The sequence below is a fragment of the Humulus lupulus genome, chromosome 7, assembly GCF_963169125.1.
Source record: "Humulus lupulus chromosome 7, drHumLupu1.1, whole genome shotgun sequence".
Classification (NCBI taxonomy): domain Eukaryota; kingdom Viridiplantae; phylum Streptophyta; class Magnoliopsida; order Rosales; family Cannabaceae; genus Humulus; species Humulus lupulus.
In genome coordinates this window covers 11,089,650-11,143,943 of record NC_084799.1, presented here as the reverse complement: position 1 = coordinate 11,143,943, position 54,294 = coordinate 11,089,650, and the positions used below count along the sequence as shown (strand labels likewise).

General features: G+C 37.9%; 2 protein-coding genes across 2 annotated transcripts; both read left to right on the top strand.

Moving 5' to 3' along the window:
• The first annotated feature begins 4,171 nt into the window (after positions 1–4,171).
• Positions 4,172–5,905, top strand: LOC133791364 (uncharacterized). The gene has a single exon (XM_062229293.1). The coding sequence runs from the start codon at positions 4,172–4,174 to the stop codon at positions 5,903–5,905; it is 1,734 nt and encodes a 577-aa protein (XP_062085277.1).
• Positions 5,906–38,143: 32,238 nt separating this feature from the next.
• Positions 38,144–39,491, top strand: LOC133789458 (glutathione S-transferase-like). The gene is made up of 3 exons (XM_062227306.1): positions 38,144–38,481; positions 38,570–38,618; positions 38,749–39,491. Exons 1-3 carry the CDS (start codon positions 38,329–38,331, stop codon positions 39,243–39,245), a joined length of 699 nt encoding a protein of 232 aa, XP_062083290.1. The 5' UTR covers positions 38,144–38,328; the 3' UTR covers positions 39,246–39,491.
• Positions 39,492–54,294: the final 14,803 nt, after the last annotated feature.

The window sequence follows — 54,294 nt, the reverse complement described above, 5'->3', positions numbered from 1 at the left end:
TACTGTTAACTTTGATAAAGAGAATTGTTTTGTGTTAAACAAGAATGGTGAGAATGTTCTTGAAGGTTATAGATCTAATGACAATTGCTACACTCTTCTGCCATCTATTATGTGTCAATCTGTTGTGAGTAATAACACTGATATGTGGCATGCTAAACTTGGTCACATAAATTTCAAAACCTTGAAAAAATTGTCACATGCAAGGAGTGTTCGTGGTTTACCTAAGCTAGGTAAATAATCTGATGGTAAGTGTAAGAGTTGTCTTCTTGGCAAGCAATTGAAAATTACACATAAAAGTGTTTCTGACATAAACACTTCGAAAGTTTTAGAATTGCTTCACATGGATCTTATGGGTCCAATTCAAATTGAGAGTTTAAATGGCAAAAGGTATATTTTTGTTTGTGTGGATGATTTTTCTAGATATACTTGGGTGGATTTCTTGAAAGAAAAATCTGACACTTTTGATGCCTTTAAAACTCTTTGCTTGAAATTAAAAGTTGAAAAATATTGCAACATTGGAAAAATTGTTCGTATAAGAAGTGATCATGGTAAAGAATTTGAAAATTCTGTCTATGATGATTTTTGTAAGTCTGCAGGTATCTCTCATGAGTTTTCAGCTCCCAAAACTCCTCAACAAAATGGAGTTGTAGAGAGGAAAAACCGCACTCTTCAAGAAATGGCTAGAGTGATGCTAAACAGCAAAAAATTGACTAAACGGTTATGGGCAGAAGCAATTAACACTGCTTGCTATATCATAAATCGTGTTTTTCTTCGTCCAGGTACATCTAAAACATCTTATGAAATTTGGAAAGGTAAGAAACCAAGTGTGGCTTACTTTCATGTTTTTGGATGTGTTTGTTACATTTTGAGAGACAGAGAAAATCTTGGTAAATTTGATGCTAAAAGTGATGAAGGTGTTTTTATTGGATACTCCACTAACAGTAGGGCCTATCGTGTGTATAACATGAGAACCCAAACTGTAATGGAGTCAGCTAACGTTGTTATTGATGATTCCAGGGATTTTTCTGAGTTCTCTACTGAGGAAGAAATTGAAAGGTTTATTGATGAACCTACTGAAAAACACGAAGAAGCTTGTGTCAGTGATACTACTGTTGAAACGTCTGGTCCATCTGTTCCAACAAATCTCGAATCCGATGAAACAGATTCTGGACAGACAGAAAATAAATTTCCAGATATTATTTTGGATGAAGTCCAAAAGGAGCCATCAACCAGAGTTAAGTTAAATCATCCAGCAGATTTAATTCTTGGAAATCCAAAAGACTGTATGGTAACACGAAGAAGGTTTAGTAATGTTGTTCAATTTGTTTGTTTCTTATCTTTAATTGAGCCTAAAAATGTGAAAGAAGCTTTAACTGATGAAAATTGGATTAAAGCTATGCAGGAGGAATTGGAACAATTTTTTAGAAACAAAGTGTGGATCCTTGTGCCAAGACCGTTGCATACCAATATTATTGGCACAAAATGGATTTTCAAAAATAAATCTGATGAATTTGGTACAATCGTGCGAAATAAAGTAAGATTAGTGGCACAAGGGTACACACAAGTGGAAGGAATAGACTTTGATGAAACATTTGCACCTGTTGCAAGACTTGAGTCAATTAGATTATTATTGTCTATTGCTTGTTTGATTGGTTTCAGGTTGTTCCAAATGGATGTCAAATCCGCATTTCTCAATGGGATCTTGAATGAAGAGGTATATGTTGAACAACCCAAAGGATTTGAAGATCCTCATGCACCTGATCATGTTTACAAATTGGAGAAAGCTCTTTATGGTTTGAAGCAAGCCCCTCGGGCTTGGTATGAGAGACTTACTCAATTTCTTGTTTCTCATGGATACAAAAGGGGTGGAGTAGATAAAACTTTATTTATCAAAAATATTAAATCTAACATAATTATTGCTCAGATTTATGTTGATGATATTGTATTTGGTTCTACTTCTGACAATGAGGTGCAGGTATTTGTGAAACAAATGAAAGAGGAATTTGAAATGAGCATGGTGGGAGAATTGACTTATTTCTTAGGTTTACAAGTCAAGCAGTTAGATGAAGGCACATTTGTTTCTCAAAGCAAATATGCTAAGAACCTGGTCAAAAAGTTTGGACTTGAAAGTTCAAAGATTGCCAAAACACCAATGGGAACAACTGTAAAGCTATCCAAAGATGAAAATGGTGTCAAAGTGGATCCTACACTGTATAGGAGCATGATTGGTAGTCTTCTTTATCTCACTGCTAGTCGACCTGATTTGAGTTATAGTGTTGGTGTGTGTGCCAGGTACCAAGGAAATCCCATGGAGTCTCATGTTGCAGCTGTCAAAAGAATCATTCGATATGTTCATGGGACTGCTGATTATGGTATTTGGTATTCAAAAGAAACTAACCCTAATCTAGTGTGTTTTAGTGATGCTGATTGGGCAGGTAACACTGATGACAGAAAAAGCACCAGTGGAGGATGTTTCTTCTTGGGAAATAATCTTGTTTCTTGGCACAGCAAGAAACAGAATTCTATTTCTCTCTCAACAGCTGAGGCTGAATACATTGCAGCAGGAAGTTGTTGTGCACAACTTTTGTGGATGAAGCAAATGATGATGGATTATGGGTTTGATCTTGACATTTTAACTATTTTTTGTGATAATACAAGTGCAATCAATATTTCAAAAAATCCTGTGCAACATTCTCGTACTAAACATATTGATATTCGTCATCATTTCATAAGAGAATTAGTTGAAAATAAAGTTCTTGTCTTGGAATATATTGAAACACATAAACAAATTGCAGATATTTTCACTAAAGCTCTTGATTCGGTTCGCTTTGATTTCCTCCGAAAATCTTTGGGGGTTTGTTCTCTTTAAATTCTCTCGTTATGTTGTCCGCTTGATCTAATGTGTGTTATTCTTTGTTAAGAAAATTGTCAATCAATTTGAAAATTTTGTTGTGTGTCCAGCTGGATAATCTGTCTTGTGTTTATGAATCTTTGGCTGTATATTTTTGAGAGAAATTTAATCAATTCCTCCTAGGCATATTCGAGTAAATTAATCAATGTTTAATGTTTGAGCTTCCTTTTGTGTAGCATTGTTTCAAGCTCCTGTGCAAGAATAGAGCTACCTGCATCAGTGTGTGAAAGCCGTCTTTTGAGTAAGTTGGAACTTTGTAATTCGGAGTTATGAAGAGGATACGCTACCATAGAAAAGGGCTACCACTGGTGTAGTGTGACAGCGTCTTCACGGGTTACAATTATTTTAATTTCGAAAAAGACTTATTTGTCATTGGGCAATGTTCCCTTGCATACACTGTCACACACTTATGCTTGAAACATTGCAATAAAAATTGTACACAGTTTAAAAAAAAAAAAATGTGTGTGTAAGACTCATACATGTTGATTGATTCACTTAAGAATATGTGCTTGTGACTGAATTGTGCTTTATTTCTCTTGAATATTCTTTCTAATTTTTCTTTTTCACAAGTGTTCTTATCTATGTTTTACACTAACACTTATTTTTATTTGCTTGATTTTATTTTTATCAGGATGACTCTCTTTGATCAAAGCAGATTTTTGGGTTGAGTTTTTATTTTTTTTTATATATATAAAATTAAAAAAAAAATGATAATCAAGGAAATTCATGGTGGACCGAATCATTGTGGTGATTATGAGAAATTATGCATTTAATTGTGTGGTTTAATATATTCTTTGTCTCCAAGGAATTTATTTTTGACTTCTTTCTCATTTTGGAATATCATGATTTGTATCTTTATTGTCTTGTACTTTGGTTAGAATTTTTTTTAAAAAAAAAAGGGGAAAAGTCATTGAGGAGATCGTGTGGGGTATTTGTTTCTGGTTACCTTTTTTGGTTTTGGTGTTTATTCATATTACATTTTTATAAACAGATTTTTTAATAATAATAATAAAAAAAAAGAAAGTTGTATGTGAATCGTGTAGATTGTTTCCTTTTCGTGGTTAATTAAAACAATTTTTTAATAAAAAAGGGAAACCTCTTTTTGCCGTGGGTATTCATTTTGGGTAAGTAAGTTATTTAAAAAGGCATACCATTACCCTATTTCTTCTCACCCACGATTTCATTTAGTTATTTCTTCTCCTTCTCTTATTTTTTTTTCTCTCATTCTCTTGTAAGTGTTTTCTGTTTTTCAGAGAAAAAATGGTAAGAACTCGTGGTGCCTCCTCCAAGAAGATCCCTGTTTCTCAATCCCGAAAGGTGCCATCTCCTTCGCCTCCTCCGTCTGTATCAACGGCACCTCTTTCAGTTCCAACAGCTCCCACATCTGTTGGAAAGTCCTGCAAATCCAAGGCTCGCAAGAAGGTGTTTTCGCTCTCTCATGAACATCCTATGGTGTTTCCAGATATCTCTGCTGACATTGTTGCACCACCATCTGAAGTGGTGGTGCCCTCTCGAGCCAAGGACCATTCTCCTCTTCCGTTTGATTCGTCTTTGGAGGCTAGGGCAAAATCGAAATCTGTTTCCTCCTCTTCCAAAGCTGCTGCTGCTGGGTTGCTCAAATTGCCCTTGAAGCCGAGTCAGTCCAAGAAAAATTCTGTGACTCCCAAAAGGAAATTGGGGTTGGACGCGTCTCTTTCTCCCTTGTCTACTGCCAAGAAAAAATTGAAGGCTCATCCCCCTTCACTGTCCTCCTCCGAATCTGATCCTGAGGAAGATAAGTCAGAATCTGAAGCAACTCATGATACCACATTGTCTGATGAAACGGTTCCTGACATTGCAGAATCAGAGGCTGAGTCTGATGAGCCAGAAAAAGAAGACACTATCCCCTTTGAACAAGAAGCCGAATCTGACTCAGACCACATTGCATCTCCTTTGCCATCCAAAGCTAAAGGGAAGAAACCTATTTCTGGTTCTACTCCTCCACCAAGACATTCAGGTGTAAATTTCAAACCTTATTCTTCCATTTTTTGTTATAATGATAATGCACGTGATATGGTTCTATATGCTCAAAGGAAATTTATCATTGAAAGAAATTATGTCTTGAGTGATCATCGTCCTTTTGGTGTGCTAACAATGCTTCAAGATCGACAATGGACAGGTTCTTTGGTTAAATTTTCTGGTTTTGTGGATAGAATAGTCAAGGAATTCTATGCCAATCTTACTAATGAAATTATTGAACCTTCATCTCCTCTGTATAATAAAGTGTTTGTTAGGGGCCATTGGTTCTCTTTTTCTCCTCAAGACATTGCTCTTGCTTTGCATCTTCCCCTTGATGTCGAGGATGATGTTGATGGTGCTTCTCTTGACAAGGACATGGTTATCACTGAGTTGGTTGGTCAAAAAATGGTATGGCCATCTCATACAGTCATCTCAGTCTCAAACCTCACCTACACTTATGTTGTTCTTCATAAGTTTGCCACAACAAATTGGAAGCCCACTTCTCACACCGCCACTATTTCTTTTGATATGGCCTCATTTTTGTATAAGGTGGGGACCGGTCTTGGTATAAATTTGGCTTCGGTTATTCATGATCAAATCATTGGGTTTCGCAAAGGTAACAGGAAAAACTTGAATCTACCTTTTCCTCATGTTATTTATAAAGTGTTGAGTTTGCAGAAAAAAGATCTCCAACGTGATCAAGAAGACTTGGTGGCCCCAACTACTGCTGCTTCCTACAAAGCCTCTGCCCCTCCTACTGAAGCCACTGCAGCTCCGTCCTCCAAGAAAGTCAAGCCCCAATCTCTGAAGATCGCCTCGGATGACATCCCTCATGCCTCCTCCTCTGTTGCCACAGATTCAGGACTTGTTGCAACCGAAATAGCTGCTGTTCGAGCCTCTATTGATTCTTTGACTGCTCGAGTGATGTCAATTGAAGGACTGCAACGTTCTGTGTTGGAGGCTGTTCAATCTCTGTCCAAAGCTCCAATTGTTTAGTTTTATTTTCGTTTTTGTCGATTAAACATTGCTACTCTTATTTTAGTTTTATGGTTCTTTGGCTACTTTGAAAGACACAAAGGGGGAGAGTAGATTTCCAAAACCTGTTTGATTTTTTGTTTGTTTAACTCTGGACCTTCTTATTTTGAGGGGGAGTTAAGTCTAGTTTATTTACATGTTTGTTATAAGTTCATGCATGTTTGCAGGGGGAGTTCTTTCTCTTTACTTATCACTATCATTTGTGTTGCAGGTTTTCTGAATTAATTTTGTCTATCAAATTGCCAAAGGGGAGATTGTAAAATCCTTAATTGGCATTTTTGATAATAAAGACAAAATTAATTAAAAAGGAATTTTCGAAGTTAATAGTTTCCTCTTTTGTAATATTCTGTGGTGAATTTCGAAAATGGGTAGTTTCTTGTTTTGGTGAAATATGCCTTTCTATATTCAGATTTTTATTTATGTGTTAATAAAATAAATATATATATTTTCCTATAAATGAATATCTTTTTTGAAATGGAAATTATTAGTATTTATTTTGTTATCTGTTTTGGTTGCCCAGAAATCGTGTACAGCTTGCAATTATAAAGGATATATTGTTTCCTTATTTATTTAAGGAAACTGGGTTGAAAAACTGTCCAGGTTCAATGAATCTGTTTGAACGGATTGCCAGTCTGTTTGAACAGATTCTGACTTTCCTGTTTTGGAAGATTTTCCTTTTATGGGCTGTTTGATTTCTGATTTGTTTTCCACGACCTAAAGGGAATCTAAACAGTATATAATCATCCTTAAGTCGTTGGTTTTTGATTATCTCTCTTGGTGTATTATTTTCCAAATATTTTTCAAGTTTTAGAGAGACTTTTTATTATGTGAAGAACTTGAGTCCAGCAAGTTCTTAGTGGTTTATTACAGTGTACTTCTGTATTGTTTTCTTTGTGTTAATTGTGCAGGTTGAACACACTTGGACATTGGTCATCAAGCTTCGGGAGAAGTCTTGTTCGTGAGTCACTTTTCGGGAGGAAAAGTGCAAGTGTTATGATTTGAAGGGAGTTCAAGATCTTAGCACTTCAGAAATTTGATTAGAAGTTTAGATTACAACAGTTGCGACAAATTCAAGAGGGAGTCTTTATTTGTATAAGTCAATTTGGTTTTGTAATCATTTAGATATTCTTCTAATAAATTTCATTCTCTGGGCGTGGCCTCGTGGACTAGTAGCAATCTGCAAAGATTGCTGATACAACGTAAAAATTCGTGTGTTCTTTACTTTATGTTCGTTTTTATCTTCTGGTCACAAACTGTTTAAACATATCTGGTGTCTGTTCAAACATTTCTGTAACAGTTTAACAATTAATTATTTAATTTAAATAATTAAGTTGGTAATCTTAAAATACGAAATTTCAATTGGTATCAGAGCAGTTCACTAAACTCTTAGTGAGATCTTGTGGTTATTTTCCGTTTGATTTGTTTTGTGTGAAATGTCTTTCTTTGCAGAAGGTAGTTCGGTGTCTCGACCTCCATTGCTAAATGACTCAAACTATCCATACTGGAAAGTTAGGATGAGAGCTTTCATAAAAGCTCAAGATGAGAAAGCATGGAGAGCAATTTTGTCTGGATGGTCACCTCCTACTGAAAAAGGTGAAGATGGAAGCACAATTGTAAAATCTGAACTTGTTTGGGACACAGAAGAAGAAAAATTATCCAGCTATAATAATAAAGCTCTTCACGCCATATTTAATGGTGTTGGAGAAAGTTTTATAAAACTTGTTTCCACATGTGTCTCGGCTAAAGATGCTTGGACAATTCTTCAAACTCAGTTTGAAGGAACTGTAGATGTTAAAAGGTCTAGATTTATCATGTTACAAACCAGGTTTGATGACCTTAGAATGTCTGATTCTGAAACACTATCTGAATTTTATGAGAGATTATCTGATATTTCTAATGAGTATTTTGCACTTGGTGAAAAACTTGATGATTCTGTTCTTGTTAGAAAAATCGTTCGAGTTCTTCCTGACAGGTTCAATGTTAAGCTCACTGCTATGGAAGAGGCAAAAAATTTCAGTACTATGAAGGTAGAAGAACTGATGGGGTCACTTCGTACCTTTGAGTTAAATCAAAAGATTCGTCAAAAAGACAAGCCAAGCTCTTCCAAAGAAAAGGAGAAAACCATAGCTTTCAAGAGCACTGAAAATGAAGTCTCAGATGATGAAGATGGTGATAATGAAATGGCAATGCTTGCAAAGAATTTTCGAAAATATATGAATAAAATAGGAAACAAAAAATTCAATGGCAAGATGTCAAAAGGTAACCCTTCTTCTCTTAAACCTTTTCAAATATGTTACATTATTTGGATATATCTCATATATCTAAATATTGTAACTCTCTATTATATGTTACAATATGTGACACACTTTGTCACATTTATTTAATCTAAAACATTATATTATAAAATAATATAACATTCCCCCACAAGATTAAATAGTTATCTATTGTAACACTTATTTAATCAATCATTATATTTTGAAATATAACATATCCCCCACTTGATTAAATAAGAACTCTCTCTTATAGGAGTCATTGCATTAATGCATAAAGTAAAGTGTTTTTCAACTTGAACTTTACTATAGTGTAATTATCACAAAATTTGTCGAAAATTAGGTTGCACTAGGCATTGAACCATCTTTTCATGATGACAAATCTGTGATAGCACACACACCTTTGCGATGTTCACTTGAGACCTCTATGTCTCACTTTGCACCGTTAATGACCATGTGCACTTTTTATTCATGGACGTTCTTGAGAATACTCTCAATTCTCATGAGAGGCGGCACCACCCCTAGGTCCATATAGGTAGAATTCTTACAGCATTTTGTTACCAAAAATACTTGTCTTTACAAGACTGAACTCTATTAAAAAACCTTTCGGTTTTAACCCTCCACTTGGTAACACACAAGTACTCAATATCTCAGATGGGACTTGTTTTGAGTACAACTAATATTCACTTGAATGACTTGTTATTACCTATTGAACCTAACACTAGTTGAATAACTAGTGTTAAGATAGGTTACCATCAATCGTGAATCTCTTTAGGGAGTTTAAGTCCCATCCCTCAAGATGATGCAGCCACTAAATCCCTCGTTAGTGGCTTAGTGAAAGGATCTGCTAGATTCTCACTAGTTCTCACATAGGATATTGAGATGACTCCTCTTTGAATCAATTCTCTTACATATCCATGTCTTAGACAAATGTGTCTAGACTTCCCATTATACACTCCGCTGTATGCTCTAGCCAATGTCACTTGGCTATCACAATGTATCGATATAGTAGATACATTATCTTTGATTAGGGGAATCTCTATCAACAGATCCCTTAACCATCCGGCCTCTTTGCCAGTAGCAGTTAGAGCTATGAACTCTACTTCCATAGTGGAATGAGATATACAGGTTTGTTTCTTGGAACCTCAAGAAATTGCACCTCCACCAAGTGTAAATACCCAACCAGTTGTGGACAAGTTGTCCCCAAGATTGGATATCCAACTTGCATCTGTATATCCTTCTAAAATCGAAGGAAATTCGGAGTAGTGAAGGCTTAGTCCTTTGGTTTTCTTAAGATAACCTAGGACTCTTCCAATTGCCTTCCAGTGATCCACACTTGAATTACTTGTAAACCTACTAAGTTTACTTACCAAAAATGCTATATCAGGTCTAGTACACTGGGCAGCGTACATTAGACTCCCTATAGCACTAGCGTACTCTAATTGAGCCACCGCTCTTCCTTCATTCTTCTCTAGTTTTACACTATGATCGAATGGAGTATTGGCATCTTTAACCTTGAGATGGTTAAATTTGTTCAATACTTTCTCAACATAGTGGGCTTGCCCTAATGCAAAACCCCAACTATGTTTCTTTACTTTGATACCAAGTATGGTATCAACTTCTCTAAGATCTTTCATCTTGAAGGTTGATGATAGAAACCTCTTCGTTTCTTCTATCCCTTTCATGCTATTACTTAGAATAAGCATGTCATCCACATATACGCAAACAATGATTACATATCCCTTACAAGTTTTGGAATACAAATACTTGTCTCCATTGTTATGTCTAAACCCATTAGACATGATGGCTTGATCAAATTTCTCATGTCATTGCTTAGGAGCTTGTTTCAATCCATATAAGGATTTTACAAGTCTACAAACTTTATGTTCATATTTTGGTAGGACAAACCCTTCGGGTTGTTCCATATAGACCTCCTCATTGAGGTCACCATTAAGGAATGCCGTTTTGACATCCATTTGATGAACATACAAGTTGTGTAAAGAAGCTAAAGCGAACAGAATTCTTATAGAAGTTGTTCTTGCAACAGGTGCATAGGGTATCGAAATAATCGATACCCTCTTTTTTCCTAAACCCTTTAGCTACTAATCTAGCTTTAAAGGTTTGGATAGTGCCGTCAGTGTGGTATTTTTTCCTAAATACCCACTTACACCCAATTGGCTTAGACCCCGGTGGGAGGTCTACCATTTCCCAAGTGTTATTGGAAAGAATGGAATCCATCTCATCATTGATGGCTTCTTTCCAAAATGCACCATCTCTGGATTGCATAGCTTCTCTATAAGTCTTAGGATCATCCTCAACGAGAAGTACAATAGGAATTTTCCTAATGACTTCCTCTCTATTTCCTTCTACCATGTAGAATGAAATTCATTGAGGATCTATCTCATCCACTACTAGACTTTTATGATTTTTAAGCCTTTGACTTCTTCTAGTTTCAAAGGGTTGCTTTACATCATTTTGAGAATTCTCCTCTTGAGAATCAACTTTGGATGTAGAAGCTTGAGAATTGTTCTTATATAACAAATTCTCCTTTAGAGATGTTGAAGCTTGAGAATTGTTGTCACATAACATATTCTCAAAGAATTCAACTTCTCTAGATTCAATCATATTATTAGACTCTAAGTCTAATAGCCTATAAGCTTTACTATTGTTGGCATAACCAACAAAAGCACACTTTATGGCTCTTGAACCTAACTTTGTTCTATTAGGTTCGGTTTTCTTGCAATATGCAAGACACTCCCACACTTTGAAGTACCCTATGTTGGGTTTTCTTCCTTTCCATAACTCATATGGAGATATCTCATTTTTCTTCATCGGTATTCGATTAAGAATGTGACAAGCTGTTAAAAGCGCTTCACCCCATAAGTTTAAGTTCAACTTAGAAAACACCAACATAGAATTTATCATCTCTAGATAAGTCTTATTTTTCCTTTCGGCAACACCATTGTGTTGTGGTGTATAAGGTGCAGTGCACTCATGAATTATACCATTTTCTTCACAAAATGTATTGAATTCATTAGAGAAGTACTCTCCTCCTCTATCACTTCTTAGCACCTTAAAAGCATCAAAAGTCTCATCTTTATGCTTTAATAGAAACACATAGGTATTTCTACTAAAATCATCTATAAAAGTAAGAAAATACCTTTTATCACCTCTAGTTAAAACACCATTTAATTCACAAAGATCACTATGGATTAAATCTAGTAAATTAGATGATCTTTCTACACTAGGAAATGGTTTCTTAATCATTTTCGCCTTAACACATGTTTCACATTTACCATAGTTTTTAATATTGCATGCAATCATACCACATTTTACTACTATTTTCATGGTAGAAAAACCTATATGCGATAGTCTAAGATGCCACAAAAATAAAGAATCATACTCAATAATATAGGCAGAATTAACATTTTTATTGATAACATTGAAAGCTACATCATTGGTGCACAATTTAACCATGCCCTCACAAGAGTACCCCTTTCCCAAAAATACATTTGATTTGGTAAGTATAAGTTTATCGGACTCAAAAACGGCTTTAATACCGGGCTTGCCAAGCAAATCACCACTTACCAAGTTTCTACTCATTTTGGGAACATAAAGCACATTCACTAATGTAACTTTCTTGCCGGAGGTGAAGTAGACATCAATGGTACCTTTGCCAAGTACCTTGGATATGCCCTCATTGCCCATTTGTATCTCATGGTTGCCCTTTGACTCTTCAAAGGACTTGAACAATGATTTTTCATAGGTGACATGGACGGTGGCACATGTATCATACCACCACCCTTTCACCTTGCCTTGGACCACATTCACCTCACTAAGGGTAGCAACTATGTTTTCCTCTTGAGTTGCATTCACCTTAGGTCCTTGTTGGTCTTTTCTATGTCTACACTCTCTAGCATAGTGACCCTTTTTCCCACACACAAAGCAAGGACCTTTCTCGCCCTTAAACTTGTTTGGGTTGGTTTTTGGACCCAAAGGTTTCTCATTACCCTTTTTCCCTTTGTTTTTGGGATGTTTTGGTTGTGACACCACATTTGCTTTGGAAGTCTCTCCATTAGACCCCTCCACAAGTTTATCTCTACATATTGATTCCTCTTCAATTCGAATATGCTTTTGGATCTCCTCCAAAGAATAATCCTAATTTTTATGAAGGATTCTTTTCCTATAGCTCTTCCAAATTGGTGGTAATTTAGCCACAATAGCACCAACTTGAAAGGCCTTGGGAAGCTCAATCTTTAACACTTTCAATTTATTAACAATAATTTACAATTCATGTATTTAAGGAAGAATAGGTTTATCACCAAAAAATTTGAAATCAAAGTTTTGAGATATCAAAAACTTTTTGGTACCTTCCTCTTCCGCCTTGAACTTTTTCTCAAGTGCATCCCAAATCTCCTTGGCTGATTTGGTCTCGGTGTAAAGGTCATAGAGCCTATCGGATAAGGCGTTGAGGATATGACCCCTGCAAAGAAGATTGTCCTCCTCCCTCTTCCTTCTCTTCTCCACCTCCTCGGGAGTGTCTTTGTCGGATGGCTCGGCTAGAGGAGCCAAGGAAGACTCAAGGATGTAGGCGATTTTGAGAGTGGTTAATAGAAACCTCACCTTGTCTTGCCACCTAGTAAAATTGGATCCATCAAACCTATCCAACCTTACTAGGTCTTGGTTCATGATCTTGATGGTTTCCCCTTCCATTGAAACAAAAAAGGGATAAGCTTTTGAATGTTAGGAAAATATTGTTTTGCCTCAATGGAAATGATTATAATATTACAACTCTATGCAATAATATTACAAGTAAATATAGATTGATTAAATAAGGTTACAACTCTATAACTGAAAATACAAATAAACCAAAGAAAGGGAGAAGATGATGATGAAGAAGAGAATGGTGGAAATACAACTCAAAGCAAAATGTTACAAGTAAATTAAAATGTTTGAAATAAAGAAAAGAAGATTACAACCTTTGAACAAGAAATACAAGTAATAGGAACAAGAGAATAAGTAGAAAACAATGCAATAGAAAGAAGAACAGAAACAAAAGCAAACTCTCACTTACACAACCTAAGTGAAGAGGATTGGGGATCACCAACTTGAACAAGGTATAAAACCTTTGTCCAAAAGCTTATTTCCCCCTAACTCAAGCACTAAGGGATCTCTCTCAGATATTGGAAAAGCTTTCTGGAATTATCAAGCCTCAAGGTGTTTCTAGCCAAGTGCTCTAGTGGATAGAAATGTTGTGTCTTACAAGTGAGCTATAGGCTCCTATTTATAGAGTTTAGAGACACCCTTTGAATTTCAAATTCCACCAACCCCCATGGCTGTTACCAATGTTTAATTGGATTAATATGGAATTAAAAAAGTGATTTGGGAGTTATTTGAGCCGTTCAACAAAGATGGAAAAAACTGAAAATTTGGTCAGTTTTTGGCCTGTGGCCGCGGCCAGAGACATTAGTAGCCGCGACCACTGACCAAATTCAACACAAAAATTGTGCTGTTTTTCCAAACGGTTCCAAACCCTCCCAAATGATTTTGTAACTCCCAAAACATATTATTGGGGTTAAAATTATATCTCTAACAGCCATATCACATATGGCTTTTATGAAATTCATCTCAATATTGTGTAACAACAATTTACACAATAAAGGGTAATATTTGGAGGTTACAAATTTGTAACACCAAATATGTTACATTATTTGGATATATCTCATATATCTAAATATTGTAACTCTCTATTATATGTTACAATATGTGACACACTTTGTCACATTTATTTAATCTAAAACATTATATTATAATATAATATAATTTTACATTATATTATAAAATAATATAACAGTGCCATGCTGAAAGATTAGATGCACACATTTAGATAATATTGATTGTTGAGAGAAGGGATGAAAAGGATATTGGTTCCCAACAACTTTTTATAATATCTTTGTGTACGCCCTAAATATCCACGGGTTATGGGCGAGCTGAAAAATGGCATGATTATATCAGCCACGTGGAAGACACCTACCCGGAGCTGATGTTACAAGGTCCTACCTCCTTAAGCTCGAGATGACCAAAGGTTTATTGCGATTGTCAAGGCATCGTGTCAGTAGAGTGGGCACCACGGGCTGAGGCTACATCAAGCTCGGGGCACGAGTTTGAGTTGGCACTTCTGACCTTTTATAAAGTCAACCACGCAATGTAAACGTGCATATATCAGGCATCACGTGTCTGCTCCATTCTTGAATTCTCGGACACGCAGCATAAACGTGCGTGTTCAGGCGTCCCACGACTAGTCTGGGCCATGCGGCCCATTATCCCCCTTACCTATTGATTAGACCACACTTCGGTGTCAGGTTTTAGGAATTAATCATGAATGTCACAGAAGTGACATGATGGGTAAGATGGTCACGGGATGACTTCCCTTGCCAACACCCAGGTGCCTTCTCCCTATAAATATGGAGACCCTGGGAGTTGCAAGGGGTTAGCTCCTAATTTGTAAAGAAACACCCTGTAAAGAATATCAAAGAGATATCAATAATATCGACTGGTGGACTAGAATGATTTTAACCTTTGAACCACCTAAAAAAAGTATTCGTGTTACAATTTTCCTTTGAGATCATTTATTTATTACAGTTCATTATTTAGCACTAATCCCTCTCCTTATTCGTATAATTATCTGTTGCCGAAGAACCACATCAACAGTCTGGTGCTTTCATTGAGAGCATCTAGATTGGTGCTATCGAAAATACTCAACCATGGTAGTCACTCGCTCGAGACATGGTAACGAGGCAGACCAACATGATGGGCAGGAGGCCCACCATGTCGCCATGTTCGATGAACAGAACCCTGAGGTTCAGCAGCGGTCGGGCAAGCAGCCAGTAGGCCAAGATGACACTGGAAGTTCGGCTCCCCGGCCGCCCAATCTGAACCCAGGTTTCTACACGGCGGTAGAAATGGAGAATGCACAGTTAAGGAGTCAGCTGGTGAAAGCAAACAAGTAGATTCAAGAGGAGTTGGCCCGACTACCCCCTCTTACAACCGACGCTAACGTCGGAAAGAGGCACGGTGAGACTCATAAGTCCCGCCAGGGTAACCGGTCCAAACCTAGTTAGACGGTCAGAACCTCAGCATCAAATTCTACTCCTACGTCGCACCACCAAGAAATCACATTTGAGGAGCTCCCTAGGGCCGAGCAGCAATTCAGTCGGTCGGTCCGGACCTCAACTCCCAGCTTACTTCCGCCCTCGAGCGCACCCAGGAGGGCTCGAGGAAGCTCGCGGAGAAGATCCGAGGAGGGCTCACGACGACAGCCTTCCCCGGCCAGCCGTCCTGCGCCCCGCTCAGACCGCCGGGCACAGGACGAGGAGGATGATAGAGCGGAGCGGCCGCGGCCTAACTTCATCCGTCCTGATGGATCTAGGATCGCATCCCCGGTGAAACATCCTCCTTCACCAATCAGATACCCGTCTCCTCCTCGGCCAGTCCGAGACATTCCGGCTCACGGGAGCAGCAAGAGGAATCCTCCCTCCGCCGGGCATTCCCGTCGTAGCCGGGCGCCCAGAGAAGCCCCGGATCCTCATCCCCAGCGGCGGGCTCCGAGCTTCTCGAACGGAAGCTACTGGACTGGGAGTCGTCGAAGTGACATTTTCGGCGGAGACCTATGCCAACGCTTTAGCTCGGCGCAAAGTCCTCAGGCCGCCCCGAGGGGCGACCTCCGAGATCGCCTAAACTCTCAGAGAGGAGACCCAGTTGGACACGGCAGCCGTGCTCGCCAAAGGGAAGACCTGTCTGAAGTACGTGACAATGGGAACGTCCCATATAACCTATCTCAAGATAGGAGGGACAATAACCCGCCTAACGCGTACAATGGATCCAGAGCTGTTGAATAGCCCCGGAACAACCAAGGAAGTCAGGACAAAACCCTTGAGCGTCTGGCTCAGATAAAGGAGCTAATGAGGAAGCTCTTGTTGGAAAAAGAAAAGGATGAGTATGATTCATGGGACGAACTCGAGCTCTTCGCCCCCAGCATAACAGCGACGGCGTATCCACCTGGTTTCCGTATGCCCCATTTGTCCAAGTTCAATGGAGACGGAGACCCTTTAGATCATCTGGGTATGTTCAACACCCTGATGATGGCCCACAACATCGGTCCCGAGCTGAGATGTTTAATTTTTCCTTTCACCTTGACTGGGCCGGCCAGACAATGGTTCAAGCAGAATAAAAAACAATCCATCAGCTCGAGGAAAACCTTCTCTACCGACTTCAAAAGGGCCTTCTGAGCTTTTCAGGCTGCTCGCATCAAAGCCGACACCCTAGCAAATGTAAAGCAACTGCTCGACGAGCCTTTAAAAACTTACTTGAGCAGGTTTGCAAATGTCGCTGCTGTTGGGGTTTTATGCCCTAATTAAAACCCAAATTCTTTGTAATCTCATTTTATTATCAATAAAAGAATAGAAATAATTTTTTGACTTGGTCAATCACTTTGCTCACATGTTTTATTTTCATGATTATTTATTTAATATAAACTTCTATTAAATCCTGAGCATATAGCTAATCTTATTTATAGTGACGTAATCACAGTGGAATATAAATATGATTATATGTTCAAAAATAAGTTAGTCCTAAGATTAGTCAGTGCACCGGATTTACACTGACTTGCCAATCTACGATATGATCTACTTACACATTACAGTGTTATGTTCTTTCCAGAACATTAGCAAAGTAGATAAGATCGGATGTATTTGTTACATCGGACAGGACCGATATTGACAGTTGATAAGATAAGTAAACATACCGTTATTATCTATTCTAGTCATATCATATAGTTGACCATAGGACAATTCAATCTCAATTCTGAGTGGTTAGTATTCAAACTGATTGTATTATTTGAGTTCTTTGACTTGTTCGTTACCAGCTTACCCTACGGACTAGCCCATACTTACATCTTGGGAACTCGGTAGTATAATTGAGTGGGAGTGTTAATCATAGATATGAACATCTATAGCTTCTGATGAAGAAGTGAAACGATGGTTTCCTTTTAGTTTGGTTCAAGGTGTTAAATGATAGAGATCTCATTTCAGTAATTAAATTAGTTTACTAAACTATCATTTACAAGGAACTAAGTGTTTTAAGGATAAAATACAATGAGGGGTAAAACGGTATTTTAGTCCTATCTCATTGTAGACCGTCTATAGAGGATTGAGTGACAATTATGGTTGTAACAATGGATAATTAATAGCGTATCTATATTTGTTATAGAGCGTTCTATGAATTCAAGAGTGCAATTCCAAGTCTATAGTGAAGTCACGAGGAATTAATAAGTTAGTAAATTTATTTGTTAGATTTATGATAACTTATTGGATCTTGATTTCATAGGCCCATGGTCCCCATTGTACCTTGGATAAAATCATCTAGATAGTCTCAATTAATTGATTTAATCATCAATTAGAATTATCAAAGTTGACCAGGTCAATTTTGGATAGTTTCACAGAGTTGTGTAATTTTGAGAAGAAAAGAGAAATTATGGCAGATTTATTAATTAAGATAAATTGGTATCTAAATTAATAAATAAATTTAAATCAAGGTTCAAATTATAAATAATTAATTTGATAAAGGATTTAAATAATTATTTAATTAATTAAATCAATAGAAAATAATACAGGCCTTGATTTTAAGTCCAATGTGCTTATAATCAAATGGGAAATTTCACGGGCCTATAGCCCATGATAATTTCGACCTAGGGCTTCAAAATGGCTATTATTTTATTGATTTTTTAATTAAATTAAATGGCCTAATTGAGTCTATAAAAGGAGTGCTTAGAGAGAAGATTTTAGAGACGGCAGATAAGTCATAAGTCAGATTTTCTGATAGTTTTATATTCTCTCTAAACACAAGTCCTTTTCTAAGCCTCTTTGTATTTTCTCTTCTTCTCTCTATATCTATCTCATGTGTTGAGAATTGCCCACACTATTCTAGGTGGTTCTAAGGATACATTGGAAGATCGTGAAGAAAATAGAAAATCGGTTCAGTTTCTTGATAATACTCTGCGACAGAAAGGATACAAGAGTTAGAGAAACTGAAGGAAGGACTCTTAATTCCGCTGCGTATACTGTAAGTATTATACTATTTGTTTCTCTTTGAATTCAATTTTAGAAACATGTTTTAGGCTATCTCGTATTAATTTGTTTAATATTAGATATACATGAAAATAAATAAAGATCCTGTATAAGCTTTTACCAACAGCTGCTCGGGCCAAAGACGCAGATGATAGTTCCAAGCTCATGGCTTTGAGGACTGGGATCCTCGTTGGAGGCGGACTCTGGGAAGAAATACAAAGAGTAGGTGTCAGCACCGTGAACGAATTCTTAAATATGGCCCAGGGATGGATAAACCTGGCGGAGGCGCGAGCATCGGCAGTAGGAACTAGCCAAGTCCCTAATCAGCCCGCTGGAGTGGGAACGGACGTCGTAAACACGGCTCAAACCGTTGCACAGAATAACCAGTGGGGTGGAGGCAAGAGGAAAGGGAACAGCGAAGGCGGCCAGCACGGCCCAAAGAAGAATAAGTCCATAGAAAAATTTAAGCCAGTCTACGCTACTTACACCTAGCTCACTCACACTAGGGAAAATATTTTCCTAGCAAATTCTGCTCGCCTTCCCTGGAAGAAGCCGGAACCACTAAAGCACCAGAAGGGTAAGCGAGACCCCCCCAAGTTTTGTCGATTCCATAACGACATTGGCCACCACATTGATGATTGTAGGCACCTGAAGGATGAGATCGAGACTCTCATCAGGGCCATACCCTTGGCTCACTACGCGCGAAATAGGGTTCCCGCCGGCCAACCAGCTCCGGAAGTTCTGACAAGTCAGCCCGGGTCTCGAATAGACCAGGACGTCCCTCCTCCCGTGATAGGAGGAGAGATCTCCACGATCTCTGGAGGCCCCCATCTGGCTGGTACGAGCAGAGGTGCCCAGAAGAGGTATGTCAACGAACTCAAGGCTCATAATGGATTGGAGTTCGTCCCTGAACGACATCTACCCAAGCAGCAACGATTGGAGAGGCAACCAATCATATTCACCGAGGAAGATGCCAGTCACGTCCAGTTCCCTCATAATGACCATTTGGTCATAACCGCTCAGCTCGCTAACCGGAGAGTTAGAAGAATACTGGTCGATAATGGGAGCTCGGTGAACCTGCTGTTCCAGTCTACGCTAGAAAAGATGGGTTTGTCTGTCACCGAGTTGAAAGCCACCTCAATGATGCTGTATGGATTCTCCGGAGAAGGGTCGGCAGCGATAGGGACAATCGAGTTGGTGATCACCCTGGGAGAGGAAGCCCGGACTGTCTCAAAACTCCTCGAGTTTGTGGTCATCGATTGCCCCGCTGCGTACAATGCTATTTTAGGCCGACCTACATTGATAACATTTGAAGCCATAACCTCCATCCGCCACCTAGCGCTCAAATTCCCCTCTTCCTCTGGGATATGCACGGTCTGAGGTGATCAGCTCGCTGCCAGGGAATGCTACACCATTTCTATGAAGGGAAGATCAAAACCCGGGCAGCTGACGATGACCATCCAGGGCGAGAATGAGGAATCTCAGGAACTTGTGCCTAGTCCCGAGATTAAAAAACCTCAGAGTGCCTAAGGGGAGAATATCATCTTAAGTGATGATATCGACCCCAGAATAGGCGAGGATAAATCCGAGCTCCGAGCTATCGAAGAGCTCGAGGAGGTAAATATTAATCCACAAAATCCTTCGCGGATGGTAAAGCTCGAGAAAAGTCTATGTGGCAAAAGGAAGGCGGAGCTGATTAAGTTTCTGTAGGAGAACCTGGATGTGTTCGCATGGTCTCATGAAGACATGGTGGGGATCAGTCTAAGCATCATAATGCACACTCTCCATTTGGATAAAAGCGTACCTGCAAGATCCCAGAAACAAAGACGCCTAGGTACAACCCGAGCTCAGGCCCTAGAAAAAGAAGTAGCCCGGCTCTTAAAGTGCGGCTTTATCCGCGAAGCGAAGTTCCCGATCTGGGTCGCCAATCCTGTGTTGGTCCCGAAGCCCAACGGGAAATGGCAGACCTGCATCGACTTCTCCGATCTGAACAAAGCCTACCCCAAAGACTGCTTCCCTTTTCCAAGAATCGACCAATTGGTCGACGCCACGACAGGGCACGAACTCATGTCTTTTATGGATGCATATTCGGGCTATAATCAGATCGCCATGAATCCAGCGGACCAGGAGCACACTAGCTTCATGACCCTGACTAACGTTTATTGTTACAAGCTGAAGAATGCCGGAGCTACATACCAGAGGTTGGTAAATAGGATGTTTGCCAACCAGATCGGGAAGAACATGGAAGTGTATGTTGACGACATGCTGGTCAAGTCGAAAACTGCCGATAACCATGTTTCCGATCTTCTTGGAATGCTTTAAAATATTGAGAGAATACGACATAAGGCTCAACCCCCAAAAATGTACTTTCGGGGTCGCGTTAGGAAAATTCCTGGGTTTCATTGTCAATACCAGGGGAATAGAAGCAAACCCCGATAAGATCAGGTCGCTGCTCGAGCTGCCCTCACCTTGGTCGCGGAAGGACGTTCAAGGCCTGACAGGAAGGGTGGCGGCCCTTAATCGGTTTATTTCTAAATCTACCGACAAATGTCTGCCATTCTACAACCTGCTCCAGGGGAATAAGAAGTTCGAGTTGACCGAGGAGTGCGAACGTGCCTTCCTCGACCTGAAAGCACACTTAGCCGAGCCACCCGTATTATCCAAACCAACAGCAGGAGAGCCTATTTTCCTTTACCTAGCTGTCACGGAAGATGCAGTTAGTGCCATCTTGGTTCGAGAGGAGGACCGATATCAGAAGCCAGTCTATTACATCAGCAAGAGGCTTCTCGGAGCTGAGTCCCGGTATCCGTTGATGGAGAAGATGGCCTTCTATCTCATTATGGCCTCCCAAAAGCTCAGGCCATATTTCCAGTCCCACTCAATACATGTCATAACCGATCAGCCTTTAAGGCAGGTTTTACAAAATCTGAAGCATCGGGACGTCTGTTGAAGTGGGCTATTGAACTCAGCCAATTTGAGATTTTGTACATACCACGAACTGCAATAAAAAGCCAGGCACTGGCTGATTTTGTGGCAGAGTGCACGGGATTCCGAGAAGATCCTGTAGAAGAGTCAGCCCAGGTCTCCTTACCCCAAGCCTCATGGAAGGTCTTCGTAGACGGCTCATTTAACGAGAACGGCTCTGGGGCTGGAATCATACTGATATCCCCAGAAGGACATCGATTCCACTTGGCGTTGCGATTCGGATTCAAAGCGTCCAACAACGAGGCTGAATACGAAGCTTTATTAGTTAGTCTAAGGATGGCCCAAGAGTTGAAGGCCAGCTCCGTCCAGTGCTACAGCGATTCCCAGCTCGTGGTAAACCAAGTGCTGAGGGAATACCAAGCACGGGGAACCAAGATGGCTGCTTACTTGGCCAAGGTGAAGAGCGAGCTATCTGCATTCGAGCGTGGCTCAATCGAGCAGATACTTCGGGAGTAGAATTCCAACGCGGACGCTCTCGCGAAGCTCGCCACCTCTGGAGAGGTGGAGACTTTGGGGCTAGTTCCAGTAGAATTCCTGGAACGGCCCAGCATAGAGGAAGTCGGGGCGGAGATCGAGATGATTGACGCCAGACCGACCTGGATGACTCCCATCTTCGAGTATCTCACATCAGGAAAGTTACCCGAGGAACGAAATGACGCAAGGAGGGTAATTTACCAGGCCCCAAGATATACAGTGGCAGATGGGACATTATATCAACGTGGACACTCTCTACCTCTCCTGCGAGGTGTTCTGCCAGGCGAAGCGAAGACCATCTTGCAGGAGGTGCACGAGGGTTTCTGCGGAGATCACACTGGGGGGCAAAGCTTGGCCCTGAAGATCTTAAGGCAAGGATATTACTGGCCCACCCTGTCGAAAGACTCGATCTCCTACGTCAAAAAATGTGACAAGTGCCAGCGATTTGCCATGGTTGCCCTAGCTCCCTCGGTCGAGCTGAAGATGATCTCGTCCCCGTGGCCATTCTCGGTCTGGGGGATTGACTTGGTTGGCGCCCTCCCTACTGGAAAAGGAGGAGTTCGTTACGCGGTGGTGGCTATCGACTACTTCACCAAGTGGGTAGAAGCAGAGCCCTAGGCAACAATCATTTCAAAAAGAGTCCTTGACTTCGTGGTCAATAGCATTATCTGCCGATTCGGGCTGCTAAAGAAGATCGTATCGGATAATGGAACGCAGTTCAATAGCGACCTCTTCACCGAATTCTGTGAGAGGCACAACATTGTTAAGAGCTTCTCTTCCGTGGCCTACCCCCAGGCCAATGGGCAGGTTGAGGCCGTCAATAAGACACTAAAGGCAAGCCTTAAGAAAAGACTGGACGAAGCCATGGGAGTCTGGCCAGAACAGCTCCCCCAGGTGTTGTGGGCATACCGGACCTCGCATCAAACTTCGACGGGTCATACTCCTTTCTCCCTAGCTTTCGGGAGTGAGGCAGTCCTTCCTGTCGAAGTAAAGGTAGCCTTGCATAGAGTCCAGGCATTTGACCAAGACCACAATGACGAATTGCTCTGTGCGTCCCTTGACCTGGTTGATGAAAGACGAGAAGATTCACAGCTACAGCTCGCGCATTATCAACAAAAAATCACTCATTATTTCAACTCGAAGGTCAGAAAATGCGCCTTTAGCGTTGGTGACCTGGTCCTCAGAAGAGTTTTCCTAGCCAGTAAGGATCCCAAGGATGGAGTATTGGGGCCGAACTGGGAAGGGCCCTACCAAGTAACCGAGGTCGTTTAAGAAGGAACCTACAAATTAGCTCGTCTTAATGGAGAAGCAGTCCCACGAACTTGGAACGCTATCCATTTAATGAAATATTACCAATGATACCTTTGTAAGGCTTAATCAGAAAAGCCATCTTTTGTTTATTAAGTAATGAGAATTAAATCTTTTTTACATTATTGTGTATATTTGTGGATGTAATGTCAAGTAACCACGAAAGACCATTTCCTAATTACTTGGGGGGCATATGTCTTGGATATAACCAGGTCGGCCTAAAAACTTAGAAGTTAATTCAAATTGATTGATCGATGTTTTTCTTAAAAAGCACGAGATATTGATAAAAGGATTAACATAACTACGTTTTCAAATTAATGTCCTGGATACAACCAGGTCCTAAAACTTAGAAGTTAATTCAAATTGATTGATCGATGTTTTTCTTAAAAAGCACGAGATATCGATAAAAGGATTAACACAACTAAGTTTTCAAATTAATGTCTTGGATACAACCAGGTCCTAAAACTTAGAAGTTAATTCAAATTGATTGATCGATGTTTTTCTTAAAAAGCACGAGATATCGATAAAAGGATTAACACAACTAAGTTTTCAAATTAATGTCTTGGATACAACCAGGTCCTAAAACTTAGAAGTTAATTCAAATTGATTGATCGATGTTTTTCTTAAAAAGTACGAGATATCGATAAAAGGATTAACACAACTAAGTTTTCAAATTAATGTCCTGGATACAACCAGGTCCTAAAACTTAGAAGTTAATTCAAATTGATTGATCGATGTTTTTCTTAAAAAGCACGAGATATCGATAAAAGGATTAACACAACTAAGTTTTCAAATTAATGTCCTGGATACAACCAGGACTTAAGTCTTAGAAGTTGGTTCAAGTTGATTAGCATGTTTTGTCCTAAAAAGGTAGGAGATGTCAATCACAGCACCAACAGAAACTAAGTTATCACCAGATGCATAGAAAAGAAGTAACCATAAGGTCGGGGCAAAAATATGTAAATCAATTGAAATAAAGTTGGGAATACCAAGTGTCTCGAGGATAAAAACCTCATAATGTAAAGTTACAAAAAATAAATAAATAAAAAAATGAGAGAGGGAAAAAATCCTAAGCCCCAGCTGGCCGCTCTGATGAAGTCACCCCCTCGCCATCCTGCTCGGTGGCAGTGGAAGTCTCCCCGGTCTCAGAGGGCGCCTCTTGCTGAAGGCGAGCTTTGAACTTCTCCAAGAAGGACTCCCACATGTCCGGCCCTAGGAATGAGAAGTCACCTTCCGGGTTGAAGACCCAGCAGTGGTATAGCATAGCCTCCATAGACGAGCTGGAAGCTGCCCTCTCCGCCGCCAGAGCAGCCTTGGCTTCCTCGGCCTCAACCTTCGTGACGTCTAGTGCAGCCTGGGTAGCCTTGGCCTCCTCGAGCTCGATCTTCGCAGCGGCTAGGGTGGCCTTGGTGGCCTCGGCCTCCTGCAGCTTGGTCTGAGATGCCTCCAGCTCGGTTTGCGCAGCGGCCGAGGCGGCCTGCGCGACCCTCTCGTTTTCCCGGGCAGTTGCCAAGGCCACCTTGGCATCCCTTTCCTATTGTTGAGCAATCGCAAGGGCGGCCTGCGCAGCCTGGTGCTCGCCCCTGATTTCCTCAATCTTGGCCCGGGACCGAGATATGTTCCTGTGGAGGGCCAAAGCCGCCTGCAAGACCAAAAGATAACAAGGCAAGTGCCTTAGAAAAAAATAATAATAATACAAACAAACACGGAGTACCAGTGGCAAAGATGACTTATCGTGAGGGTCATCCTCAACGAAGACTCCATCACGTTCTCGGGGCTCCTTGTCTCGATCTCCCGCAGATCCCTCGGGGTGGCGTTGTAGCAATGACCCACCATGTAGGTCGCGGTTTCGTAGACCGTCCCCCTAAAGACCTCGGGGACTTGCTCCAAGGCTTGGGGGTTGACCGGGACGCGCACTTCGGGGGTCGGGCCTGCCAAGGTCCCAGTGGACGCCTCTGGCTCCCGAGTAAAGATAGGAGGTCGTGGGGGAGGTGGAGCCATCATCTTCTCCATTGCAGGAGGAGGTGGAGGCACCTTCTCTAGAGCAGCCGAGGTTTGGTTTTTCCCATTTGCAGGAGACTTGGAGGTACTCCCGATAGCTTTCTTCGCCATCCGGAGCCTCTTCACCATGGGCCCAGAAAATCCGGAGGATGGGTTCCCTCTAGGGAACATAGCTCGAAGATCATTTCCCCCAGTCTGCGACATCTCCTCCGTTGAAACAAAGACAGCCAAGTATTGATACACATGTAAAAATATTTGTGCAAAACAAAAAAGAAGAAAATAGAGCTTAGGTATGTATTGAAAAGGGGTCCTACCCTCCGAGCTAGAGGAGGAATCTATGGTCACGACCTCCGGCCCTGGAGCTTCAGCAGGGGAGTCTAAGATAACGACTTCACGGGCTAGAAGAGGCTCTGGGTCCGGATCTGCCTCGGGACTGGACTCTTCTACGTACTGCCTAAGACCCGGAGTTACTACACCCTCTAGGAGGGAGGGCCATGACCTAAGATTGGTCCCGTACTCCTCGAAAAAGGCCAACCTAAAGGCCAAGGTATTATCTACAACTATAGTACCTCTAGGGCGGCTCATGTCATAACGCAACATGAGCTGGTCGATGCATTGGAGTAGGGTGATATCACGGTCTGGGTCGTTTTGGTGGCGATGAACGGGTTGGCCGGGGTTAAACCTAGCAAGCCGTAGGTCGGCAGTGGCCCTATCTAAGTCCCTAAATAAATAAGGGTTACCTTGGCCGGAGGGGCCGGCTGCTCACCCGGACTGGGCCCTCTTTGTATTAACTTCCTGGGCGACCTCCAGAGCCCGCTTCCGCCGCACGAGGGGCACCTCGTCCTCCTCGCCCTCATCCTCATCCGTGGCTGCCTCCTCGGGGATGGGCGCCATCTCACGAGCAGCAGAGATGGGCGCCATCTCGCGAGCAACGGGGATGGTCCGCGGTCTCCTCAAGGCCAGAGTCTGGCCCGGAGATATTAACTTACATGCCAACATCGTCTCATCAGACACGAGCTGGCGATAATCCTTTTCACCTGAGGGGAGCCCCGCCAAGGTTTCATATTGACCCCCAAGGGTCACTGATTTGGCTGTCCTCGCGAAAATAGCTGCATGATAGTTTCTAAGTCAGGAACGAATAAAAAGAGGCTAATCAGCAGTCAACTTACGAGCTGAAGATAGAAGGAACTTACGAGGGCGGTTGAAGTAGTGATGTTCGCAGTTGCGAAACTCCTTCGACATGAAGAACTGATCCTTAAAATCGTTGTTATATTATTTTATAATATAATGTAATATTATATTATTTAATAATATAATGTTTTAAATCAAATAAATGTGACATAGAGTGTCACATATTGTAACATATAATAGAGAGTTACATTATTTGGATATATGTGAAATATCCAAACATGTAACATATTTGGTGTTACAAATTCATCACAAATTTGTAACTCCTAAAATATCACACATTATTGTGTAGATTTGTTGTTACACAATATTGAGATGAATTTCTTAAAGCCATATGAGAAATGGCTGATAGAGATGTGATTTTAACTCCCATATTGTGTATGGAAGTTACAAAATAAAGTGGGAATAAATTGGAACGTTTTGAAAAAAACTGAAAAAATAGTTGCTGGAACTGACTGAGGGCCGCGGCGCTCGCCTGGTAACAAGCGCTGCGACCCTAGTGCCTGACAGCATCTTCCAACGTTGGTTTTTATCCAATTTTGAACGTTTCCAAAAGCCAAGTAACTCCCAAATCCCTATTTTAATTCCATAAAACACCAAATTAATCATTGGTAACAGCCATGGGGGTTGATGGAATTTGAAATTCAAAGGGTGTCTCTAAACTCTATAAATAGGAGCCTAATGCTCACTTGTAAAACACAACTTTTCTATCCATTAGAGCACTTGGCTAGAAACACCTTGAGGCTTGATTATTCCAGAAAGCATTTCCTATAATTTGTGAGAGATCCCTTAGTGCTTGAGTTAGGGGGAAATAAGCTTTTGGAGAAAGGTTTCAAACCTTGTTCAAGTTAGTGATCCCCAACACTCTTCACTTTGGTTGTGTGAGTGAGAGTTTATTGTTTTGGTTCTTGTTCTTATTTTCTTCTATTGCTCTTTCTTCTTTTCTTCTTATTCTATTTACTTGTTCTTTTGTTTAAAAGTTGTAACCCTTTTATTTCCTTTGTTCAAACACTTCTAGTTTACTTGTATCTTTTTGTAATAGAGTTGTACTTTCTATTTCTATCATCTTACATCTCCTTCTCATTTTATTTGTATTTTTCAGTTATAGAGTTGTAACACTTTATTTAATCAATCCTTGTCTATTGTAATATTTTGCATAGAGTTGTAATATTTTCTTACCATTTCCATTGAGGCAATACATATTTTCCTAACATTCAAAAGCTTAACCCCATTGTTTGTTTCAATGGAAGGAGAGACTATCAAAATCATGAACCAAGACCTAGTAGGGTGGAATAGGTTTCATGGATTCAATTGAACTTGGTGGAAAGACAAGGTAAGTGTAAATTTTATATAATAGTGATGAAATTTTATTTCATGTATTAGCATATTTTCCAAATGTTGATATATGAATAATTGTGTAAATGTTAACATGTTAATATAATATGAGATACATTGTAACATAGGTTACACATCTATTTGTGAAAGTTAAGTCCTTAGAAGTGAACTTTTGAGAAGCTCTATATAATCTAGTGATTGTTAATCTTATGTGTATGCTATATGTGAGATAGTAGTACATACATTTGACATGAAAATTATGTTTTGAGAATTTATAAAGCATGATAATTAGGTAGTTTTTGACATGCCTATATATTGATTTTGTGAATCAATAGATATGTGAATTATTGTATGATATTTGTGATATACTTACAATATAATTATGAGATTCAAAATGCATGCTAATATGATGGATGTATGTTGAAAAATAATGTGAAATTTCTTTGAGACATAATTATGTTAATATATAAAAGTAAATTGATATATACATGAGAATTATCATGATTAGTATGGTGTGCCATATAATATGATTATTAAGGTGATAATAATATAAATATGTTTGATCATATTTTATTGCAATGTGATGAGTTACCATTTATTTGGTAAATAAAGAGAATTATTTGAGAAATTAAAATTTATCATTTAAGTGTTGACCATCTCAACTTATGAGATAAGAAAAGATGAACCTAAAATGGTAACATTATTTGATAAGTGTCTTGCTATTGCAAGAAAAATGGATCAAGGTGGATTCAAAAAATTGTGGGATTACATATTGACTCAATAGACTTATAGTCTAGAGTGTGGTCAAATGAAATATACTTGAGAATTATTTAGTGAAAACCATTCTTAAATATTCAATGTCTCAATGAGGAGACATTACAAAATTTGAGAAGCAATTTTGAATCTTTACACCAATGGTGAATAATATTGAAGATAATTTTATTCTTTTTTGGTTAAAGATTGTGATATGTTTAAATTAATCTCAATGAGGAGACAATTTTTTAAACCAAAGCATTAGAAATCAAAGTCTTTAAATAAATCATTGAGGGTTTATTTTCTTTGATTTAAGTGCTTAAAAATTGACATCTTCAAATTGACTTTGATGAGAAAATCAATGGATGTCAAAATGATGTTTTCAAAAGAATCTCAAAGAGACTCTTAGAAAATGCACAAAAGTTGTTTAAGAGATTTTGAGATTATTTAGACAACTAAAAGCGAAATTAGTGATTATTTGCTTAAAAATTTTCACATGGTATTTATATCTCCATATGAGTTATGGAAAGGAAGAAAACCCAACATAGGGTACTTCAAAGTGTGGGGGTGTCTTGCATATTGCAAGAAAAACGAACCTAATAGAACAAAGTTGTAACGCCCCAAACTCCAGGGACCGTTACGGTGTGCCTTGTAAACAGTGCTAAACTCGCTAACCGAGTCATTTGGCCAAAATCGTGAACTAAGTATGATTAGCGGTTTAGGGATTAAACATTTTGGTTAAGAGGTAACGTTTCACCAGAACGTTTTAGCATATACATTGGGATCCCGAAAATAAAGTTTCAGAGTTTATTACAGAAAATATTTACAACAGGCCGTTCTAAGCGGCAAAACAGGATTCAACCCTAGTTCCACTTTAAACCTCGGCCGCGGCGGACGAGCAGCTGCATATGTACACGTCATCACCTAAGCTCTCCAACTCAAGGGTGGTCCAGCTTCCTCTTGCCTTTACCTGCACCACGTAGCACCCGTGAGCCGAAGCCCAGCAAAAAAACACAATATAACATGATATAATATCAACTATAACCATAGTAACCATTTGGAACCAATGGTCTATCCAGATAGGTGACAATAGCCAAAAGTCACAATAATGAGCATCGCTCCCTCTAGCCACGTGACGATAGGGTCACCGTGGCTCAACTGATAAGTGTTTCTTTCATAAGATTGGTTAGGATAGGTGCATGGTGATTAGTCACCAACATAACCTTCCTCACGACTCTAGAGTCGAAACTATGGACAACGTCCCTTAGCCATGTGACAAACGGTCACCGGGGTCATATACCTTGGCTATAGTCATCTGGTCGTAGACCAGGCAAGCGCTTATAGTTCTCATTGACCTTCCGGTCGGTCTAGCATTAATACCCCATATGAGTCATTCAATGCCGACCTCGATTAGATCCAATCTTTAATCGGCCCGGCGTTCACAACGCACTGCCACTTCTGACCCTTTGGTCGGTAAAACGCGACCAGTGCACAGCCCGTGGTGAACTTAACTGATAAGTCACAGCTTCACAGACGGATCTGACACCATTGTCGATTCTGACTAATAAGTCAGTGCCATACACAGGTAAGCCATGCCACCAAACATATATCACATGTCCAATGTCCATAAACAAGGTATTTAGCATGCTTACTAACAGATACCAGTACAATTAGGACTATGCAATAACACAGAGGCTCAAGCTCTGAACAATATCATACCCAGTATACAAAGCATGTCCTAATCACCTGTTTCTCATGCATCATATACAATACATCCAGCAATCTAACATGCACCAATAACAGCCATGCATGTCACGTTTAATAACCCGCCAACATGCATCAAGAATAGCCATGCACGTCATACATAATAATCAACCGACATGCATCAATAATAACCACGCATGTCACATATACACAGGGTGCAGTTTTCTTACCTCCGGTTCGAGTGAGAGTTAGAGTAAGAACGACCCCTGAGAACGATCGATCCTTAATCCTTTAACGGTCACCTAGTCATAACCAAAACAATCTCCAATTAATGAAAATTACCAAAAACAGGGTCTTAACCTAAACCCCACTCTCGGGACCTCAAAACACGCCCACACAGTGAGTAGATTCGATCCCGGGCCTTAAGGATTGAAACCCCAAGCCAAAAGCCCTTAAAAACACCCAAAACGGGGTTAAGAGGAAACAGGGGAGCGCTACAGCGCTGCCCTTCTAGCGCCCCAGCGCTCAAGGCAGAAACACAAACCGCCCAACCTCCCTGCAGGTAGCGTTATAGCGCCCTACACTGGGCGCTGTAGCGCTACCTTCAGCCAGCCAATTCCCAAATTTCTCCTTCTTCGATTCTACCATTTCTAACCCAATCCAAAAGCTTCCAAACGTCAAATTAACTCCCAAATGAACCCAAATACCATCACCACATGTCCTAAGGACCACAACCCCAAGAACCCTAGCCAAAACTCCAACCAATTCCCAAGTTTCCAACCCAAAAACCAACTGAAACTTAACTTATAAAACAGAGTAAAACCAAGAGTTCTAGTGGCTAGAAACTCACCTTAATCTTGACAACACACCCTCTTCAATGGTGGAGCACAACCCTAGCTTGGCTAAGCTTGGTTCCTTGGCTCGATTCCTCAAACTGAGCTCGAAAATCCAAAGAGAAAAGGGTAAGAAAATCTATCGGAAGAGAAGGAGGAGAGGCTCTGTTTTTGTTACTCTTCAACAGCCTCAATGGCTAATATATATATATATATATCTCTTAAGGTAAAAAGACCTATATACCCTTAGGTCTAAAATAAAACCTTAATAGCCACCAAGGGCAAAACCGTCCTTTTGCACCTATTTCATTAATCACATTTAACACCCTCCAATTCCCGCTATTCTCAATAACCTCAAACACCAATAATCCATATCCCATTACCCTTTAATTCCCGGTAATGCTCTAATCATTAAATTCACCCCGAGACTCACCCCGAGCCCCGAACTTATACCCGTTATGACTAGACCGAACTCTCGCATCTCATGATCGTCTCATGTCGACTAGCTCGAACCAATCCACCTTATAATGTGGCTACATTAATTAATCACAATCATGCACCCAAATTATGCAATTACGCCCACAACGGCCAAATTACCAGAATACCCTCACAATAATAAATTCTTCCATATGCATGCATCCACCATCATATAATAATATAATTCACGTAAGCATGCATATATTCATTAAATACTATAATAAATCAATTATGGCCCTCCCGGCCTCCTAATCAAGGTCCTAAACCTTATTAGGAAATTTGGGGCATTACAAAAGTTAGGTTCAAGAGCCATAAAGTGTGCTTTTGTTGGTTATGCCAACAATAGCAAAGCTTATAGGCTATTAGACTTAGAGTCTAATATTATGATTGAATCTAGAGAAGTTGAATTCTTTGAGAATATGTTATGTGACAACAATTCTCAAGCTTCAACGTCTCTAAAGGAGAATTTGTTATATGAGAACAATTCTCAAGCTTCTACATCCAAAGTTGATTCTCAAGAGGAGAATTCTCAAAATGATGTAAAGCAACCCTTTGAACCTAGAAGAAGTCAAAGGCTTAAAAATCATAAAAGTCTAGTAGTGGATGAGATAGATTCTCAACGAATTTCATTCTACATGGTAGAAGGAAATAGAGAGGAAGTCATTAGGAAAACTCCTATTGTACTTCTCGTTGAGGATGATCCTAAGACTTATAGAGAAGCTATGCAATCAAGAGATAGTGCATTTTGGAAAGAAGCCATCAATGATGAGATAGATTCCATTCTTTCCAATAACACTTGGGAATTGGTGGACCTCCCACCGGAGTCTAAGCCAATTGGGTGTAAGTTGGTATTTAGGAGAAAATACCATACTGACGGCACTATCCAAACCTTTAAAGCTAGATTAGTAGCTAAATGGTTTAGGCAAAAAGAGGGTATCGATTATTTCGATACCTATGCACCTGTCGCAAGAACAACTTCTATAAGAATTTTGTTCGCTTTAGCTTCTATACACAACTTGTATGTTCATCAAATGGATGTCAAAACAACATTCCTTAATGGTGACCTTAATGAGGAGGTCTATATGGAACAACCCGAAGGGTTTTTCCTACCAAAATATGAACATAAAGTTTGTAGACTTGTAAAATCCTTATATGGATTGAAACAAGCTCCTAAGCAATGGCATGAGAAATTTGATCAATCCATCATGTCTAATGGGTTTAGACATAACAATGGAGACAAGTGCTTGTATTCCAAAACTTGTAAGGGATATGTGATCATTGTTGGCTTATATGTGGATGACATGCTTATTCTAAGCAATATCATGAAAGGGATAGAAGAAACGAAGAAGTTTCTATCATCAACCTTCAAGATGAAAGATCTTGGAGAAGTTGATACCATACTCGGTATCAAAATAAAGAAACATAGTGGGGGTTTTTCATTAGGGCAAGCCCACTATGTTGAGAAAGTATTGAACAAATTTAACCATCTCAAGGTTAAAGATGCCAGTACTCCATTCGATCATAGTGTAAAACTTGAGAAGAATGAAGGAAGAGCGGTGGCTCAATTAGAGTACGCTAGTGCTATAGGGAGTCTAATGTACGCTGCCCAGTGTACTAGACCTGATATAGCATTTGCGGTAAGTAAACTTAGTAGGTTTACCAGTAATCCAAGTGTGGATCACTGGAAGGCTGGAAGAGTCCTAGGTTATCTCAAGAAAACCAAAGGACTAAGTCTTCACTACTCCAAATTTCCTTCGATATTAGAAGGATATACAGATGCAAGTTGGATATCCAATCTTGGGGACAACTTGTCCACAATTGGTTGGGTATTTACACTTGGTGGAGGTGCAATTTCTTGGGGTTCCAAGAAACAAACCTATATATCTCATTCCATTATGGAAGCATAGTTCATAGCTCTAGCTGCTACCGGCAAAGAGGTCGAATGGTTAATGGATTCGTTGATAGAGATTCCCCTAATCAAAGATAATGTATCTACTATATCGATACATTGTGATAGCCAAGCGACATTGGCTAGAGCATACAGCGGAGTGTATAATGGGAAGTCAAGACATATCAGTCTAAGACATGGATATGTGAGAGAATTGACTCAAAGAGGAGTCATCTCAATATCCTATGTGAGAACAAGTGAAAATCTGGCGGATCCTTTCACTAAGCCACTAACGAGGGATTTAGTGGCTGCATCATCTCGAGGGATGGGACTTAAACTCCCTAAAGAGATTCACGATTGATGGTAACCTATCTTAACACTAGTTATTCAACTAGTGTTAGGTTCAATAGGTAATAACAAGTCAATCAAGTGAATATTAGTTGTACTCAAAACAAGTCCTATCTGAGATATTGAGTACTTGTGTGTTAGCAAGTGGAGGGTTAAAACCGAAAGGTTTTTTAATAGAGTTCATTCTTTTAAAGACAAGTATTTTTTGGTAACAAAATACTGTAAGAATTCTACCGATATGGACCTAGGGGTGGTGCCGCCTCTCATGAGAATTGAGAGTATTCTCAAGAACGTCCATGAATGGAAAGTTCACATGGCCATTAACGGTGCAAAGTGAGACATAGAGGTCTCAAGTGAACATCGCAAATGTATGTGTGCTATCACCGATTTGTCATCATGAAAAGATGGTTCAATGCCTAGTGCAACCTAATTTTCGACAAATTTTGTGATAATTACACTATAGTAAAGTTCAAGTTGAAAAACACTTTACTTTATGCACTAATGCAATGACTCCTATAAGAGAGAGTTCTTATTTAATTAAGTGGGGGATATGTTATATTTCAAAATATAATGTTTGATTAAATAAGTGTTACAATAGATAACTATTTAATCTTGTAGGGGAATGTTATATTATTTTATAATATAATGTAAAATTATATTATATTATAATATAATGTTTTAGATTAAATAAATGTGACAAAGTGTGTCACATATTGTAACATATAATAGAGAGTTACAATATTTAGATATATGAGATATATCCAAATAATGTAACATATTTGGTGTTACAAATTTGTAACTTCCAAATATTACCATTTATTGTGTAAATTGTTGTTACACAATATTGAGATGAATTTCATAAAGTCATATGTGATATGGATGTTAGAGATATGATTTTAACCCCAATAATGTGTTTTGGGGGTTACAAAATCATTTGGGATGGTATGGAACCGTTTGGAAAAATAACACATTTTTTGTGCTGAATTTGGTTAGTGGCCGCGGCCACCAACATTCAGTGGCCGCGGCCTGTGGGTCAGAGACCAGTGATCGCGACCACTAATGTCTCTGGCCACGGCCACAGGCCAAAATTGACCAAATTTTCAGTTTTTTCAATCTTTGTTGAACGGTTCAAAAAACCCAAATAACTCTCAAATCTCTTTTTTAATTCCATATTAATCCAATTAAACATTGTGTTGACGCCATTTTTCGTCAACAGTGAAAGAAGAGCACGAAAACAATTATCAGTTATGGCCAAAATGAAATACAATAATACAAACGAGATTTTTTACGTGGTTCAGCAGTTAAATCTGCCTAGTCCACGAATCTTTGTTATTAAACTTAAGATGATCTCTGAAAATTCTTCAAGGATGAATTCCCCAGAGTTTTCTTTCAAGATCACAAAAATTCGGTCCCTTACAATGGTGCATGACCTCTCTATTTATAGAGAAGATTTCAGAATACTATCCCACATATTTCGGGAAGTTACTCTGTATATGCAAATAAATTAAATAGCATTAAAAGCCAGCAATCCTATAGACAAGGAAACGTCCCCTAAAGATCAGGGGGCGTATAATTGAACAAATAATATCCCTTGATTATAGGGGATTTATAGTAATCAATGTAGACCGCGTCTCTTATAAATGACTCATAAATATATTTAAAATTATTATCTTGTATCGCCAAGGCCCTATTCATCCAAGTCTCTTATTGACTGTCGAGCTATAACATATTCCCAAGGCTGCATGGCTTCGAGCTCATATGTGCATCAGGCTCGGAGCCCTGATCCGAGGCCATCTGAGAACAGACGTATTTCGGGGTCAATCTTTCGAGCTTACGAGGTCTCGAGGCTATCATCTTCGAAATCGTCTCTGCTTCGCGGGCTCAATGCTTAGATTTCGAACGTGTTCCAGACATTACGAGTTCATTTATTACGAATCCATCTTTCGAGGTCGCAATTCTTATGGCTCTAAATCTGGGTGTAACACATTGGTAACAGCCATGGGGGTTGGTGGAATTTGAAATTCAAAGGGTGTCTCTAAACTCTATAAATAGGAGCCTATAGCTCACTTGTAAGACACAACATTTCTATCCATAAGAGCACTTGGCTAGAAACACCTTGAGGCTTGATAATTCCAGAAAGCTTTTCCAATATCTGAGAGAGATCCCTTAGTGCTTGAGTTAGGGAGAAATAAACTTTTGGATAAAGGTTTTAAACATTGTTCAAGTTGGTGATCCCCAACCCTCTTCACTTAGGTTGTGTAAGTGAGAGTTTCTTGTATTTCAGTTCTTCTTTCTATTGTATTGTTTTCTTCTTATTCTCTTGTTCTTTTTACTTGTATTTCTTGTTCAAGAGTTGCAATCTTTTCTTTTCCTTTGTTTCAAACACTTTACTTTATTTGTAACATTTTGCTTAGAGTTGTATTTTATTATTATCTTCTTCTTTATCATCTTCTTCATTTCCTTTGTTTTATTTGTATTTTCAGTTATAGAGTTGTAACACTTTATTTAATCAACTTTGTCTATTGTAATATTTTGCATAGAGTTGTAACATTTTCTTACCATTTCCATTGAGGCAATTTATTTTTTCCTAACAATGTGTTGCTCCCTAACATCATCAAGGAAAATAATGAAATTAAAATTAATTATAGCTCTTCGTGAATCATATATATTGACAAGTGCTCCACGATTATACGACAAAAAATCAATTGTATAGCTAAAGCTTTTGCTCCTTACTTCCACATACTATCATAGCCATGACCATATAAATTTAATTGGTAAATTTCATGTTATATGTATGATAACTTAGTGAAATTTTTTAATATACCAACATAAGCTACTATCCCAAATATATGACAATTTCAATTTTTTAGAAAAAAATACCCCTAAATTCAAATACCCATTTTCTCAATCAATTAAAACTCTCTCTCTCTAACATCTCTCATTCTCTCACTCTCTATTTCATTCTAGTTTTGCAGATCTCGAAAAAATAGCAAAATTAAAAAAAAAAAATCTGAAACAGACATTTGAGTGAAAAAAATATGAATCTCCAAAGTTTTCGTCAAATTTCAATGCAAAGCATCGAAACAACATCGTTTTGGCCAAAAATCAAGTTTTCATGATTGCATTGCAATAATATCGAAGCACCATCGATTTTGCATCAAAAAATCATCATTTTGGCCAAAAAAATAAGTTTTTATGATTGCATCGCAAGAACATCAAAACACCATTGATTTTGCATCGAAATTACATTGAAAAAGCATCGTTTTGCCCAACAAATCAAGTTTTCATGATTGCATCGCAACAACATCGAACCACCATCGATTTTGCATCGAAAAAGCATCATTTTCGCCAAACAACAAGTTTTCATGATTGCATCATAAGAGCATCGAAACACCATCAATTTTTTCATCAAAATTGCATCGAAAAAGCATAGTTTAAGCCAAAAATTAAGTTTTCATGATTGCATCGCAACAGCATTGAAACATCATCGATTCTGCATCGAAATTGCATTGACATTGTATTGAAAAAACATTGCTTTTGCCAAAAATCAAGTTTCATAATTGCATCGCAAGAGCATCGAAATTGCATCAATTTTGCATCGAAAATGCATCGTTTTGATGCAATTTAAATGTTTTTTTTTTAAGGTGTTTCGATGCAAAATCGATGATGTTTCGATGCTCTTATGATACAATCATTAAAACTTTTTTTTTTTTACCAAAACGATATTTTTTCAATGCAAAATCGATGGTGTTTTGATATTGTTGCGATGCAATCATGAAAACTTGATTGTTGAACAAAATGATGCTTTTTCGATGCAATTTCGATGTTCTGCACTGAAACTTGACGAAAACTTTGGTAGTTCATATTTTTTTCACTCAAATGTCAGTTTCAGATTTTTTTTTTTTTAATTTTGGTATTTTTTTTCGAGATCTACAATGTTAAAATGATAGAGAGAGTGAGAGAATGAAAGATGTTAGAGATAGAGAGAGTTCAGATTGAGAGAGAAAATGAGTGTTTGAATGTTAGGGATATTTTTGTCAAAAAATTTGAAATTATCATATATTTGAGATAATAACATATGTTGGCATATTAATAAATTTTACTAAGTTATCATGCATATAACATGAAATTTCCTATTTAATTTCACTTTTTTTAAAATATATATATATATTCTTTTACAAAATAATTACAATTTTCATGTTTTACAATGTAGAAATTTGGAGTGTTTTTAAAAATGTAAGACTTCTACTATTTTTTACATCCTTCCCAGAATTAACTTGCTTCTTTAAAAAAAAAAAAAAACGTAACAAAATTTAAAGATTTTGGTATACAATTGTTCGACTCTAATCCTAGTCCACATTCACCAAACCAATGCATAAAAAGTGAAGGATGTTAGTTCTATTTCACTTATTGTAGTTGGAGAGAGTATTCATCAACAGAGATATGGCTGATTAAGTCATAAAATACTCTTATAATATTCATATTCAATTATATACTACATTTTCTTCAACTCTTCCAGTTTTGACTGATGAAATTTTTTATCGGAAAAAAAATAAAATCTTCAGTCATCAAATACGTAATTCCCCCGTTGAACATTATAATAAACACACCCATTTGGAAGATCCATCAAACCAAACACAACAGTTTTAATTAATTTTTTCTCCTTTTCTAATTTAAACTAATACAACTAATAACCATGGTGGTCGGCGTTAAAGTCATCGGAACAGCCTACTCAATAGCCACGATGCGAGTCATGGCTTGTCTTTATGAAAAGGATCTTGATTTCGAACTTGTTCCCGTTAACTTGAGTACTGGCGAACATAAAAGGGAACCCTTCGTTTCTCTCAATGTTAGTATGAACACTTTTGCACCAATTCTATTATTATTATTATTATTATCTAGCTAATTTCTCCTAGTAATCAATTTATGTTACACAGCCTTTTGGTCAAGTTCCTGCTTTTGAGGACGGAGATCTAAAGCTATACGGTTATGTTTTTAAATTTCACTCTCGATTTCTCCTCTTCTTTTACAAACTTTGATTCACAATCAGAGCTCTCAAAGAAATATATACATATATATATATATATATATATTTGACATGAAATTTTTTATGCAGAATCGAGAGCAATAACAAGATACATTGCTCAAGAGTACATCAACAGGGGAACAGATTTAGTATTCAAGGAACCAAAGAAGCAGGCCGTCGAGTCTGTTTGGGCTGAGGTTGAGGCCCATCATTTTGACCCAGCAGGCATTATTCTAAACTGGGAGTTGTCCGTGAAGCCCAGATTACTGGGACAAGAAGTGGACCAGGCTGCGGTCGACGAAAACGAGGATAAGCTGGTCCAAGTCCTTGATGTGTACGAGAAGAGGTTGACCGAGTCCAAATACTTGGGCGGCGATCGGTATACGTTGGCTGATCTTCACCACCTACCTACGGCGGAGTATTTGATGGACACGGGTGTTAAGATGCTGTTCGAGTCTAGGCCACGTGTCAGTGCATGGTTGGCTGATATCACTGCCAGGCCTGCTTGGGGAAAGGTCGTGGCTTTGAGAAACCAAGCCTTGAAGAAACGTGTTGAATCTGCACAGGAGGGATCACAAAACAAATAGGGAATGATATCTATTTAGTTTGTTTATTTTTTTAAGAGAAAGAAAAAGTAGTTGTCATTTATGTGGTTGTTATTTTAGCTTTTGTCGTTTGCATGACTTACTTGCATTTAGTCGTAGTAGCTTTTCTTTTAATCGTTGTTGTTATTTGTTTGAGACAAATTCTTGTTCTGTTAGAAGTTTCTTGCTGCTGGATCATACATACTCATAACATGTCTTACTTAAAATGATGGTTAGAACTTCTTTTTTTCACATTTTCTTTAGTATGTATGATACGTGATATGCACGTGAGAAAGAGCCTCATCCTACCCATAATAGGAACTTAACAAATAAAAAAATAAAAACCTAAAAAAAATAAAGTCTTCGTTTCCACCAAAAGCAGCTATATCACCTCTTTTATATGTACAGATAGATAATCGTTTCTCGTAATTATGAATGTCAGCAATAATAATAATTATAATAATAATAATAATAATATTTTTTTGTCGCAATACCGTTATTGTTATTATTAAGTATGATTCGCATCTCCAATGGCCATTGCCGAAAATTCTTAAAAGTTACCAACTGTAAAACATTTTTTATTTTATTTTTGTGTTTGTTTCATACTTATAGTCTTTTTAGGTCGATTTACAATAATATTGACATTTAGCTTTCTGACTTTTTAATTTTGAAAGTATTTAATTTTTATTTTTCTACTTTCTATTTTTTCTTACTTTTTTTCTATTTTCTTTTTTCACTTTTTTTCCCTACATCGTTTTTTTCTTTCCATTTTTTTTTCTTTTCCTTCTTTTTTCCTTCATCTTTTATTTTCTTTCATCATTTTTTTTATTAATTTAGTTTTCTTTCCTTCTTTTTTTATTTCATTTTTTTCTTTAATCATTTGTTTTATATATATATTCAGTTTTCTTTCTTTTTTTTTTCAATCTATTCTATCTTTATTATTTTTCCTTCTGTATTTCTTCTTTTTTCTACTTACTCATTCTCCTTTCATTTTCTTTTTTCTTCATTTTTTCTTTTTTCACATATATTTTAATATTACATAATTAAATTACCATTTTATTATTATTACCGTTTATTATTGTACCTTTTTTTTTTTAGTTTTTTTAACTTCAAATCAATTTTTTTTTCAGCATTTTCTTATTAAAGTAACACTGATATGAACATCCAAATTTAGAAGGAAAAAAATAGATATTGAAACGTAAATTGGTAGCCATTACCCTGATAAGAACATAAATGGGTAACTAGTTACCCTAGTTGGAACACCCAGATCTAGAAGAAAAAAAACAGATATGAAAACTTGAATAGGTAACTAGTAATCCTGATAGAAACATCCAAATTTGGAAAGAAAGAAAAATTAATATAAAAACGTGAATGGGTAACCAGTTACCCTGATAGAAGAAACATTCAAATCTGAAAAAGGAAAAAAATCTAATGAAAACGTGAATGTGTAGCAGTTACCCTAGTACGAACATTCACATATGGAAAAAAAATATATATAAAAATTTGAATGGGTAACTAGTAACCGTGAAGGAAACATCCAAATTTGGAAAGGAAAAATAAATAAATACGAAAATGTGAATAGGTAACTAGTTTCCTTGATGGGATCTCTTGTAACGCCCTACTAATCCAGGACCGTTACGTCGTGTGTTAAAAATAGTGCTTACCTCGTTAAGCGAGCCATTTGGACTTAAAAGTGTAATTTAGGTTAAACAAAAGTTTAGGTATTAAATGTTTTGGTCAAAAGTTGAACTTTTCATTAAAAATAGTTGAATAGTTACAAGGGATCCCAAAAGTTTCTAAATAAAATACAAGTTTATCAAAATTACAGACTTAGCCGACCTAAGCAACAAATTTCAACTAATGACTCATGCTCCTCAAAATATCTCGACCGTGGTAGCCAAGCAAGCTGAGTATGTACACGATGCCCCTACAGCTCTCCAACTCATGACTGGTCCAGCTTTCCCTTGCCCTTACCTGCATCACGAAGCACCCGTGAGCCAAGGTTCAGCAAGAAAACCCAAACAAATCATACAGATATCCAGATAAATATTAACATATAATGCATACTCCATAACAACTGGCTCACATAGATTTTCCAAACAATATACGACTCATGCCGAGTAGATGGATATCGCATCTTCACAATGGCCCTGCCACTATGGTGGATATCGCATCCGCGTTATGGCCCCGCCACTACGACATACATAACGAATGTAATACGACCTCCCGACTGAGGGATCAATACAAACCATTATAACAGCGTAGATTCACACAAAGTAGATATTCCACTATAAACAAATTCATGACACGGTCATTCCAGTGCCTTATAATTGAGGCAAACGCCCTACACTCGGTGCAAGTGTCGATTTTCTTACCTCAAGTCCTGAGCGATAGGGTAAAGCGACAACAAGCACGATTCTTTCCTCTCAAGCCTTGCGGTACCCCTAGTCACAACATATTAACAGATAGCCATCAAGAACTAAACCAATTAAGAGCTTCAAGATTGAGTCCTAGCCTCCGAGACCTCGGTAGAATCTTTTTCAAGCCATTAGGTATGAGTCCACGCAACTCAAAACCTCATCTGGCCACTTTCCCAAATTAGAGACGCGGCCCACCCCTGAAGGGTCGCGGAGCGCCTCAAGGCAGAAAGCCCTAAACCAAGCGCTGCGGCATAGAACACTCACCGCGGTGCAGCCTACCAAGCGCTGCGGCACCAAGGCGATTAAGAGGAACCCTAGCGCCTCTGAGTTCATGTGGGTTGGGGCGCTCCAAGAACAGTGTCGTGGCGCAACCCTGCAAACCCATAAATTTCAGCGATTCTAGAAATCGCAAACCGACCCAAAACTCAAAAACGATCCCAAAACATAATCCTAACATTTTTCGACCATAACAGCACCTCTAATAACTTAAACACACCACAACACCACCCATAATCTGCTAGAAATTTCAAATGACCAGAATTGATCAAGGACATAAAAATAACGCAAAAACTTCAAGTTTAGAATTTTTACATCTCTAAAAACGAATCCCCTAGCTGAATTCCCTAGCTTAGCAGCTTATAATCCTTGAGAAGAAGCTTAAGCCCCTCTCTAAAAGCTTCAATTTCACCACAAGCCCCTTCACTTCAAACTTGAACCTTGTGTGCCTTAGAGAATATTCTTGAATGACTAAGGAAAGATAGAAAGAGTGAGTAATGTGTAAGGCAGCCCCTTGACACTAACTCAGAATTGTTTAGCTACATGGTGAAAAGACCACAATAACCCTTAGTGCAATAAATCCCATACTAAACTTCCAAGGTTATTTTGGTCATTCGACACCCATTCCCACTAGACCTCAAATTCCACTTAAAATTCCCAATTAATTCCACTAATCTAAAATTTTTCGATTTCATCTGGACTCTTGAAGAGCTTCCTGAAAATGTTAAACCTATTGGTTGCAAATGGATATTCAAGAGAAAAATAGGAGCAGATGGAAAAGTGGAAACTTTCAAAGCTAGGCTTGTAGTCAAGGGTTACACTCAGAGAGAAGAGGTAGATTATGAAGAAACTTTTTCTCCTGTAGCCATGCTTAAATACATACACATACTCTTGTTCATAGCTGCTTGCATGGATTATGAGATATAGCAAATGGATGTTAAGACAACTTTTCTGAATTGCTATATTGACGAAACTATTGATATGTCTCAACTAGAAGGTTTCATAGTAAAAGGTCAAGAGCAAAAAGTTTACAAGCTTCTTAGGTCCATTTATGGACTCAAACAAGCTTCGAGATCTTTGAATCTGAGATTTGATGACACAATAAAAATGTATGCTTTTGAACAAAATGTTAATGAGTCTTGTGTCTACAAACAAATCAAAGATGACATTGTGGTATTCCTGGTTCATTACATTGATGACATCCTACTGATTGGTGATGATGTGGGAACATTGACAAAAGTAAAGAAATGGCTAGCCAAGAAATTCCAAATGAAAGATTTGGGAACTTTCCCTTGTGTGGTGATCTTCGAGGCGATCCTCTCGGCCTCAAAAAAGGCGTCAGGCCCCACCTCGACCTCCTTCTCTACAGTGGGACCAAAGGTGGGGATCAGGGAGTCTATGGCCACCTCTTTCCCTTTACTGGCTTGCTGGGAGGACGAACCGCCAACTCTCTTCTTGGGTGCGCCCTTCTTGGGTGCCATCTGGTCGCCTAGCGAACAAAGAAGAAAAGTTTAGAAAATGCGACCTAAGCATAAGAAAGAATCTAGCGAAGGGTTTCCTTTACACGGGCTGAGGTAATCTTAGCCTGCGGCGAGTGAGACCACGCGGTTCTATGAACACGCGCCTGTGCTCCCCACGGGTCCCCGATTACTCGGAATCCGTGTGTCAGGAGGGTCAGAGTAAAAGTTTGCCTTGGAAGGAAAGTTTCAGTAGGCAATAGTAGGCAAAACCGCCTGTGAAGCGTGTCCCCTAAGCTACCTAATTTTTGCACCCTAGAAGCTTGTTGTTCCAAACAGGCATACAAATTTTTTACCCAGAAAATCACCCCAGAATTTGTATCCTATGAGTCATGCTCCTATATAGTTTTTCCTACGGTCGATACCTCTAGGATAAATACCTACACATAAAATACCAGCAAAGAAGAGCAAAAGACCAACAACCTACTGCATGCGGCTAAAGAGAAAAGTTTACCCAACTAACAGTAAGGGAAAACATTTAAAACATGCAACAGACAGAGGACTTACAGAAATTTCTTGCTGTGTAAATACCGAAAGGAGCGCCTGGGTTGAAATCCTGCTGGAATCGCTGGTAACGGAGTCACAAAAGAGCCCTCGTGTCTGAACCTCTGGGACGCTGGGAATAGTGACCGGAGGAAAGAAAGGGTTTTGAGATTGAAAAGAAAGAAGAAGATGAGAAAAATTTCAAATGAAATGGTGGCCCATGCATAAGGTGGTCAGCCTTATATATACGTAAAAGACCAAGAGATAAGGGCCGTTCGATTATCTTGATGTGGGATACGAGGATCCCCACTCAAGAGACGAAACGACGGCCGAAGATAGGCTAGGCCATTTAATGCAGTTCTCGGAAGACGGACCGTCACCAACCACGATGCTCCACGTATCCGATACCAGCGTAATGGGCGGGGTACGAGGAGTCCACAAAGAAGCCTAAAAACCCCCCACTGTGGCCCCAGGTGACGTCGTACCATGAGCAGGGGATTGGGGGGAAAATGTACGCCCTAAATATCCACTGGTTATGGGCGAGCTAAAAAATGGCATGATTATATCAGCCACGTGGAAGACACCTACCCGGAGCTGATGTTACAAGGTCCTACCTCCTTAAGCTCGAGATGACCAAAGGTTTATTGCGATTGCCAAGGCATCGTGTCAGCAGAGTGGGCACCACAGGCTGAGGCTACATCAAGCTCGGGGCACGAGCTTGAGTTGGCACTTCTGACCTTTTATAAAGTCAACCACGCAATGTAAACGTGCATATATCAGACATCACGTGTCTGCTCCATTCCTGAATTCTCGGACACGCAGCATAAACGTGCGTGTTCAGGCGTCCTACGACTAGTCTGGGCCATGCGGCCCATTATCCCCCTTACCTATTGATTAGACCACACTTCGGTGTCAGGTTTTAGGAATTAATCATGAATATCACAGAAGTGGCATGATGGGTTAGATGGTCACGGAATGACTTCCCTTGCCAACACCCAAGTGCCCTCTTCCTATAAATATGGAGACCCTGGGAGTTGCAAGGGGTTAGCTCCTAATTTGTAAAGAAACACCCTGTAAAGAATATCAAAGAGATATCAATAATATCGACTGGTGGATTAGATGGATTTTAACCTTTGAACCACCTAAAAAAAATATTCGTGTTACAATTTTCCTTTGAGATCATTTATCTATTACGATTAATTATTTAGCACTAATCTCTCTCCTTATTCGTATAATTATCTGTTACCGAAGAACCGCGTCAACACTTTGCATTCTTGATCGTTTGACCAAATGTTTTCAAATTTGAAACGGGATCTACCTTGCTCATACACATTGGTTAAACGTGTAAGACTCAAGTAGTTTTTTATCATTTTTTTTATTTTAATATGGAAAAACCCTATTTATAATTAAAAAATTATATTTTCTAAAATAGCGAATTCGGTATGGGAAAATTGATTTAAAATGTGATTAGTTGTATTGTTATTTATAGAAGGATAAATAATATTTTGGACCATGCGTTTTGCAAAAGTTACCGATCGGACTCTCTATTTTGTTAAATGACAATTTGAACCCTACGTTTTACAAAATGGAACAAACTAGTACCCTAGACCTGATTTTGGTCAAACTTTTTTTAAATATGACCAAAGTACCCCTACTTCTTTAAATTATTTGATTTAGTAAATTAAAATAAAATATTATTATATTAAAAATCAATAAAAATTGATATTATTGATTTTTAATATATTATTAAACGACATGTTGTTACTAACACCTAATATTTTATAACTTGTAATTGCTTCTAAGACAAGATAAGAATGATAATATGTCGTTTAACCCAAAGATGCCACTAATGTTTGATTTTAGAGCTTGTTATTATGTAAAGGGAAATGTGAGAAATGATGCAGGGTTCTATAACAAAATTATTCTAGCCACATGAGTTGATAGTTTTGTCAAAAAAAATAATAATTAAAAATACTAAATCTCAATAAGGGATATCGAATTATAAAAACCATGTAATCAAGGGACTAATAATCTAGATAACTCAAGTTAAAAAAAAAAAAAACTCCCACTAGCAACAAAATAAATCAAGGTCAACTTAATTGATTAAATTAATACATAAAGATAATTTATGATACAATTAATATAACTAAAAGTATAAGGTTATTCTTTTAAGGTTTTTAACTTTTATATGTTTAGGGTCACTTTCGTTATGTTTAATTATTTGGGACAGCTGCTGTATAATGTCTCTTATTTTTTAGAATTGTTATTTGAGGGTATTTTAGTCTTTTTTTTTAATTAATACTATTTTATTATGTTTTATTTCTTATAAAAAGTTTTGCTAATTAATTTTGTAATAATCTAGAACTTTTTACTCTCCTTTGTAATATACTTTAACCTTTCTTTTCTCTCATCATCTTTTTGCTTTCTCATTAAGTCCTATAAGTTGTGTCTTTACATAATTATCATTATTAAGCATCTTTATTTACTTTTTTTTTCTTCTTCCTATGTATGATTATTGTTTTGATTTTCTTTTCAAGACATAATTACTTTCGGTCTTATTAAATTACATATAATCTTTATTGGTTAATTGGGTGGAGGTATAGTAGATGGAATCAACAGCTAGAAAGTAATAGATAAAATCAAACTATAACATTTATATAGATCATTAAAGTTGAATTATTATTAGCTAATAAGTGTGATCCACGTTATATATAACATAAGTTTTATCATTTTGTGAAATCAAAGGGTACAAAGTTACCACCTACAAGCTAGACACACACACATAAATATTTATTTATATATATGTATTGTCCTTATATAAATCTTATATATTTTATGTAATTTCATTGGTCAAAGTTTGTCAATCAACAAAATATTGATCAAACCCTACGTGTCCATGGTGAATGATTTCACTTTGGATAATATCAATGACACGTGTATCTCATGTGAACACTTCTCTAGAAAGATTTAGAGAGTGAATTTGTCATATAGCAAAATGATATATGTATATATATATATATATATATTAATTTCACTATTGTCGTTTAGCAGCGCATGCATAATCATAATAAGTCATAACTCACTAAGTTATAATAGATTGATCATCATATAAATTTAATTAAAGATTTAATTAAAGACTATAGCTATAGCTAGTCAGAGAGCAAGTACACAATAGTACTCACCAATTAATAAGTTGTGCAAAACTAGTAATCACGTACGTGTAATCATCCAATAAGTAATATGGATGAAAAGTTTGGTTCTTCAACATCTAAAAGTTAAAACAATATCTCAAATCAATGTATTTAATTAAAATTTAAATCAGCTCATTATTATTCAAACATAATACAGTGAACAAATAACCCTATAAATTTCTTGGTGAAATATACAAAGTAATTAGGTAGAAAATTGCTTTCTAATATCTAGTAATAGATTAACATTGACAAGTCTAGTCTAGTCAGTTGAGATTAAACCTACAAAACAAATATAAACACAAATTCGTAAGTGATGTCTATGGGCACAATTCCTTCACATGTGACTATTCTAGGGTTTTATAATTCTTTTGTAAGAACCAAACTGAGTCTTGGTACTTAAAAATATATTCACAACCAGTTATCTTCGTTTAATAAACTAGCTGGATGACTTTTAAAGAGTGTATTATTAAATTGTTCATTCTAATTGTAATAATCAAGGTTATTATTTTCTTATGAGCTCCTTAAATATAATCTTAGGTTAGATTTAGTTATGACTTGAATTGTGGAATAAAGATTGTTTTAAGCTTAAATTATTTAAGTTATGATTTTATGACTTAGAAATAATTATAGTTTGAGTAATGTATAGTTTTATTAAATATTTAAATGCACATGTTATTTGACGTATTAAGAAGTGAACATGTGTTATTAAACTAAGTCCAAGTATTATAATTAAAATGAAAAACCAAAATAGCTTAGTCTTAAGCTTGGCTCAAAATAGGAAGGATTTGATTTTTTTTAAAATATTTTTAAAGATAGGCAAGATTAGATCTATTTGAATTAAGTGACTATGTGTCAAGAAGAGTTAGATAAGTAAATGTAGTTTTCGTAACTATAGGGTGTTGTAACTTCAGGCTTAGTTTTGACCTATTTATATTACGATTTTGGGAAAAATAGTATTTCTAAAAGGTTGTAGATAATTTAATTAGCTATCCCACGATATAAAAATGGCCTAAATCGGACTTCTACAGCTCTAGTTATGTTAATTTTACTACAGAAGGATCCAAAGTTACGAGATATAGAATAATAGTTTGAACTTTGACTAAAGTTTGAACCAAATTGAGACTACGTGGCATACTTGTAGATGATGTAGCAGCAAGAAGGGAGTAAGATTAGGCTGGCCAGAACCATATAGTGGAGGGAAGGTTTTATTTTTAAAATTTAAGTTGAATAGTGTGAAGAAAATCAAGGAAGGGTGTAACGACCCAAATTTCCTAATAAGGCTTAGGACATTGATTAGGGGGCCATGATGATAAATCTTGGAGCTATATGATTATGTAATATATATGTGTATCATTATGTGATTATGTGAGTTATATTATAATATGACTAGATATGCATGTTTAGGTATATTAAATATGCATGTGGGCCCATTTCTGTTCAATTGGGCAATTTTTATATCTTGACCATTTTTGGCATATTTGGCATATATGTGGTATATGTGTGGTGCTTCATAATTATTTGGTTATGCTAGGGTTACTCAGCACGAGACGATCCTAGGAAGCAAGTTAGTGAGAAAGTCACAACGAGATTTATGTTTGACTCAGAGTGAGTCAAGGGGTATTTAGTACATTACTGAGATATTGGGTAATGAGAATAAATATTTGATGATAAATTGAGAGTTAGTGAGATCAGGGGAAAATTCGGGGAGTTTTGACTATTTTACCCCGGGGGCATTTTCGGGACCCCGAGCATTAGGATTTGCTTGAGGTTACTTAAGCTTGAAGTAAACTGTCAGAAACATAAAAAGAATATTCAGTACGTTCTCTCTCCCTCAAAGTTCCATTTTCGACACTGTTTATCCGAAAAATAACTGTTGATGACATGGCAAGAATTTTCGACACGTGGCCAACACATGGCAGAGATGTTGCTCGCCTATCGACCAGAGATATGTCCATATGCGAAGTTCAAGTTTTATATACGACCAGCCTGGTCGTATACTCCGTTTATTTATGAGTAAATCTGTACAGTTGTAATGAGATATGAGAATATCTCTTCATTATAACCTGAAGATCCGTTTATTAAGGAAAGATATGACTAATTGACTCATGTAACCCTCATTGAGCCTATAAATATACAAGAAATAGCTCAAGGGGGGAGTTTTTGATATTTTTTCGAGTTACATTACTATTATCCATCGTTTGTATTGTTTTCTCATTCTAAGGTCTGTGAAACTCAAGAACCCTAGTTCTTTGATCACACCTTTGAGGCTCAATATTAATAATAGTATCAAGTGGACGTATGTCATTACCAATCACTGGGGCCGAACCACTATAATTATTTGTGTTCTTTATTTCCCATTAGATTGTTTTCTCAAGCTTTGTACTATTTTTCTGTCGTTTTCTTGACTCCGTGTTTTTGACCAAAACGAGGGTCAACAGACACTCGATCACATTTTCAAAGGAAACTTGAGTTTTAGGACTCTGATTCAATTAAGGATCAAGGCATAACGATTCGAGGGAAGATTAGAAGCTAATTAGCCAGAGGATTTAGCTGGGAAGCAACTCAATCAGAGGTAATTCAAGTTTTGAGTTTTTAAAGATTTTAAGCTTGGATTGAATTTTGTGTTTTGATGAGTTTTTGATTTGATTAAGGCTTGGGTTTTGTTGGTTTTGGATCATGGGGATGTTTGAGAACTTTGATTTTGGGATTTGGATATGTTTGGGTAGGTTTTTGGAAGGTTTTTAAATGGAGAAAATAAGGTTTTTGGCTGGGTTTGTGGTTGGGTCGCAACCTTGCTCTTGGGCGCCGCGGCCTAGGCTTGAAGAAGGAGGCTGGCTTTTGGGCAGGTAGGGCCACAGCATAAGGTTGGTATGCCACGGCGCTTGGCACAGTCAGAGAAGAGGTTGGCTTTTGTCTGAAGGCGGGCTGCGGAATAGGGTTTGGAGGGCCGTGACGCTTAAGGGAAATTTTGCCCATATTTGGTTTTTAGTCATGAGAACTTAACTCTAAGGACCTGAGATTGATCCTACTACCCAATTGAGTAGGATTCGACGTCTCGGAGGCTAGGATTGAGTCTAGAAGTATTTATTTACTCATTTTGATGAGGTTTTATATTATGGTTGTGACTAGGTTATCTCTAGGGGCTTGGAAACAGGATCATGCTTGTGGCTCGTTTATTGGTAACCTGTGCTTAGACCAAAAGTAAGAAAACTGCACCCAGATTGTGATGTTTGTAGTACATAAGATACATGTGATTAGGGCATGACATAAATCCTGAATATGGAATTGATCAGAGCTTGAGTCTCTATAATAGTGCATGATCATAATTATGCTAGTGATTGTTGAGTAAGCATGCTGAATGCCCTACATTTGGATATTTGACATATGATATATGCCTAGTTGCATTGCTTACTTGTGAATGGAGCTGACCTATGAGTCAGGAATCGACAATGGTGTCAGTATTGACTGTGAAGTTGAGACTTACTAGTCAAGTTCGACAGTAATACTAAGCACTAGTCGTATGGTATAGGCTTATGAGTTAAGAGCGGTATTAGCGTGTTTAACGCAGGCCGAAAAGATTAGATCTAATCGATATGAGCATTATCATGAGAAGCATGAAATGCTTGACCGACCTTAAGTTCGATGAAAAACATAAAAGCTTGTTTAGTCTAAAGGCTAGTTATTTAGAGCCAGAGCCAAAAGGCTAAGGTAACCTACACGTCACATGGCTAGGAGGGTATGGAACCTCAGAGATGGACTTATCAGTCATCTACTCAGAGATAGACTTATCAGTCATCTATACAGAGATACACTTGTCAGTCATCTACTCAGAGATAGACTTGTCAGTCATCTACACAGAGAAAGACTTGTCAGTCATCTACACAGAGATAGACTTATCAGTCTTTTACACAAGGATAGACTTATTAGTCATCTATACAGAGATAGACTTATCAGTCATTTACACAGAGAAAAACTTATCAGTCATTCACTCAGAGATAGACTTATCGGTCATCGACACAGAGATAGACTTATCAATCATCTACACAGAGAAAGACTTATCAGTCATCCACTCAGAGATAGACTTATCAGTCATCTACACAGAGATAGACTTATCAGTCCTCTACATAAGGATAGATTTATCAGTCATCTATACAGAGATAGACTTATCAGCTATCTACATAGAGATAGACTTATCAGTCATCTACTCAGAGATAGACTTATCAGTCTTCTACACAAGTATAGTCTTATCAGTCATCTACACAGAGATAGACTTATCAGTCATCTACTCAAAGATAGACTTATCAGTCATCTAAACAGAGACAAACTTATTAGTCATCTACATAGAGATAGACTTATCAGTCATATACATAAGGATAGACTTATTAGTCATCTATACAGAGTATGACTTATTAGTCGTCTACCTCAGAAAGACTTATTAGTCATCTACCTCAAAGCGAGAGACTTATTAGTCATCTACTCAGAGCGCAGGACTCCACAACTATTTATTTGTACCTACTTGCAGGCATGAGTAGGGTTATTACTACTAGACATGCCTATTATGATTTGGTAACATGTTATTACCTGTTCATGAGCATATTGAGTTTTCTTGCTGAGCTTTGGCTCAAGGGTGCTATGTGGTGCAGGTAAATGCAAAAGAAAGCTGGATCATCCTTGAGTTTGAGAGCTTAGGTGATGATGTGTACATATGCGGCTACTCGACCACCACGACCGAGGGTTTAAAGAGGAACTAGGGTTAAACCCTATTTTTCCGCTTAGGTCGGTTGGTTGTAAATATTTTATTGTAATTTACCTTTAAATTATATTTTTGGGATCCCAATGTATACAGTACACGTTTAAGTGAAACGTTGTATCTTAACCAAAAAATTTAACCCTAAACCGTAATCATACTTAGTTACACGATTATAGCCAAATGACTCGATTAGTGAGTATAGCACTGTTTAAAATGCACACCGTAGCAGTCCCTGGATAGTAGGGCGTTACAAAGGGAGTTGGGGTTTGAAGCCTATAAATAGAGACTTACCCTTCACCATTTTCTCACACTCAAAAATTCTTAAAAACCTCTCATATCAAAATCCATAGTCCCAAAAGCTCTCTCCATTTTGCCATAAACACTCTACATATCCATAGCCGAAACACTAGTCCTTTTAGTGCTCGAGATCTTTTTCTTCTATTTTCTTTATTTTGCCTTAAACACTATTGCCTTTCTAAACCCTATTATAGCCGAAATATTGAACCCCATCAAGCCAATATATAGCCAAAATCTACCCAAGTATCCAAACTCTTGGTGTTGTTGTTGGAGAAAGACATTAGAGAGAAGACTCGGGATTTCATCATTTTGGTTCTAGGTTAAGGGTATGACTTTATGAGGTTTAGAAAATTCTTGAAAGTATAGTTTTATTATAAGGCTCTAATATAAATATCTTATGTTGTATTTAAGGTTGATTGGACGTTTTCTATAACAAGCAATCTCTTCTCTTTTTTTTTTCTCTCCACACACAAGGTAAGGAAAATAGGTTAGATTATATGTGTTATGATATGTTTATATGCTATGATATGTTACTTCTAACAGAAACATACAAACTCCAATAACAACTCAAAACAGGGGAAAACAAATATAAAACAATGCCCCATTACAAAGTCCCAAACCAATCTCTATCCTTTTGACTAATTTTCTTTGGTAAACTGTACGAAATTCTATTTTTAACACTAACTTTAGTATTATGAACAATTAACTCAGGTTGTATACTCTTCCCAAGCCACAAATTATCATTTCTGGCCTTCCAAATGTGATAGAGTAAAGTTGTTATAGCAGCCGAAAACACTTGCTTCTGAAATTTACAATTGGAAGCTCTCTCAATCCACCTAACAACTTTCCTCAAAGTGGTTAGCTTAATGTCCCAATTTAGCCACTGTAATATTTGACGGTAGCAAAATAAACTGAACTGGCAATTGAAAAAAAGATGGTCACATGATTCTTCAACCTCACCACAAAACAGACAGTCTGAATGCTCTATAACTCCATGTCTTTTAAGCCTATCTTTGGTATTTAATCTGTTATGAATAGACAGCCAAAATATAAAACTATGCTTAGGAGTATTCAATCTTCCCCACACCTCCTTACTCCAATGCACTTTATCAATAGGAGGATGAATAAAAGAATAACCTGTAGTAATTTGATACTCTTCTTTGTGCACTTGCAACCTTTCTATTAAACTTCGAAGTTTTCCTTTGACTTCAGCAATTTTCCTCCAATACCAACTACTGTTAACAGGAGCCGAATAATTCCACCAATTATCTTGCTTTAAGTAGACATGATGAACCCATTTAACCCAAAGGTTATCCTTCTTCTCAGCAACAGCCCAAACATGCTTTCCAATAGCTGCAATATTCCAAACTATGTTGTTTTTAAAACCCAACCCACCAGCTTTCTTCGATTGACAAACATCCTTCCATGCTATTCGACCCGAACCTGCCAAGGAAGCTTGCCCACTCCAAAGAAAAGATCTACACATAGCAGAAATGTAACTCCCATTTCTTTTTACAAATGCATTATAACAGTTATGAAAAATAATAAGAGAAGATATTTTTTATTCATACTTTTGAGTGCATTACAATGCTAACTGAATGCTAGAGCTATTAAGTAAAGTGGAAGAATAACTAATGAATATGCAACTATAACATTCATGGGCATTTCATTAGTATAATACCCATAGAATGATGCTAAATACAAGCAAACAATCACTAAAGTTATGAACAATAAAGAGAAATTCATGTTTTGATGATGAATTTTATCTAGAAGGTTAAGAGATGAAGAAGTTGTGGAAGTAAATGGTTGAAGGAACAAGTATTTATAGGACAAAAAAAAACTAGCCGTTTATGACAGTTGGTGAATAGTAATAATGACCGTTGGGGATATAGTTATTTTCTATTATGGGATTTTAACAATTCTAAGTTGTTGGAGTAACTAACAGGTGGGAATAATTAATTTATGGGTGTTAGAGAAACATTTTCAGAAAAGTTTGTGAGTAAAAAATGTTAAACTAAGTTATATAAGAAGATTGTGAAATTTTCATTTTTTTACTATTCACCGGGTACTATTCATAGTGGGTCCCACAGCGGGGTCCACCCCATGGGTCCCACATGT

Coding starts and splice junctions, on each gene's coding strand:
- LOC133791364 (XM_062229293.1), top strand. CDS start 4,172: ATGGTAAGAACTCGTGGTGCCTCCTCCAAGAAGATCCCTGTTTCTCAA.
- LOC133789458 (XM_062227306.1), top strand. CDS start 38,329: ATGGTGGTCGGCGTTAAAGTCATCGGAACAGCCTACTCAATAGCCACG. Junction 38,482..38,569: donor AACCCTTCGTTTCTCTCAAT/GTTAGTATGAAC, acceptor TATGTTACACAG/CCTTTTGGTCAAGTTCCTGC. Junction 38,619..38,748: donor CGGAGATCTAAAGCTATACG/GTTATGTTTTTA, acceptor TTTTTTATGCAG/AATCGAGAGCAATAACAAGA.